Source organism: Carcharodon carcharias, chromosome 17 (genome assembly GCF_017639515.1).
Source record: "Carcharodon carcharias isolate sCarCar2 chromosome 17, sCarCar2.pri, whole genome shotgun sequence".
Classification (NCBI taxonomy): Eukaryota; Metazoa; Chordata; class Chondrichthyes; order Lamniformes; family Lamnidae; genus Carcharodon; species Carcharodon carcharias.
Window position 1 is genome coordinate 24188809 of NC_054483.1, and position 70593 is coordinate 24259401.

Below are 70593 nucleotides of genomic sequence, written 5' to 3' on the forward strand. Positions count from 1 at the left end.
CGACCCCTCCCCACAATGCCCCTGAAACTTGAAGTCCAACAGGCAATCCTGCCGAGTGCTGCACATTTACTATGTGCTCATCTTGAAGTGCAGGCTGCCCAGTGCACGTCACTTATGTGCTGTTGTGAAACACGTTGACATGCTTTCCTGCCAACGTGGACGGACGATCCAGCTGGTGGGGGGGGCGGTGACGATTCCAGCCTGATAATGATGTGCTGATGTATTACAATGAGGTTTCCTATGTCTGATGGCAGGAAATGCAGCCCGCTGTTGGCGAGTGGAGTGGACGATCGCGAACTGGCTTCCTGCAGTCATTAAACCGATCGTGCCATATTGTCTGCTCATGCCACCGATCACACCCACACCAGGGGCATGCAAAATTATGCCCTCTCTCTTCATCTCCACACTCTCTTTATCTCCGCTCCCACTTCATTTCCACTCACTCTTGATCTGCACTCTCTTCATTTCCACACTCTTTACATCTACCCTCTCTCTTCATCTCCACTCTTTCTTCATTTCCACTCTGCCTTCATCTACAATCTCTCTTCACCTCCACCCTCTCTTCATCTCCCCCTCTCTTGAACTCCATTCTCTCTTCAGGTACACTCTCTCTTTACCTACATGCTCCTGTCTGTTGGTGGAGACCTGTGCTGCAGTGGAACATCTCCACATCGGAATGTTCTCCCACTCCTCACTCTCCTTTCCCATCGGCCTCCGCACCCTGCCTCCATTTTATCGATGCCCATATCCCAAAGTTTGGTGCTGTGCACGGGGCTTGGGAGATACCTCAGGTGGTAACAAAACTGGAAAAGAGAAGGAGGAAGTCATGTGTTCTGTTCATTCCGCTGACCTGAAACCACCAATCCTGTGGTGCTTCCCAATTTGTAAACTACTCTTGAATTTGGTTTAATATCTCTTTAAGAGGTAGCAACATGACATCACTGGAAGGGAAGTGTGTCATGTGATTCAGTTTTAGTTTCACTTTTGCTTGTGATAAGAGCACAGCACAGCTCTGATATCTTCAAGTTTTATACCTTTGTATAAATGTACCCATGTGTCTAGCCTCACGAAATAAAGCCACAATATGGTTACCCAATCCGTTGGGAGTGATTGGCACCTTATATCGTTATAACAGGATGACAGAATTAACCTTCACATCTGGCTGTTCATCCCAAATTCACTTTGTGCTTCAATAAGAAAGATCAGTGCAGAATCACACATCAGAGCTACTCGAGCTGCAGTTGCAGAGAATCACTTACGTTGTACAGCAGCTCATCAATTTATCCGAGCACGAACATCTCAGGCAGTCAGAGTTAATCCAGCTTTCACCAGGTTCATGCCAGGTGCCATCAACATCATCCCTGCAGTTCGGTGAGCCTGAAATTCCAGATGAATCTGGAAAAGAGAGCAAGAGAGAGGGAAAGAGTGTGTAAGGCAATCCCTGAGGGAAGGCTTCATGTGGCCTGGAGCAGTTATGTGAGGCTGGGACTATCACTCTCACATGCTGGATTTGGGTTCCATATCCATTGACAACATTCATCAATTGGGTAGAGGTTACATTCAGCCTCAGTTCTTATGTTTAGCTCATTTTCACCCCAGATCTGAATGGAAAGTTGGCAAATGTTTGGTATTTACTTAGTTGCAATATGTTGTAGCAGGCAGATTCTCCATGTTCAACAGCCAGGAGCAGCAGAGTAAGGCACAAGATGAGTTTCTGTTGTGTTGGTGTGGGGTCCGGGTGGGGGAGGGAATAAAGAAGGAACATGTTGAGGAACTTAGTCATGTCACTTAGATTAGACTAATTCCCAATCAGATAGAAGTTTTCACTTGGAGTGATGCTCAATAAAGTACCGGGAGACATCCGAAGACAACCGGGATTGTTTTGTGGAATGGATTGAGGGATAAGCTGACAAACAGGTGGGTTCAGACAGTCTCTTAAAAAGGGAGTGGAACAGAAGGCTCCATTTCTTGATTCTGAAGCTACAAGCTCATATCTATCCTCGCAAGCCACTTGTACTGGGAGGGATTCCCAAACCTCCAGTGTTGGGATGGAGACTGCAGGAATTGATTTCTGGAACCCAGAAGATAATTAATATTCCAGCAATAGTACTGAAGAGTTGTGCTCCAGAACTTGCCGTGCCCCCTAGCCAAGCTATTCCAGTATAGCTACAACTGTACAAAAGAGGGTTTTAAACTAACTAGTGGGGACAAGGGATCAAATTTGGGAAGATGTGATAAATCAAAAAGTAGAGACAAGACAAGAGAGACAGGTATTAATGTGGGAAATGATTAAAAGACCATAACAGGAAGGGACAGAGTCAAATCTAACAGTAAATCAACAGATGAAACTAGAGGTTATAAAAAGAATAAAAGGATAAAACTCAAAGCTCTGTATCTGAGTAAATGTAGCATTCGAAATAAAACAGATGAACTGAGACTGCACAGAGGAACTTAATAGCCATTACGGAGACATGGCTGCAGGAGGACGTGGATTGGGACCTGAATATTGAAGGTTAACAGGATATTTTGGAAGGGCAAGAAATGAGGAAAAGGTGGAGGCGTGGCTTTGTTAGTTAACGATTAGCAGAATAGAGAGGGAAAGTTTAGGAAACCAGGATGTGGAAACGGTTTGGGTAGTGATGAGAAATGATAAAGCCAAGAAGTCACTTGTGGGATTTGTGCACAGGCCCCCTAACAATAACCACATGGTAGGGTGAAGCATAAAGGAAGAAATAATTGGAGTTTGTCAGAAAGGCATGGCGATAATCATGGAAGATTTCAATTTACATATAGACTAGAAAAGTCAGATGGGCAAAGATAGCCTAGATGAGGAGTATATTGAATGTTTTCGGGATAGTTTCTTAGAACAGCATGTTCTGGAGCCAACCTGAGAGCAGGCTATACTAGGCCTGGTATTGTGCAATGAGATGGACGTAATTAATGATCTCATAGTGAAGGCACCCTGAGATAGCAGCGTCCACAATGTGATTGAATTTTTCATTCTGCTTGAGGGAGACAGGAGTGTGTCCAAGACTCTGTTTTTAAACTTAAATAAGTGCATTATGAGGGCATGAAAGCAGAGCTGGCTAAAGTGAATTGGCAAATTTGGTTAAAGGATAGGTCAACAGAGATGCAGTGGCTAATATTTAAGGGGGTATTTCAGAATGCAAAGGATAGATACATTCCAACGAGTAAGAAAAAGTCCAAGGAACGGACACACCATCCCTGGTTAATTAGAAAGGTTAACGATCATGTCCAACTTAAAGAAAAAGCATATAATTGTGCAAAGACAGGTGACAAGTCAGAAGATTGGACAGAATATAAGGAACAAAAAATCATGACTAAAAGACTAATATGGAAGGAAAAATTAGAGTATGAGAGAAAGCTAGCCAGAATTATAAAAACAGATAGTGAGAATTTTTATAAATATTTAAAAAAAACGCGCTAACAAAGTGAGCGTTGGTCCCATCGAAAGTGAGTCTGGAGAATTGACAATGGAAAACAAGGAGATGGCAGATGAATTGAACAGTATATTGCATCAGTTTCCACTATAGCGGATACAAGTAACATCCCAGAAGCAGCTATAAACCAGGAAATGGAAGGGAGGGAGGAACTCAAGAAAATTACAGTCGCCAGAGAAGTGGTACTGAGTAAATTGTTGGAGCTGTGGGCTGACAAGAGCCTGGGTCCTGATGGACTTCATCCCATGATCTTAAAAGAAGTGTCGAGTGAGATAGTTGATGTATTGGTTTTAATTTTCCAAAACTCCCTAGATTCGGGTAAGGTCCCATTAGATTGGAAGATGGCAAATATAACTCCATTATTCAAAAAGGGAGGGAGACAGAAAGCAGGAAACTACAGGCCAGCTAGCTTAATATCTATCATAGGGAAAATGTTAGAAGTTATTATTAAGGAAGTTATAGCATGGCACTTGGATATGCTCAAGGTCATCGGGCAGAATCAACATGGTTTTGTAAAAGGGAAATCATGTTTAACCAACTTATTGGAGTTCTTTGAAGAAGTAACATGTGATGTGGATAAAGGGGAACTGGTGGATGTACTGTATTTAGATTTCCAGAAGGCATTTGATAAAGCGCCACATCAAAGGTTATCGCAGAAAATAAAAGGTCATGGTATAGGGGGTAACATATTGGCATGGATAGAAGATTGTCTGGTTAACAGGAAGCAGAGAGTAGGCATAAATGAGTCTTTTTCAGGTTGGCAAGATGTAACAAGTGGTGTGCCTCAGGGATCAGTGCTGGGACCTTCACTGTTTACAATTTATATAAATAACTTAGATGAAGGGATGGATGGGATGGTTGCCAAATTTGCTGATGACGCAAAGATAGGTAGGAAAGTAGGTTGTGAAGAGGACATTAGAAGGCTACAAACAGATATAAATAGGTTAAGTGAGTGGTTAAAGATCTGGCAAATGGAGTATAATGTGGGAAAATGTGAAATTAGTCATTTTGGCAGGAAGAATAAAAGAGAAACATATCTAAGTAGTAAGAGATTGCTGAGCTTTGAGGTGTAGAAGAATCTGGGTGTCCTTGTGCATGTATCACAAAAGGCTAGTATGCAGGTACAACAAGTAATTAGGAAAGTTAATAGAATGTTATCATTTATTGTGAAGGGAATTGAATACAAAAGTAGGAAGATTATGCTTCAGTTGTACAGGGCACTCGTGAGACCACATTTGGAATACTGTGTACAGTATTGGTCACCTTATTTAAGGAAGGATGTAAATACATTGGAAGCAGTTGAGAGAAGGCTTACCAGGCTAATACCTAGAATGGATGGGTTGTCTTATGAGGAAAAGTTAGACAGGCTAAGCTTGTATCCAATGGAGTTTAGAAGAGTAAGAGGCAACTTGATTGAAACATATAAGATCCTGAGAGGTCTTGACAGGGTGGATGTGGAGAGGATGTTTCCTCTTGTGGGAGGATCTAGAACTATTTAAAAATAAGGAGTTGCCCATTTAAAACAGAGATGAGATGAAATTTTTTCACTCAGAGGGTCATGAGTCCTTGGATCTCTCTTCCTGAAAAGGCTGTGGGAGCAGAGTCAAATATTTTTAAGGCAGAGGTGGATAGATTCTTGGTAAGCAAGGGCGCGATAAATTATCGGGGTAGGTGGGATGCAGATTTCAAGTTACTATCAGATCAGCCATGATCTTATCAAACGGCAAAGCAATCTTGAGGGGCTGAATGGCCTCCTCCTGCTCCTTGTTCGTAACCCATTAAATAATGGGTTTTCAATTCATTTTGTTGAACATTTAATGTGTTCGTTATGAAAATTGGATAACAAGGGCTTTCCGAAAATAAGGTAACTGATGTCTCTTGGCTTTTCAAGTGGGTCCGGGAGCTACTGTTGAATGTTGTAAGCAAGCTGGTTAATTGGTGCTCACTGTTGGAGCGTTCAATCGTGGGCCATTTCTGTATCCTGTTCTCCCATTTCTGCTGGGCAGTGGAATGTGCTTCCCACTCCAGACTGCTTCCTTTACAGATCCTTTACTCCAGAACAGGCCTGTGGGCACCTCGGAGACACAAATTCAAATATTGTGTCTTCCAGCGTTGCCTCACACCTCCCTGCTCTTGCTGCTGAAAGTGTCTAATCACCAACATCCAAAGTGACTGCTTTGCCCAAACAATACATTCTTATCAATGCAGGAGAACATCCTGGAACAAATACAAGTATTAATGCAGCTAAGTTTGCCAGCAACGTGTTCGCAGATGAAATAATCCCTCACAAGTACAAATACAATCTGAGTCACAGTCAAACATACCATACTCAGCTCAACGAGGCACCTTCACAGTCATCGAGAGAAGAATTTCTGTCCTGTTTGGCTGGTGTAGATTCTTATTCTTCAACTTCAAGATTACAAAGTTCAAGTTGTCATGGTGCCCAGCGATGGCCACATCAGCAGCAACCATTGGCTGGAACTCAAGTCCACTGAGCCGAGAGACTGTTCACCTGACACTGAGGCCAATAACTTTGGAAACATCAGCCAGTGAGTAAAGACCACAATACAAAGGATATCTCCTCTCCTCACCTTCAAAATAGTGCCTTGGGACCTTTTACATGAGCCAGTGAATGTAGACAGGATCTCAGTTCAACATCTCGTCTGACAGTGCAGCACTCCCTCAGCACTGGCTAACACACCCAGAAGATAACGCCCAATCTGGGTGCATGTGAGCCAGGGTGATGGTGGGTAGAAAGTCATTGACCTCAGCATCGCTGGTTTGATGGGGTGAGCACTCTGTCATATGAGAGCTGCAGGCACTCACTGCTGCTGATGTCTATGTCACTGGGCATTCAGCCTATCCACTTCCCAACATCCCAGTTGATGATGCAATTGCTGCCTCACATAGTGCTGTGTGTCAGTGCAAGTGGGCCCAAGCAAGGAAAGCTGAAGGGAGACCATGGTTCAAACACAAAGAGCTTTCTCCTGTGTTCCATGACTGGTTAAGGCTTGAGGACGGAGTGGTCATGTGTAACTGCACTGGGAACGATGGGCCCCCACTATGTACTCAAGTCTCTGAGTGGGAATTGAAGCCACCTCCTTCCCTCTGCTGTGAGAGTTGTCACCACTGAGTGAAGCCTGAAACTTTCACCTTTTATGCCTGTTGGTCCAGGAGCAGCACCAATTGCCAACTGAAGGCTATCGGGATTCCTCTGTGAAATTCAGTGCCCAACTACTCCGCAATATTCAAAATGTTTGGAACAAAGGCAGTTGCTGTAGAAGAGAGGGTTCCAGTGGGTTGTTTGTATTTACAGATAGACTCATATCCTTGTTCCTGACAATACATTCTACTGATTTGGAAATCTGACATGGCTTGTTCTGAAATCAGATAAGCTCTGCTCATATGGGACCTCTGTGTTCCTGTTTACTGTAGAACTTTATTATCGACTGAAATGGCTTGTGACCACTCTAAACTTAACTAGCAAGATGCCATTGAAATAATTGAAGGGTTTGAGTCTAGTAACAATTTCAGCTGTGTTGAAGCTCCCAATCAGAGTGAGGGGTTGGAGGGACTTGCTCTCCAGTTTTCTGAAATACAAACACAATGCAGCACTTAGGAAAATCGGAAATGAAGGCCAGAAAAGTGTTTACAATGGAGCGGTGAGAATGTAGAACTCATCCCCACTGGGAGTGGCTGAGCTGAGTAGGAGAGCAGAGGATGTGTGCTGCATAAACAGACCATTAGGTATAGTCTCGTTGTATTAAAGGGGAAACTGGGTGAACACATGAGGAGAAAGAAATAGAAGGATATGTTGATAGGGTGAGATGAAGAGGACATGGAAGGAGACTCGTTAACAGTATGAACACTGACATGGATTAGATAGGCCAAATGGCTTATTTCAGTGCTGTCTGATCTGTGTAAAATGTATTTTCCATAAGTTATCTCCTTTCATTTTATGCCAGTTTATTTTGAAGTGAAATGTATCATCTGTCTTTTCTCTTGGATGATGATTGATTTCACCTTAGATCTCCCAAGCATGCTCCAGTTCAGCAAGTTGCAGGAAAAGAGACCTTATTTATGGTTAGTTAATGGCCAACAGCAGGAGAGAATGGTCTGAGAACTCAATCTGAATGAAGAGCAAAGTTCTCAAATTGAAGTGGTTACAAAGTTTAATAGACTTTGGGATCTGATCATTGTGGAAGAGCTTTATTGTCTTTTCTCAATGTGTTTGACAAAGCAGCAAGCCTTTTTGCAATGGGATGGGGTTCCCTGTTTCATTCAAAGCTCATTTCCAAACAACTTCCCATGTTTACATTCAATAGAAGGCTTGTTCCTCTTGTGGACCCTGTACTGACAATTCTCATGCTCAAACACTGAGATACAATCATCAGGATAGCTTGTCAGAGTGGAGTAACTGGAATATAGATCAAAAAACCAAAGGTAAGCAACGCAAAGCTTGAATTCATTTGAAATCATTTAGGGTCAAGCGGGCACTGTCTAGGCTTCAAAGAATAAGTTCTCTGTCCCTCTAACAAACTGATGGAGAATCATCAGGCAAATTATCTTCTTCATTTCCCCATTCTCCCAACTGCCTGGCATCCTTCTTGAGTAACTGGTCCCAGAGTGGGGCAATTATTCAGGCCTGAGGAGGAGGACGTGAGAAGTAGGAGCAGGAGAAGACCATTCAGCCCTTCAAGTCTGCTCCTCCATTCACTATGATCATGGCTGATCTTCAGCTTTGACTCCACTTTTCCATTTGCCCCCCCAGATCCCCTTAACTCCCTGAGAGATCAAAAATCTGTCTGCCCCAGAGAATTCAAAAGATTCACAACCCTTTGAGTGAAGTAACTTCTCCTCGTCTCAGTCCTAAAGATGGACCCCTTGTGCTGAGACTGTGCCCCAGTGTTTTTGAGCCCTCAGTTAGGGGAAACAGCCTCTCAGTGTCTACCTTCTCAAGCCCCTTTCAGAATCCTTCGATAAAAGCAAAATACTGCAGATGCTGGAAACCTGAAACAAAAACAGAATATGCTGGGAAAAACGCAGCAGGTCTAACTGTGAAGAGAGAAGAACAAAGTTAACATTTCGAGTCTGTATGACCTCTGAAGAAAGGTCATACAGACTCAAAACATTAACTTTGTTTTTTTCTGTCCACAGATGCTGCCAGACCAGCTGAGTTTTTCCAGCTTTTTCTATTTTCCTTTCAGTATTTGCCTGTTTCAATGAGATTGCCTGTCACTCTCAGGAAATCTGCCATCCTTAACCAGCCTGGCCACCTAGAGTGATGTGCTTATCAACCCACAGCCAGAGATTTCTCATCTGGGTAGAATTTGTCTGCACTTGGACATGGAACACAGGACGAGAAAGATTGGTCCAACCCTATTAACATCCACGCACTCTTAACTGCCCCCGTTTGGCCTCACAAGGCACTCTGTTGCATTTAAGAAGGCCGACTCCTCAAGGGTAATTAAGCTTGGGCAATAATTGCCGGCCTAGCCAGAGGTGCCCACATCCCATGAATGAATTTAAAAAGAATCTGCCAAGCACTGCCAAGGTTGGTTCCGTCAATCTCCTTCCTGCAGCTCCTCACACATTGTCTTGTTCTTCATGTTGGCTGTCCCCGTTGACACTGTTAGGAATGCAGGTCCCTTTCAGAGGAAACTGGGACAAGCTTCAGAGCGGATTGAGAGCAGGTGATGTGCACTGAAGCCTGTATTTAAGAGCTGGGTTTTTCCTGTCGTTGGGTTTGCTTCTGAACAGGGAGGGAAGAGTGGAAACTGGTGTTTGTCCTGAACCACAGTGAAACAATAAAACAGTTATGATTCACACAATGTCTTCTGCTGCCTGATTCGGTCAATGGATATCTACCCGGTAGTCACCTGTTGCTGCTGACTATTGCCAGTTCATGGCTCAGGCCCACTGAAACCCTGCATATGAGAAGCTGTTGGAAGGTTGAAAGCAGATTTTCCTGAGAGCTCGTTGTGAAAGGCTGCATGGTGAGATATTGAACTATACAGCTGAGGAAAATCCCACACTGTGCTGCATTCGTTTCTTCTGACCAAGGCACCATATTCGGATTGGTCTCAGCAGGACTTCAGATTGGACTAGAGCAAATCGTGTGTAGCTGGGTGTGGAATGAGAACAGGATTGGGTGCTGTTGGGATGGCACCTGCAGTTTGAGTTCCCACATGAATAATTGATGGGAGGTGTTCACAGTTTATCGAGCTCCACTCTTCCGCCAGTCACACCACTCATTTAAAAGTTTAATTCACTCACCAAAATGGCCAATGATTTACCTTCATTTCTATTGCCCAGAATAATGAAGACTTTAACCAGGCTTCTTTCAATAAACTCAGAATGATTGTTTTATTAGAAAACAAAACTTTTTATTACAAGTTGCAAGAACGGGTTTACACACAATTGTAATCTGGCAATATAACAATTTATCCCCTTAAGAAATTCCCCAACCACGTGTACACACACACACACACACACAAACACGCACACGCACACACACACAAAAACACACGCGCGCACACACACACACACACACAATCACAAAAACACACGCGTACACACACACGCACACAAAAACATGCATACACACACACAAACACCCACAAAAACACACACAAACACAAAAATACACGCATACACACACACACGCACACAAAAACACGCATACACACACAAAAACACACAAACACACACAAAAACACACACAAACACAAAAATACACACACAAAAACACACACAAAAACACACACACAAACACACACACAAACACACACACAAACACACACGCATAAAAACACACACAAACACAAAAACACACACAAACACAAAAACACACACACACAAAAACACACACAAACACACGCATAAAAACACACACGCAAAGACACACAAAAAAACACACACAAAAATACACACACAAACACAAAAAAACACACACACACAAACACAAAAACGCACACAAGTCTCTGCAGGGGTCGGCAGTTGGGAATACTTTATAAGAAAAGGTAGAGTTCAGAGGGTTTTGATGTTGTCGATGTGGTGCCCCCTCATGTGAAGACTGTTTGCTGATCACTGTAGTTGTCATTTCAAAGGGGACACAGTGTGGATGTAAAGAGGTCCACACCAATCTTTCTTCTCCTAGCCTTTCAGGTCCAATTGAAGACAAGTTATAAGTAGGTGAGAAATCTCTGGTTGATAACCACAAACAGAATTTAAGACAAGGCAGGGAGAGAGCCAGTTAGGGTCCCTTCCTTCTCAGCTTAATCCCCAAAAGACTGAGTTCACACACATCAGGCTCAAAACATAAAGCTTGTCTCTGCATTGTGATTTCCAGTAAATCACTAACTCGCCTTTGCCTTTACCAGTTTATCCCCCACCAGTTAAAGTGATTGCAGTTCAAAACAAACAAACAGCTCTTTCCCTTCAAGTACCATGCTGCTCAGGTGATTTCTTGGAGAAGACATGCTTATTGACAGTCCCAAGGTGAACTTATAACCTTGTTTGAAAGAAAAGCTCCAGGGGTCAGAATCCAAATGTCCAGATAATGCAATTTCCTTCCATATTTTGGAAGAAAAATATAGTTTTAAAAGATGTGATTCTGACATTGTACTAGATGTTCACCAGCAGCTATGGAGTGGAACCAATATGAAGGTGGTGGCAGTGAGGGGACTGAAAGGAATGCTGTTACTTACCTATTGCGACATGCAACAACAGGACCAAGACATTTACGTACCTAACAGTCAGAATTCCTACACTTTGACCCAAACTTGTGCATCGTCCAATCAGCATAATCCACACATCTACCTAAAACCAAGAGAAAATTTGGCCTGAGGTGTTTTGGAAGCTGGGAGACTTATCTGTGTGGGTTCAATATAATCTGTTTATAACGCACATTGCAACCTATATATATTATTATTCTGATAAATGCAGCCCCTCTCAGCTTTGAGAAGGTATAGTATACAGTCTCAGCTGTGATGAATGTGGATCTAAACAAATTCCTCAATCTAGTCTTCAATGAGAGACTTTGTCATTTTTGATTACAGCCCACAAGCAAGTCATTGGGCTCAAGTGCTAGTCCATACCCCTTTTCATTCTCCACGTGATCCTCCTTCCACCTTGCCTCAGCTCATTCTATCAATGTGTCCTTCTAGTCCTTTTACCCTCATGGATTTGGCTAGGTTCCTGAAAATACATCTCTACTATTTGCCTCAACTTCTTCCTGTGGTAGCATGTTCTACATTCTCTGGATAAAGAAGTTTCTGCTGAGTTCCTGATTGACTTTCTTACATTTATGGCCTCCTCATTCCGATAACTCCTCCTCCCCACCACCCCCCCCACCACCCCAACCCAAACTTCTCTATGTCTGCTCTCACAAGCCCCTTCATAATTGTAAAAGCCTCTATCGCTTCTATCCTTAAGTCTTTTCTTAAGGATTCCAGGTGGTTGAGCTTTGCCTGATAAATTCTAACCTCTAAGTTTTGCAATCATCTTTGTAAACCTTTGTCTTTTCATCTTCTCCAGTATAGTATGTCCATGTTCATTTTACAATCTGGAGAGTGGACTGTGCACACTACACCACGTGTGGTGGAACCAAGTTAATTATAAGCAGTGACATCCTGTGGCACATTAAATGATGGTATAGCCCAGATGCCTTAATTTATTAATCTGTCATGAAACCTGAGTGACTGCACTCAGTGGTCCAACAGTGGTGGGAACTTTGCTCACAGCTCCCAGCAACCACAGAGCCTCAGGTCTTAATCTCTATTTGTACAAGATAAATGAATTAATGGCACAAATAGAGGGTAATGGGCATGATCTTATAACCATTACAGAGATATGGTTACAAAGAGATCAAAGCTGGGAACTAAATATTCAGGGGTATATGACTTTTCGAAAGGACAGGCAGGAAGGAATTGACGGTGGAGTGGCTTTGTTAGTATGGGTTGGAATAAGTGCGGTAGTTAGAAATGATCTTGGATTGGAAGATGTAGAATCCGTTTGAGTGGAAGTAAGAAATAACAAGGGGCAGAAGATACTGGTGGGAGTAGACTATAGCCCCCCCAACAGTAGCTATACTGTAGGACAGAGAATAAATCAGGAGATAATGAGGGCTTGTAAAAAAGGTAGTACATTAATCACAAATGACTTTAATCTTCATGTAGATTGGGAAACTCTAATTGGCAAAGGTAGCCACGAGGAAGAGTTTGCAGAGTTCATGTGGGACAGTTTCCTAGAACAAAAAGTTGTGGATCCAACCAGGAATCAGGCTATTTTGGATCTGCTCATGTGTAATGAGGCAGGTTTAATAAATCATCTCAGAGTAAAAGATCCCTTCAGAAACAGTGACCATAGCATTATAGAATTTAGCATTCAGTTTGAGAGTGAGAAACTTGGGTGGGAAACAAGTGTGCTAAACATAACTAAGGGTAATTACAAAGGAATGAGGACAGAGTTGACTGGAGTGGATTGGAAAAGGAGTTTAGCAAAAAAGGCGGTTGGTGAACAATGGCAGACATTTAAGAAAATAGTTCATGACTCACAACAAAGATATATCCCAGTGAGGAAGAAGGATTCTAGGAAGGGGATAAGCCAACCATGGTTAACCAAGGAAGTTAAGGATAGTATTAAATGAAAGAAAAAACATACAATGTGACAAAGATTAGTGGGAAGCCAGAGGATTGGGAAAGTTTTAAAAACCAACAGAAGATGACCAAAAAAAAATGAGGGAGAAAATAAACTTTGAGGGTAAACTACCATGTAATATGAAAACGGGCAATAAGAGCTTCTTAAAGTATATACAAAAATGAAGAGAGGCCAAAGTGAACATAGGCCCCTTAGAGCATGAGACTGGGGAAATAGTAATGGGGAACCAGGAAATGGCAGAGGAGCTGAATAAATTGCATCAGTCTTCACGGTAGAAGACACTAATAGCATTCCAATAATCAAGTGGCAAAAGATGGGGAAGAAATAAAAATAATAACTATCACTAGAGAAAAAGTAATAGGGAAACTAATGGGGCTCAAGGCCAATAAGTCACCTGAACCTAGGGTTGCATCCTAGGATATTAAACGAAATAGCAACAGAGAAAACGGATCTACTGGCAATAGTCTTCCAAGAATCCTTAGATTCTGGAAAAGTCCCAGATGATTGGAAAACTGCCAAGGTTTATTCAAAAAGGGAGGGAGACAAAAAAAACAGATAACTGTAGGCCAGTTGGCTTAATATCCGTCATTGGGAAAATGCTACTGTATATTATAAAGGATGTAATAGCAGAGCATTTAGAAATACTAATATAATCAAGCATGGCTTTCATGAAGGGGAAATCATGCCTGACAAAGTTATTAGAGTTCTTTGAGGAGGTAACAAACAAGATAGATAAAGGGGAACCAGTAGGTGTAATATATTTGGATTCCCAAAAGGTGTTTGACAAGGTTCCGCACATAAGACTACTTAATAAGATAAAAACCCATGATGTTGGGGGTAATATATTAGAATGGATAGAAGATTGGCTCACTAATAGAAGACAGAAAATTGGAATAAGGGGGCATTTTCAGGATGGCAACCTGTAACTAGTGGAGTGCCACAGGGATCAGTGCTGGGCCCACAATTATTTACAATATATATTAATGACTTAGATGAGGGAAGTGAATGTACTATCGCCAAATTTGCAAATGACACAAAAATAGGTGGGAAGGCAAGTGGTGAGGATGGCAAAAAGAGAACAAAGGGATAGAGACAGGTTAAGTGAGTGGGCAATGCAGATGGAATATAATGTGGGGAAAATGTGAGGTTATGCACTTTGGCAGGAAGAATAGAGGAGCTGGATATTATTTAAATGGAGAAAGACTACAGAAAGCTGCAGCACGGAGGGATTTGGGGGTGCATGAATCACAAAAAGCTAACATACAATTTCAGCAGGTAATAGGGAAGGTAAATGGAATGCTGGCCTTTATTTCAAATGGAATGGAGTATAAAAATAGGGAAGTCTTGCTAAAACTATACAAGGCACTAGTTAGACCACACCTAGAATACTGTGAACACTTTTGGTCCCCTTATCTAAGGAAAGATATACAGACATTGGAGGCAGTCCAGAGAAGGTTCTCTAGGTTAATCCTGGGTATGGGAGAGATTTTCTTATGAGGAGAGGTTGAATTGGTTGGGCCTGTATTCATTGGGCTTTAGGAGAATGAGAGGCAACCTTATTGAAACATCTAATATTCTTAGGGGGCTTCACAGGTTAGATGCTGAGAGGTTGTCTCCTCTTGTGGGAGAGACTAGGACCAAAGGGCATAACCTTAGAATATGGGGGTACTCATTTAAGACATAGATGAGGAGGAATTTCTTCTCTGTGAAATTCTTTACAGCAGAAGGCTGTAGAGGCTGGGTCATTAAGCATATTCAAGGCTGAGAAAGACAGATTTTTAATCAGTAAGAGAATCAAGGGTTATGGGGAAAAGGCAGGAAAGTGGAGTTGAAGATTATCAGATCAGCCATGATCTCATTGAATGGCGGAGCAGACTTGATGGGCCAAATGGCCTACTTCTGCTCCTATGTCTTAAGGTCTTATGATCCCAACATTCCTGATCTCAATGCAAGTGATACAAAACCTGTTGGTTACCTACCAGTCCATTTGGAGTAGTTGATGAGAGCAAATTCGAGGGGGCTGAAGACTATGAGCAGCAAGTCAGGACTCAAGAGGAGCTTCTGAAAAAGAAAGAGGTCATATATGAATGTAATTTAGTCAGCTCACAGGTGAGAGCCATATCTCTGACTGCTGAGCCAGAGAAATAAATTTTCACTTCATTGGGGAAACAGCAAACTCACTCACTCCTACTCCCCCTCAGTAGAGAGATGTAAAGATGTTTAATTTCCTCCAGATGTGCGTTCCAATTACCCTATGTATTGACAGCATCTAAACCCTTAATCACTCTCATATCTCTGAAAAGAGAGACACGTTGTTGAAGCTTTTCATCTTTTACTCCAGGACAAACACAAGAATTCCAAATTCAAACAATCACTATAATTTAGGTGACAGGAGAAAAGAGTGCTGATTGGTTGGCAAATTGACTCTGATTGGTGGAGGCATTGCCATGGGGAAAGCAATGGGAAACTGTAGATTGCCCAAGCTCCAAAGAAGGTGCCAGGCTTGAACATATTCCTTTTGTTTTCAAAGAATGGGTCCCCGTGTATTAAAGTAGGTGTCTTCTCACAAAGTGAATGAGCCACCTTATGTGCTCGACTGATTATCTTACATTGGTTGTTGGTATAGCTATTAGTGTACTCAGGATTGTTCAGTTTGTACTATCCAATTGCGGAATCACATCTAACAGGAGAGGTTTCGTTTTGTGTTTTGCAAGCGTGGACTGGTTGAGGATGGCCTCTACCCTGCCTGTTACGAACAGCCTAAGGAACATGCTGTTTGATTTGATCAATCATTGCGAGATATGGCCTATATACCTGGCTTCGCACTGTCACTTTCATCTGGAATTTCTTGGTCCAGGTTTTAGTCAGAGGATTCTTCCATCGTCAGTGATCCAGCAGGGTTTCAGCAGAAGTGTTGCCCCTTATAAATCAGAGCTGTAACCACTCAAGGTTTAAATTCCAATCCTCCTCTTCACTAGATGTGTGCCAAACTAACAGATCCTCTCTTGGAAGCGTCGTACGTACCAAAGGATTGCAGGCTTAAGCAACCTTTGTTGTGAGCTGTCGAGCAATTTGAGGCAGCATATAAAATGGTGAATACTTAAGAAACATCTGAAATGAGAAGTTCCAGAATGAGTCAACAACTTTTTGGAAGACTTTCTTTCAGATTGAATATGAAGCCAGCCTGTAAACTCAGTGAATGATTTTGTTGCGGGTCCAGCTTACACCTCAGCCCTTATGCAGCATATGAGTTGTACAGCTTAAGAAGAGAGTATGAAGGAAGGTTTTTTTTTGGCTTTCCCCAGGAATTGATGTGCTCAAAAGTTTTTAACCTTCAGTATCAACATAACAATTGTTATCCCTTATTCAGAAAAAATTCTGGGGCCATGTTAATTGTCATGTTGTTTGAAGAACGAACAATGGCACAAATACAATGTTGAATACCCTACAATGTGGTTGTGTGTCAGTTGTGGCTCAGTGGGTTGTATTCTTCAATCAGAAGGTTGTTGGTTCAAATTTCACTGCAAAGACTTGTTGAAACTGTGTTGGTAGTCCCAGTGCCTGGACTGAGGTAGTATAGCACAGTTGGAGCTGCTGTCTTTTGGATCAGGTGTTAACCTGAAGCCCGATATGCCTTTGGGTGGATGTGAGAGATCTCATGACCCTTTCGGGAAGAAGAGGAACTTCTCCCTGTTTGCCTTGGTGTTCTGTCCAGTGTTTATGCCTCAATCAACATTGCTGAGACAGATTATCTGGTCATTACCACATTGCTGTTTGTGGGAACTTGCTGTGTCTCAAATGGCTGTTGTGTTTCATGCATTTTTACTGTGATGACACTTCAAAAAGTAATCATCTGCTGTAAAATGCTTTCGAGTGTCATGAAAGGTGCCATATAAAGATAAGTTTTTCGTTAGAAAAACACAAGTCTTTATATACAGTCAATACAAGTCTTGATACACAGTCAGTACAAATCATTATATACGGTCAATACAAGTCTTATATATGATCAATACAAGTCTTTGTACATGGTCAATACAAGTCTTTATATACGGTCAATATAAGTCTTTATATACGGTCAATACAAGTCTTTATACACAGTCAATACAAGTCTTTATACCGGTCAATACAAGTCTTATATATGGTCAAGGCTTTATTTTCAGTCAGTACAACTCTTCACATATAGCCAACATAAGTTTTGTGTGGATCATGAAAAGGTAATCAAACACAATGCAGAAGAATCAACTTTTCCACTGAGCGTCTCATTCCATTCAAGAGCTGATTTTCATTGTGACTTGAAATTGATGACCAATTCTGCATCCATACCATTGGTGCAGCTGTCCACCCAGATAGTGTTCACTCATTCAGGAGAAGAGCTATTGGCTTGCTTACTGCATTTTCATCTTCACTCCTCAGTTTGCAGCTCTGAGTAGTTGTTGCTTAGGTAGAAGCAACAGCTGCTACAGTTTGTCACGAATGCTTGATTTGTTAAGTATTCTGATTGTAAATATTAAAAGTGGAATGTGGATGTCGAAAGGCTGAGTTTTGAACAGTTTCCTGCTGCAGCTTTGATGTGGGAAGTTGAAGTGTTTCCATTTCCAAAAGCAGAGTCCAGAGATAAAGCCACAATCGCACCCTTTTCCCCCCGCCCTTATCCTGCTCCAGATCCTGTTAGGAACCTGGCAGAAGGTGCAAACTGTACACTGGCGCCAGTCAATCAGAACTACTTCTGAGTGTATTGTTTCTCTCCGGGCTATCCCTCACTGGAGTCTGAAAGGAGAACCGAAGCAGAAGCTAATGGTGAAATGAGGAACCTGGAATGCTGGTCACCTGTGAAGAAACATGGTAAGGGAGGGAGCTGGCCTTGGTGAATCGGTTACTATGTTCGGATGAAGATCCTGCCTTTGTTATTTGACCAAAATCAGGAACCTGTTTCATTGTGAGTCAAGTTGGCACTTTATTAAATTTGTGAGGTTCAACAACTCAGGATGTTTTTTGAATTCCTGGCACTGTACAGAAGGTGATCATTTGGTCATCGCATCCATGGCAGCGGCATGAGAATCATCTGGAAACAAACCAAGAGGATGACAGCGAGAGATTTGATTTCAATCGTGCTTTACCCACAACAACCATTGGAATTTATATAGCACCTTTTCTGTGGTAAAATATCCCAAGGTACTTAACAGGAATATTATAAAGCAAAATTTGACCTTGAGTCACAGAAGGTGATATTAGCGCAGATGACTAAAAGCTTGGTCAAAGCATTAGATTTAAAGGGGCTCCTTAAAGAGAGGGAAAGAGTTGGAAAGCTTCAGAGAGGGAATTTGAGAGCCTGGAGACTAAGCAGCTGAAGGCTACCAATGACAGAGTGATACATTTGGGAATGCTCAAGAAACCAGGTATCTCAGAGGGTTGTGAGGCTGGAAGAGGTGAAAGAGATTGTGTCAGGGTGGGCTTGCAGGACCAAGGAGGGATTTGAAAACAAGATGAACATTGTAAAATCCAGTCAGAGAGTGCAGGGCTGACAGGAGAATGGGATTTGGTACACATTGGGACACAGGCAGCAGGATTTTGGATGACCTGAAGTTTACTGAGTGTAAAATGTAGAGAGTAGGCAGGAGTGTGTGGCAATAGTCAAGTGTAGAGATAACAAAGGTATGGATGAGGGTTTCAGCAGCAGATGAGCTAAGGCAGGGTGGAGGCAGAGAATGTTACAAAGGTCAAATTAGACAGTCTTTGTGATGGCTCAGATCTATGTCTCGTCGCCTCAAAACATCTTCTTAGAATACATTTGCTTTGATATCATAAATCATACAATATTACAGCACAGAAGGAGGCCATTTGGCCCATCAAACCTTTACCAGCTCTTTAAACGAGCTGTCCAATTTAATCTCTGCCCCAACTTTATCCCCTGAACCATGCAAGTTGGTCCTCTCCAAGCACATATCTATTTGCCTTTTATATGTCCCTATGGAATCTGATTCTATCTTACTTTCCACTTCTCAACGCCTCTCTGTGTGAACGGAGGTGCAGCAGTAAATGGTGCTCAGGAAAGGAACAGAACAGCCACTTTGTGAGGCCTCCAGGAAGAATGTGTTAAATAGCCCCTCTATCTGACTGTGTCACTATGAAATCCTCCAGCACAAAAACCGTTTCGTGAGTCCACAGGCACTTTTCTTGCCGCTTGTCTCCAGAGCCAATTCTTAAACTGACCACAAGATGGCCTGACCTTAGGGTTGGGTTGCCAACTCTAATTTGATACATTCCTGGAGGTATTGTCACGTGATCTCCTGCCATCAAGAGCCCCCCACCCCACCACATACCCTCCATTGGTCACCTAGCATGTCTGTGCTTCCGGTGCCCTGCCTTTCCACACCAAAGCATTCACTGATTGACTGACAGTCAAGGATCATTCAAATAGCCTTGTCTTGCTTTTCCAACCGTTCTTTTTGTGACCAATGGAAAAAGTTGATGAAAAGGAACACAGCATTTTTACCCAGGTTGCTTGTGGATGTGTCCTGAAGATTCATCTTCAAGTCTGGTGACTCGAGTTGAGTTCATCTATTCCCACTGAGCAGGAATGAAACGTGATAACATTCAAATCCCAGTGGTTCAGATCCACTGTGGGAGTGTGGTTTTAGTCAGCCTTAAGGGGAGTTAATATCTTGGCCCTTATCAGTGGGAGTCCAGCATGAAGAGAAGGTGAGGGAAATAAACCCCTTCAAGAAAAGGAAGCTAATTTCCAGGATAATGCATGATGTCTGGAGAGCAAATTCACTGAGTTAAATTCTGCCTTTCACATGATAAGTGCTGTCTGAATTATAGTGTGCAAGAAGGTAGTTAGATGGCCTTGTTAATGAGTAGGCTGCAGTCAATGATTGTTACTTTCAGCAATGTGGTTGACGTGGTTTAGATATGTGTCTTCACTTAAGATAAGAGGATTTCTGTGGACTGGAGACCAGTCCGTCCCATATGGGGATGGCCAATGAATAGGCTGCAATGAAACTCTATGACACTCCTATTCCAAGCAATTAAACCACCATTCTACAGCGTTCCACACCAAGGATGGGCTGAAGGGAAAAGGGTCCACTATTGGTCTAACTGGTAAGCGTTGGCTGACCATCCATGGCTCAGTGGGTAATACTCTAACCTCTCAGTCAGAAGTTTAATTCCCACTTCAGGGATCTGAGCACAAAAATCTAGGCTGAGGGAATGCTGCCCTGTCAAAGGTGCTGCTCTGCAGATGAGAGGTTAAAATGAGGTTTTGTATGCCCTCTTAGGTGGACATGGAAAGATCCCAAGGCTGTATTTTGAAGATTAGGGGAGTTCTCCCTGATGTCCTGCACAATATTTATCCCGTGACCAACATGACTAAAAACAGATTATCTGGTCATTTAGCACATTGCTGTTTGTGGGAGTTGTCTGCACACAAATTGACTGCTGTGTTTCCGACATTACAACTGTGCTACACTCCAACAATGCATCATTGTTTGTGAAACACTTGGAGATATCCTGAAGCATAAAAGGCCTTGAAATCAAGAGCCATCAGAGAGCCTGAATGGGCTGCATGGCCTCCTAATCTGCCAGAGGCACCAATGGTTGTTCTGTGGAAATGAAACAGTGATTTTCTAGGCACATCTCTCTCACTACCTGGGCTGCATGCCCAGTTGGCTGAACTGGAAGACAAAACGAAGGAATTATAAATAAAAGTTCCTGCTAAATTTTCTATCACAGCCTGATTTGAAATAATAGTCAAAGTTATTGAAAGGGAAACCTTGACACAGAGGGACTCATAAAAAAGTTTTAATTTCACAAAGCACTTTCTGAGTGAATAGGACGCTGGTTGATGAAAATGTGACTTGATTTCATTGTGATTGGATGAATCTCCTCAGGGTATGTTGATAATTTTAGAAAGCCCTCTGTAACAGGCTGGTTTCTGTGACAGTTTTGATTTATATAAGATGTTGTTGATTTAATTTTAAAGGACGATGTTGTTTATTCCTCTGCTATACAGTTCTACTTGCTGTTCCGAGATACAAGCCTTCAATTGTTGTCTGTGTGCTTGAGTTGGAGTACATTTCAGTATCACATGTATTCGTCCCTGGAACTGCTAACGCAGAATCTCAAGTGCTTCTGGCCATGTCAAATTTGCTACTCTATAATGCATTGCAGGATACACCTGAACCTCTTAATAATGATGTGTTTGGGTACTGGCACAAAGCATTTGAGTCGAATGAAATGAAAGGGGTGTTGAAGGTAATATTTGTCCCTGTTTTGTATCTCGTCACATTTCCACAAATATGCAACAGAAGCAAAATACTGCAGATGCTGGTAATCTGAAATAAAAACAGAAAATTCTGGAAAAACTCAGCAGGTCACACAGCATCTGTGGCAAGAGAGATAAGAGTTAATGTTTCAAGCCAATGATCCTTCATCAGAACTGGGAGAAATTAGAGATTTAACAGTTCAACCCCCTGAAAGGTGAACAGTATTTCACTGTGTTGAGTATTTCCAGGATTCTCCTACCAAGTCATTCACTTTGAAGTGCAGTCATTGTTATGAAAGTAAATGCAGCACAAAGATCCCCCAGATGTTGGGTAAGGGAGGGTTGCCACTGGATAAACTGTCTCATTTCTACTCTCCTTTATATGATGCCATGGGATCTCTTAACTTACCATCTGAACTGGCTTTTCCAACCGTTCCAAGCCTTGTTTTCATAAGGAAAGCAACACTGACGATGTAGTCTTCCTTCAGTGTAACCCTCGATCACCAGCATTGTCTCCTGGTGTGTGTCTTATATCCACTAACTTCAAAGACAGATATCAGGCCAAATGGCACACCATCATCCCATTCACTTCTCCCCTCTGAGGCAATGTCTTTGAGTAGAATGGGGCTTCTAGACTCAAGTTGAGAAGAAGAAGAGGCGATCTCATTACAATGTATATCTCATTACAAAAAATCCTTCCAGGGCTTAAGAGGATGTGATGCTGAGAGGCTGTTTACCCCTGGAGGGAGAATCTAGGACTAGGGGGCACAGCCTCAAGATAAGGGGTTGATCATTTGGGACTGTTCACTCAGAGTGATGTGAATCTTCGGAATTCATTACCCCAGAGGGTGGTGGCTGCTCAGTTGATGACTGTTTTCAAGGCTGAGGTAAATAGATTGTTGGCCACAGTGAAAGTGAAGGAATATGGGAGCACCATGGAAAAGTGGAGTTATGATGGAAGATCAGCCATGATCTTCTTAAATGGCGGAGCAGGTTTGAGGAGCCATATGTTATTCAGTTTATTGGCTCCCTCTCCCTAATGTGCAGCTCACATACTTTATTCCAGTGTGCTCTGGTCACCATGTGTATGTTGGAGAGCATTTCAGGGTTTTGCTCCCTTCCAAGGAGATTGGTGGTCTCGTGGTACATGGGCAACATCCCAGCCTCTGAACCAGAAGCTTCAGGTTCAGTTCCCACTCCAGGAAAGTTTAGCAGTAACTTTTATTTATAATTCCTTCATTTTGACTTCCAGTTCAGTCAACCGGGCATGCATCGCAGGTAGTGAGAGAGATGTGCCCAGAGAATCACTGTTTCATTTCCACAGTACAACCATTGGTGTCTCTGGCAGATTAGGAAGCCATGCAGCCCATTCAGGCTCTCTGCTGCCTCTTGATTTCAAGGCCTTTTATGCTTCAGGCAGTCTCCAAGTGCTTCACAAACAATGGTGTATTGTTGGAGTGTAGCACAGTTGTAAGAGGGGAAAAGATTCTTGGTCAGTCATGTGATGGGATGAAAGTTGGAGCCTCTACCATCACTGTCCAGAACTTCAGATGACAACATGCATGTAAAAAGTGCATGTTGCCACAGCAACCCTGAATGAATTGTAACACACATACACACACACATACACACACACACACACACACACACACACACAGACACACATACACAGACATGCAACAGGGAGATGTCCATTATAAAAATAAGCATGGGAAATCCTGCATCTTTCTGCAATTTTCCATAGTGTTTCATAGTGCAAGTCCATTAAGCAGACATCAGTATGTAAATGGAAAGAGGTGTTACTGGGAATATGCTCTTGGACCTTGATACACAATATAAAGCACTGCATATTTGCTCTGATGGTGGGCAGAAGGTTTCCTCTGTGTACAGTAAGTAACAGGATCATGAATGCAGAGCATAGGAACAGGAACAGGCCATTCAGCCCCTTGAACAATCTCTACCATTCAGTGAGATCATGGCTGATCTGTACTTTAACTCCATTTCCTTGGGTTAGCTCCATATTCCTTGCTGCCATGACTCATCTGTCAATCTTGGTTATGAAAACTCCAATTGTCTCTCTCAGCACCAACAGAGGAGAGAATTCCAGAATTCCGCTTGCCCTTGTGAGGAAAAAGTGCTTCCGAATTTCTCTCCTAAATGTCCTAATTTGGATTTTTTGCAGGTCCCTTGTTCTCAATTCTGCCAGCCAGACTAACAGGTTTCTCTGTTGTCCTGTTGAAACCCTTTAACATTTCCTACACCTTGATCAGATCACTGCTCCATCTCCTGCACTCAAGGGGAATACAGGTTTCGAATCTCAATTCTATCCCAGCTGCAGTTAATCCCCCAATCTCAGTGTTGGAACACACAGAAAGCAATTTGTGTGTTGCTACACACTGAGCTTGTTGCAATGCACCACCTAAATACATTGTTTCGCTGAAGAAGGGGTGGGAGTGTTTGTGGGTTTTCACATTCAACTTCCCAAATCTTTATGAATCACTGTTTAGGCCACAGCATGTACCATGTCCAGTCTGGGCATCAAACTTTAGAAAGGAAACCTTGGAGAGAGTGCAGAAGAGAGTTACCAAGTTGGCACAGGGACGAGCAAGTTCAGGTACATCGAGAGACTCGAGAAGCTGGAGCTGTTTTTTCTCAGAGCAAGAAACATTAAGAGAAGAATTAATTGAGGTGTTCAAAAGCATGAAACATTTAGATAATTGTAGATAAGGAGGAACTGTTTTCAATGGCAGAAGTGTTAGTCACGAGAACGCAGATTTCAAGTGATTGGTGTGAGATGATCCATGTGTTGGGAAAAGCCCGAGTGGGCTAGGGAGTATTCTGAGGAGGGTTAATTGGTCTCCTGATTATAACAGAGAAATGCCAATGTGACTGGAGGTTTCCATGTGGATGAATGGCTAGGAAGTAAAAGGTAAATAAATAAAGCTGATTGCAATGGGATTGGTCAGCCTATGTTTAGAACACATTGAGAATTCCTATAAAGAGGAATCAAGCAAGATTCTATCCAAATGGAATGGCTTTCTGTTTGGCAGTTTTCTGACAGATCCTGGTGTTGAAGCAGGTCTCTGAGAATAGAACAGAGACTGTGTTACTGTGTGTTATACTGTTGGAAAGAGCAGAGAGCTGGAGCAAGGAAGGAATCCACTTAGATTGTGGATTTGGACAAGACTCATTGCTGTTGTTTCAGTGTTGCCAGAGCCCACCTGACAGTTTAAAAGGGTAAAGACAGGAGAGTCTCTGGGGATTCTGCGCCATCAGACTGTCACCACCGAAGTGACTGAGGGTTCATAGACATGTGCCTTGTTGCTAGTAATTATGTCCAAGGACTTTTGGATGGAATATGGTTGCTGATGAATGCAGCACAAAGGCTGAAATGGTTGAGTATCAAGTGAGTAATCCTACAAAACAGAGGCTGAGTTGGAAAGAAAATGAGATTGCATGTGGTCTCACATTAGTGTGGGAATTAATGAAAGTGCTTGGAATTATGTGAGGCATATCTTTGTAGAATCGGCTATTGAAAGTGAAATTTACCTCTTTGAAAAATCTTTTGTCTGTTAATTAATGTTTGAATTATGTCGATTTGAGTTGGTTTGTTACAGTAAAAGATTTTAAAAATGAAATCTTGTCCTGTGGTTTTCTTCCCAATGGCTTTGTGAGGCTTCCTTTCTTTTACAAGGATCCTAACAGGTAGAAGAACCAGAAGCAAGATAGGGAGAATTTTTTTTGTGGCTTCAAGCTGATGTGATCTGCAAGGTTCTGCCTGATAGGGTGGTGGAAGCAGTTTCAATAGTAACTGTCAAAAGGGAAAACAAAAACAGAATTACCTGGAAAAACTCAGCAGGTCTGGCAGCATCGGCGGAGAAGAAAAGAGTTGACGTTTCGAGTCCTCATGACCCTTCGACAGAACTTGAGCTTGAGTCCAGGAAAGAGCTGAAATATAAGCTGGTTTAAGGTGTGTGTGTGGGGGGTGGAGAGATAGAGAGACAGAGAGGTGGAGGGGGTTGGTGTGGTTGTAGGGACAAACAAGCAGTGATAGAAGCAGATCATCAAAAGATGTCAACGACAATAGTACAATAGAATACATAGGTGTTAAAGTTAAAGTTGGTGATATTATCTAAACGAATGTGCTAATTAAGAATGGATGGTAGGGCACTCAAGGTATAGCTCTAGTGGGTTTTTTTTTTAATAATGGAAATAGGTGGGAAAAGGAAAATCTTTATAATTTATTGGAAAAAAAAAGAGAGAAGGGGGAAACAGAAAGGGGGTGGGGATGGGGGAGGGAGCTCACGACCTAAAGTTGTTGAATTCAATATTCAGTCCGGAAGGCTGTAAAGTCCCTAGTCGGAAGATGAGGTGTTGTTCCTCCAGTTTGCGTTGGGCTTCACTGGAACAATGCAGCAAGCCAAGGACAGACATGTTGGCAAGAGAGCAGGGTGGAGTGTTAAAATGGCAAGCGACAGGGAGGTTTGGGTCATTCTTGCGGACAGACCGCAGGTGTTCTGCAAAGCGGTCGCCCAGCTTACGTTTGGTCTCTCCAATGTAGAGGAGACCACATTGGGAGCAACGAATGCAGTAGACTAAGTTGGGGGAAATGCAAGTGAAATGCTGCTTCACTTGAAAGGAGTGTTTGGGTCCTTGGACGGTGAGGAGAGAGGAAGTGAAGGGGCAGGTGTTGCATCTTTTGCGTGGGCATGGGGTTGTGCCATAGGAGGGGGTTGAGGAGTAGGGGGTGATGGAGGAGTGGACCAGGGTGTCCCGGAGGGAGCGATCCCTACGGAATGCCGATAAGGGGGGTGAAGGGAAGATGTGTTTGGTGGTGGCATCATGCTGGAGTTGGCGGAAATGGCGGAGGATGATCCTTTGAATGCGGAGGCTGGTGGGGTGATAAGTGAGGACAAGGGGGACCCTATCATGTTTCTGGGAGGGAGGAGAAGGAGTGAGGGCGGATGCGCGGGAGATGGGCCGGACACGGTTGAGGGCCCTGTCAACGACCGTGGGTGGAAAACCTCGGTTAAGGAAGAAGGAGGACTTGTCAGAGGAACTGTTTTTGAAGGTAGCATCGTCGGAACAGATGCGACGGAGGCGAAGGAACGGAGAGAAAGGGATGGAGTCCTTACAGGAAGCGGGGTGTGAGGAGCTGTAGTCGAGATAGCTGTGGGAGTCAGTAGGCTTGTAATGGATATTGGTGGACAGTCTATCACCAGAGATTGAGACAGAGAGGTCAAGGAAGGGAAGGGAAGTGTCAGAGATGGACCACGTGAAAATGATGGAGGGGTGGAGATTGGAAGCAAAATTAATAAATTTTTCCAAGTCCTGACGAGAGCATGAAGCGGCACCGAAATAATCATCGATGTACCGGAGAAAGAGTTGTGGAAGGGGGCCGGAGTAGGACTGCAACAAGGAATGTTCCACATACCCCATAAAGAGACAGGCATAGCTGGGGCCCATGCGGGTACCCATAGCCACACCTTTTATTTGGAGGAAGTGAGAGGAGTTGAAGGAGAAATTGTTCAGCGTGAGAACAAGTTCAGCCAGACGGAGGAGAGTAGTGGTGGATGGGGATTGTTCGGGCCTCTGTTCGAGGAAGAAGCTAAGGGCCCTCAGACCATCCTGGTGGGGGATGGAGGTGTAGAGGGATTGGACGTCCATGGTGAAGAGGAAGTGGTAGGGACCAGGGAACTGGAAATTGTTGATGTGACGTAAGGTGTCAGAGGAATCACGGATGTAGGTGGGAAGGGACTGGACAAGGGGAGAGAGAAGGGAGTCAAGATAACGAGAAATGAGTTCTGTGGGGCAGGAGCAAGCTGAGACGATCGGTCTACCGGGAAATTGGGTAAAAGGAAATTGGGTAAATACTTGAAGAAGTATTTCAGAGAAGTGGGACAAAATTAAAGAGCTGGAATTGGCATGATGGGCCAAATGGACTCCGTTTGTGGTGTATTATTCCATGATCATCTGGAGTTCCTGGTCAAAAATAAGGACACTGTGGAGACATTGGGATGGGGCAAGGGTAGAGGATGTAATCAGGCAGAATATCACCTTTTGGCCTTCCTCTCTGATGCACCAACTCACAGGCAGGCTCAAAGTGGCTTTGTTGAGAGTCCAAGTGGAGGGCATTGTTTCTCTGTAAGCTTTGGTACAGAAAGGAGAGGAGATCAGGAAAGGGGACAATGTTAAAAAACCAAATTCCTTCTTTGATTCCTCACCCGATACCCTTCCAGCTCACAACCTTTTTGTCCCACTGATCTTGCTGTTGCCTCCTTTCCGCCAGTTGATTGAGAGTGGAAAGTACCAGTCTGTTCCCAGTGAGTCTCTCTCTTCAGGGACCGCTTCAGAGTCGGGTAAGTCAGGGCAGGAATTGAGGAGGGCAGTCATTCTGGTACTTTTTGGCAGCATCTACAAGTTCTGAAGGAAACACCACAGAGCTTTGCCTATTCAACACTGGAGTCTCCACTACACTAATCTAGAATGTGTTTAACTTTTCTACCAGTCTGAGACTGGTACAGATGGTTTGACAGATGGGCAAGAGCCCCTATATAATCCCAGGCCTCCCTTGAGGGAGGAGGATAAATATGTTTTGAGCATTGAACTCTTTCATGTTTGGGTTTGAAGGGCATTTTGAGCAGGGCCTTTCCAGGGCTGTCTCTTTCCCCTGTTACATCCTCTCTGACATGACAGGAATAAGATGAAAGGGCACTTCTGCAATTTCCGATCATGTCAGGCACGTGACAGGCTTTCTTTGCAGCTGCTAGAAGCAGTTTGCAAGACAACATCCTGAGATCTGGCACCCTACACGCTCTGAAATGTTGATCTTGTTGCAAAGGTTTGCAGTTTTCTTCACCTCTCTCTTGAGTAGAAATATTTTGTTAACACAAGGGGAGGCGTTTGTGCATGTGTCTTTTGGTTCCTCTGTGCAGATGGCTAACTATCTCTATGTAAGACGTTCTTGGTGGGGGGGGTGGGGGGGGCGGTGCTGTGAGACCTGTGTGTGTGTGTGTGTGTGTGTGCGCGCGCGCGTGTGTGTGTGTCTTTAAATCTGACCAGACGCAGTCTGTCATTGTCTGCCTTGAGATCCCGCCCTCCTTGCCGCTGATTGGTTAATTCTCCTCTTTGTGACATCGCGAAGCAATGTTGCCAACGTTCCTTGGCTGCCGCCGATTGGCCGCCCTCCATGTCAATCATTTGAAATCGCCCCAGTTCCGCAGCTTCTTTCAAAAGGACCGGGACCCCCATGGCCAAAGCTTTTGTGAAGAGCGATCCAGACAGCGGCTTGGAGCACAGCCTCGCTGAATTGATGGAAGAAAGAAGCTATTAATGAGGTAAAAAGGAACAGAAAAATCTCCTCTTTTCTGCTACCAGGCGAGTTCCTCTTCCACCCCTCACCCCCCCCCACCTCCCCTCACACCCAGCCTTGTTAAAGTTCCAGGACATTTCACTGATTTAAACAGACAAGACACCTGGTTCCGGGTGTCAGCTTTGCTTTTTGCTCAAGTAGTGGTCAGCCAGAAAGCTGCCTTCAAACGGGGAAGGACTGAACCTCGCCACCACGCACCACCCCCACCCCCCGTAATAAATTCAGGCTTTCCCCGATCCAAAGCAAAGGGAGAATAAGTTTAGCTCACAGTGAAAACGGGGCGCTTGTCGCTTGTTGTAAATAGTGTGGGCTGCTCCCTGTGCCAGCAAAGCCAAGAGTTAGCATTGGCCATCACTGGCATAAGCTTGTGTGAGGAGAGCATTGGGCTAGGAGTCACGTCCCAAAGTATTGGCATGAGGATGGCATCGCTCACTGTCTCACTTCACCCCTGTGGAATGAGCAAAGGGGTGTGGTTAATACAGAGAGAGAGAGGTTAGCTGGTGCCCTATAACCCCAGTTTGAAGGACTGGAGTGGGTGTGAGAGAGAGACACTGTGCAATGATAATCTCAAAGTGAGGAAAACTCTCTCTTCTGTTCACCAACAGTGCTGTCATTCCATGGCACTGGTCCTGCTCTGTGTCTTTGTAAACAGATTCTGCAAGTTGTGGTTTCACAGTGCTCTGAAACGAAATCTTTTGTTTCCCTTTTATTCTCCCTCCCAAAGGCAGCAGCTGCTTTCTGCATCTTGTCCATGAATTGCCTGGCAGATAAGGTGGTCAATGTTTGAATGAGGTTGGGAGCTATGATTTCAGGTCATTCTGATGTTGCAGTGAGGGCTTGGTGAGATATTGTTACTGTCAGGGGAGAATTGTTACACTCAGCAGCTGTTTGATCGAACCCAGATGTGGCCTGCAATGATTGCGCTGCACGTCTGACTGCTAATGATTCTGGTGGGGGAATGGTGTTCAGAAAAGCTGCACCTTTCACCTCTGAAGGACACACATGTTTGGCATGTTCGAAGACTGTTTGTCTTGTGTCCCACATTGTTTGGTTCTTTCTCAAAGCCAGTTCAGCTCTGTTTTTTTTTTCACAACCTCTTAATTGCTGCCCTTCCTGCACCTTTCTGGGATCCTATTTGCAGTTTGTCACCCACACACTTCCTGACTTGGCCTCTGTGCAGTGTGTTTGCACCAGCTTCGTTCTCACAGCTGCACACTGGCAGCCTCGGTCTGTGAATAACCCACCCAGAGGTAGCTGCAGGGAGGCGGTTCACTTCTCCTGGCTACTGGACCCAGCTGGTTTGTGCATGAACAGAGAGAGAGTGACTTTTTCAGTGACCCACTGAAATGTGTTTAGTCAGTCGTGCACAAAGCAGACTTACAAATGAGAATGATGGGACTAAATGTAGCGATGAAGAAAGACAGAAACAGCAGGCTGCTTTCGTTCAAGAAGATGGGATTGTGGAGTGTTGAAAGTGATGGAGGGGTGTTACACACAGAAACAGACGGATCCCAATGAGTCATCCGTCACGGACTTAGGTCCAGGGTGAAATATCATTCGATGAGCAGTGATCATGACAGTGACTGGGGGGAACATTGTGAAGCTGTCGACTGCACTATCAGAGTCAGTGATTGAAGCTGACGCTATTAACCTTTTCAGCATTTATTAGAGAGGATGAATGAATGTGAGGAAGATGGGCATAGGGTTACTGCTGGTCTGGAGGAGGATAAACCCCAATCAAACAGACCTTTTCCATTGTTGCCTTTTCTTTTATTCTTTATTGGGATGTGGGCTTCGCTGACTGGGCCAGCATTTATTGCCCATCCCTAGTTGTCCTTGAGAAGGTGGTGGTGAGCTGCCTTCTTGAACCACTGCAGTCCATGTGGTGTAGGTGCACCCACAGCGCTGTTAGCGAGGGACTTCCAGGATTTTGACCCAGTGACAGTGAAGGAACGGCGATATATTTCCAAGTCAGGATGGTGAATTACTTGGAGGGGAACTTCCAGGTGGTGGTGTTCCCATCTATCTGCTAACTTGTCCTTCTAGATGGTAGCATTCGTGGGTTTGGAAGGTGCTGTCTAAGGAGCCTTGGTGAATTCCTGCACTGCATCTTGTAGATGGTACACACTGCTGCTACTGTGCGTTGGTGGTGGAGGGAATGAATGTTTGTGGATGTGGTGCCAATCAAGTGGGCTGTTTTGTCCTGGATGGTGTCAAGCTTGTTGAGTGTTGTGGGATCTGCACTCATCCAGGCAAGTAAAGAATATTCCATCACACTCCTGGCTTGTGCCTTGTAGATGGTGGACAGGCTTTGTGGAGTTAGGAGGTGAGTTACTTACCACAGAATTCTCAGCCTCTGACTTGCTCTTTTAGCCATAGTGTTTATAAGGCTTGTCCAGTTCAGTTTCTGGTAAATGGTAACCCCCAAGATGATGACAGTGGGTGTTTCAGCAATGGTAATGCCATTGAACATCAAGAGGTGATGGTTAGATTCTCTTGTGTTGGTGATGGTCATTTGAGTAACATTCGACAAGACAGAAATGTTGAGTGCAAATTTCAAGCAGTGTATAATCAACACCTGGAACCCAGGGTCAGTTCACAGCCTTGAAATCACTCTTCCAGGGAATGGATTCAATCTTGGCAATCCAGCTTTCTAACTAGGCTGGTCCAAGCATGATGGGCCAAATGGCCTTCTTCAGTGCTGTATGACTTTGATACCAAGTGATGTATTGGCTTTTTGGCACACTGGCATCAAGCACTTGTCCAGCATGCTGTCTGGGTCATCTTGTGCCCTGAATGTGATTAGGTGTCAGAGCACCACTGGCTTTCTGTTAGATCATAGAGCCCTTTCTGATGGGACGGAAGCAAAGCAAATTCCTCTCTCTCTTTCTCTGTCTCTCTGTCTGTGTATGTCTCTCTCTCTGTCTCTGTCTCTGTCTCTGTCTCTCTCTTTCTCTCCCCCTCTCCCTCTGTGGGTGTGTGTGTGTGTCTCTCTCTCTCTCTCTCTCTCTCTCTCTGTCTCTCTCCCTCTCTTCCCCTTCCCCTGTCCTCTCTCTCTCTCACTCTCTCTCTTTGGCTCTCTTGCACTCTCTCTCTGCCTGTCACCTTTAAGAGGCCACAGTCTACAACACAAAACGTAACTCACCTCTCTGAAACCGGTTCTGTTTGCCAATGATGTACACACACAATGAGAGAATAATGATATTATTACTGCAAACTCCTTAAACAGCAATTCACAGCCAATCCATGGGAAGAAACAGTGAACAGCGTGTACTCTAGAATGGTGCTGTACCTTCGAGGCAGAATTTCAATGTGGCTTTCAATGTCAGCCAAGGGGTGATAAATGACTGTCAGGATTCCAACTGTCAGTCTGCCTCCCCTGAGACCCCTCACTACTCCATTTAAACATCAGTGGGTGTGCAATGTGCAATTTACTCTTTGGCTGTGCTGAACTGTGTTGAGCAAGAGGATTTTTTTTTTTGTTGCCGCTTGGTTTTCTGGGTGCCTGAATCAGCATTGGTAAAATAAAATGGGCATTTTCTACTGGCCTGGGAGGAAGTTCTGTGGGGGGTGGGGTTTGAGTGCCAGATGCAGCTGCAATGATCCATTGCGACAGAGGTAGATGAGAGCAGTAATGTCATGGTAACGGCGACTCTAGCAATGAAATGAGGATCTGAAAGTCTGTTGTGTTCGTCCGGCTAGAACCAACTATCTGTCAGCCATGATGGTCCCAGATTGCTGCTCTCCTGCCTTGTCCTAGAGTATACGGGCCGTGTAGCTCACCCTCTGAACCTAGCTGATCACCAGTTCCCTTACTGGGGCTGATTGTTTTCTTGCCTGACTGCACAAGGAATCTTCTAGCAATGTGGCTGCAGATCTGTCATCTACTGAGGTGGGTGGGTGATGGATTGCAATGCTTCTCCACCAGTTGCCACTCTGAAGTGACACACAGAGTTTAAACACGCCCTGATGCAGGTTCATGTCAAACCGTTGGTTCTTGTTACAGAAAGTTCCTGTCTTGAGGCTGTCCATTTGCATTGGGCTGTGCCACGATGTGTTTCAGTGTGGAGAGGGACCACTTCGATCATGCTTCCCCAGGAGCAGTAACTGCCTTCTTCTCTACCCAAGTAACTTCCACTCTTTTCTTTGTGAGATTTGCCATTTGGCAGCAGCTTAGGTGTCAGCTGTGGTCCAGTGGGTAACATTGGTTGTGTCACAGTCAGCAGGACAAGGGCTCAAACCCCACTCGAGAGAACTGAGCAGAACACCTAGACTTGATACTTCAGCTGCAGCAGTGCTGCACTGTCAGAGGTGCTGTCTTTTGGATGCGATGTTAAACACAGTCATGTCAAGGTGATTTATGATCATATTCTCTATTTTTACCATTGGGTGCACCATCTGCAGCTGCTGCTGAAGCCAAGGTGAATAGTGTACAGCTTGAACAAAGTTGAAGAGTTATGGTTGATGTGTTGGAGCAAGACTGCACACAGAGCCAGTAACTGTCCTGGGAGAAAGGGCTATCTTGTGAGCAAGCGCTCACCGGGTTTGGCACAGAGCAGTTGCTTATCTTCTCCACTCATTGCCATCTTGTCTCTCTTTTTCTCACCAGAGCCAGCCAACAATGACTGTCCCACCGATGATGGAAGATCCCGTTCGGATTGGGGAAGACAAGTACATTCCCAAGTGAGTGAGAGCCCCATGGACAGGGTCCGAGCTTGCAAAGCAGAATCGAGAGCAATGCTTCCTTCCTTTTCCCCTTTTCCTTCCTGTGACAGAGACTGAGAGGGGCACTCGTCTTGGAATCCCGGAATGTTGGCCAACATCCAATTGCTAGATGCTGTGAGGATGATTCCCCTGGCTAGGGAGCCCAGAACTCATGGTTAGAAACTCAGAATGTAGGACAGAAACGAAGAGGAATTTCTTCACTCGGAGGGTTGTGAATCTCTGTGGAGTTCTCTACCCCAGAGGGCTGTGGATGCACAGTCATGGAGCACGTTCAGAGCTGAGATTGAGAGATTTTTGGACTGAGGGAATCCAGGGATTTGGAGAGCAGCTGGGAAAGTGAACCCGAGGTAGGAGATCAGCCATGATCTCATTGAACAGCAGAGCAGGCTTGAGGGGCCGACTTTTAGATTCAAGAATTGGACAGCACAGAAGGAGGCCACTTGGTCCAATATGACTGCTGTTAGCAAATTAATCCCATTTCCTCTACTCTTTTTCCCCACAGTTCTGCCAATCTTCCCTCTTCAACCATTTTGGAGATTCCTTTCCTCCTGCACCTATTTGTCACGATCTTTTGGGTTTGGAGGATGTGATGGATATAGAGGGCTGATGAAGTATTGGACATGCAGCCTCCTTCCTGACTGAACAGTCGGGAACGGCACTGAGTTGCTGAGAGACACAAACACCACAGGATTCAGCTCCGTGACCTGATCTGCACCGAGATACCTAATCTCGGCCGAGGAGGCTGGAGAGACTCTGAAAACAGTATACACTCACTGTATACGCTCGGCCTAGGTCCACAGCCCTCCCTGGATGTAGGCACTGAAGAGCGAGAAGCTGGAAGCGAGACTTGAAAACTATGAAAGGGTTTGAGAGAGTGCGTAAGGGAAGGGAACAGTCTCCCCTGCCCAATCCCTCCTGTGGTTATTGAGGGGGGATGGAGCGGTGCGGAAGCCAGTGTCGATGGAGTCCTCAACTTTAAAGTAATCTTTCGGAGAGTGAGGAGTGGAAATGTAGGACAAGCGTCTTTAGACAGAGGGTTGTGGAGCATGGAATAATTTATCACAAGGAAGGGCATGGTTTAAAAGAGAATGGGAGGACTATGTGAAACAGGGAAGATATGGAGATATGAGGAGAGAGCAAGGTAGTAAGGATTACATATGGATCGCTCAGGAGTTGGCGTAAGCGTAGGGGTTATCAGTCCTCCATGACTGCCAGAGCACCTTCAGGAAGTGAAGATGGTATCTGCTGGATACCACTGCCAACTATCAAGGAGCTGAATCAGAGGGACATGGAACAATTGTGCCTCTTTCACTTCTATTTGTTAGAAAAATTGGATAAGGATTTTTTTATTTCTTTTAGAAAAGAAGGGCTATTTAACCAGCTGTAGTGGTTAGAGATGGATGGTGATAGGGTGAAAACTTCAGAAATATGTCTAACCAGAGGCGGTAGCCCTACAGGAAGGGTGGAATGGCTTCCTTTATGTGCCCTGAGTGTCTGCTATATGGATGTTGAGTAAGGACAGAGTTGGATTGGGACACAATGCCCCATGTAGTCGAATAGCCTGCTCTTGAGAGAGGTAACAGAGGATGCGTGGAAGAGGGACTTAGCAGGGAGGAAGAAACATTTGCCAGACAAAGAGTTGGGGGTTGGATGGGGAAAGAGGCCCAAGTATACAAAGAGGGCTTTTGTTTAGTTTACATGGGGTTAACATGAAAGATGAAGTCACTCCTTTTGAGGCCTGAAATCCTAAAATAAATCAAACTCCTTGTGTGCAACTCTCTGCATTTCCCTATATGAAAGGACTCAGTTCCCCTTTCTTTCCCATTCACCCAGCTGACGATTCATGACTGTGAAATCCTCAGCATTTCAACTGCTCACCTGATTTTTGACAAGTCCAAGCGAAGTGCAGACTGAAAATGATCCAAGCACTTCTCAGGTCCCCTTGTCTGCTCCCTGGCTCCATAACAACCACTTGTGTCAAAGATTGCCCATGTCTTTTGTAATGAAGTGTTTTGAAACCAAACAACCATTTAACATTCATGTGGATAAAAGCAAAATACTGCGGATGCTGGAAAATCAGAAACAAAAACAGAAAATGCTGGAAAGACTCAGCAGCTCTGACAGCATCTGTGGAGAGAAAGACAGACTTAACGTTTCGAGTCTGTATGACTCTTCAGAGCTCTGAGGAACGGTCATACGGACTTGAAACGTTGACTCTGATCCTCTCTCCACAGATGCTGTCAGACCTGCTGAGCTTTTCCAGCATTTTCTGTTTTTTTAATTCAATATTCATGCTCTGCTCTTCTGGGCTCTTGGACAGACATATCTCATTTCCATCGCTCCACTGTTGATATCTGTGCCTTCAGTGCCTGGACCCTAAGCCCTGGAATTCCCTCCCTGAACCTCCCCGCCTCTCTTTCCTGCTGTTAGATGCTCCTTAACCCTCCTTGTTTTTCCCCTGACACGGCCTGGTGTCAAATATTTGTTTGGTGATGCTCCTGTGTAGCAGCTTAGGATGTCTGACGATGGTAAAGGTGTCATGGAAATACACGTTGGTCTGTTGTTTGAGGCTGTGACCTTCTACGTGTTAATTCTAGGAGGGTTATACCTTGATTGCCTGGACTGACGAGCTGTCCCTGTTCACTGGCCTGAAGGGTCCAGAGTGGGGCCTGGAATTGGCTCATATGGGTCATGGCAAGTGCCATTGATACATTTGCTGAGGCCATTGATACATTTGCTGAGGCCATTGATACATTTGCTGAGGCCAAGAAGCTTTGCTGAGCTGATTCAAAGGAGTTTAATCCTGCGTGTACGTCCGATATTTGACTGGGATTGACGTGCTGAGAGAGGGAGGGGTGGGGGATGATCTCCAGTTTCACTCGTAATGTCACCCCTCAATTTCAGAACAAGAATGCTTTCCCTGGGAACGTTTGGAAGCCTAAGAGACCGAGGGGGTAAAACAATAAGTGATTGGATTCAGGTTATCAACTGCGGTTTTTAATCATCTTCTTCCTCTCGCCTGTTATATATTTTACACATCAGAGCTATGCAGAGATGACACTAGTTTATATGTGTGTAACAGGTTTTATTCACAATACTTTAGAATGTTTGCTCCATGCTTCAGCTCTGGCTTCTTGCTCTTTGTGCAGTTGTGTTTACTTTTCTGAGTCCATGCCTAACCAATCAAGCACAGTGAGCATCAATAGTAAACAGACTCTCAAAATCAAACACAGAACAATTGAACACGACAACAACTCACTAGACGTTCCCAGTCTCTGACAGGGATGGGTTCATTAGCTATCCTTTGTTTTCATGACAGTTGAATAGATTGCAAGGAGCTAGTTGTATGTTGAAGGTTGAAGATGCAGGCTCTTGTCCCTGATTGACTGAGCAGCTGGATTTGAAGTGAACCCAGAGTCTCTCTTTGTCAGCTCACAGACTTATTGGCTTCATGGTGGGTGGAAATTTTACAAGAACTGGTACACAATTGGACTCATTGCCACCCCTCTGTAGCCTTCCTGTTAACTGCTGACGACCTGCTGGTCCTCCTTCCCAACTCAGGGAGCTTCAGTACCGAGGGAGTGCTGCACTGTCAGCGGGTCAGTACCGAGGGAGTGCTGCACTGTCAGCGGGTCAGTACCGAGGGAGTGCTGCACTGTCAGCGGGTCAGTACCGAGGGAGTGCTGCACTGTCAGCGGGTCAGTACCGAGGGAGTGCTGCACTGTCAGCGGGTCAGTACCGAGGGAGTGCTGCACTGTCAGCGGGTCAGTACCGAGGGAGTGCTGCACTGTCAGCGGGTCAGTACCGAGGGAGTGCTGCACTGTCAGCGGGTCAGTACCGAGGGAGTGCTGCACTGTCAGCGGGTCAGTACCGAGGGAGTGCTGCACTGTCAGCGGGTCAGTACCGAGGGAGTGCTGCACTGTCAGCGGGTCAGTACCGAGGGAGTGCTGCACTGTCAGCGGGTCAGTACCGAGGGAGTGCTGCACTGTCAGAGGGCAGCACTCCCTCGGTACTGTTCTGAAGTGTCAGTCCAAGTGTGCCCAAGTCTCTTGAAATGGCAAGCTGCTGACTCGGGCAAGCACTCTAGCCATGAGACGCAGCTGACACGTGTGTGCGCGCGGGCATGTGTGTGGTAATGAGAGTGGGGCAAAGATAAGGAAAGCAATAAAAGAGTACTCTGTTTCCCCTCTTTACTGTAGGAAGGAGCTCCTGGGACACTTGAAGACGTACAACTATTATTATAAAGGACAGACTGCTCAGCTCCGACACAGAGAGGTAAGCTCTTTACTTGGACAGTATGTAGGTTACAATGAAAATCCACAGGATGTAGGACCAGGCTGGCAGCTGTACCTGGGGGCGTGAGATTGAGAAACGCAAGCTTTCGTTTTGCCGGCCCTAAGCTCTGGAATTCTTTCCCTCAGCCTCTTAGCCTTTACCGTGTCTTCCTTTCAGATGTTCCTGAAAACATACCTCTTTGACTGAAGTTGTCAGCAACTAATACCTCCTCATGTGACCAGGTGTCCCATGAAGCACCTTGGGATTATTTTTTTAAATCCTTTCAGGGGATGTGGGTGTCGCTGGCAAGGACAGCCTTTGTTGCCCATCCCTAATTGCCCTTGGAAGAACCTTGATCAGTCATTTCAGGAGATGGTTAGGAGTCAGCCACATTGCTGTGGATCTGGAGTCACATGTAGGCCAGACCGGGTAAGGATGGCAGATTTCCTTCCCTAAAGGATATTAGTGAACCAGACGGGTTCTTACGGCAATCGGCAATGGTTTCACGGTCATCATTACTGAGACTAGCTTTATGTTCCAGGTTTTATTATTGAATTTAAATTGCACCAGCTGCCGTAGGAGCAGGCTCCAGGGGCCGAGTGGCCTCCTCCTGCTCCTAATTCACATTCGAACCCATGCCCGCTGAGCATTAGCCTGGATACCCAGATTACTAGTCCAGTGACATTATCACTCCGCCACTCTCTCCCTCTTATACCATGTTAACATTACTCTGTGAAAGGCGCTATCTAAATGCACGTAGTGTTTGCACAGGATGGAGAAATCCTGGCAGCGTTCAACCTCTACTCACTGAATTCAGATTTTCCTGTTGTTTGATTGTGTGTTACCCAATTAACAAGAGAAGGGGAAGAGATAGACTGTGTGCTCTTCACATCCTCTGCACGAGCCCCTTGCAGTGCCTGCTGAGCCCACTGGAGGGCAGCAATCTCTAGGGCACATGTGGTTTTGTGTGTGAATTTTACAGTGCAGAACCAGGCCATTCAGCCCAACTGATGGGTGCTTATGCTACACCTGAACCACCTCCAACCCTCATCATTTCACCTATCAACGTATCCTTCCATTCCTTTCTTCCTCATGTGTTTATCCAGCTTCCCCTTAATGCATCTATCCTATTCACCTCAGCCACTCCCTGTGGTTGTGAGTTCCACATTTTCACCACTGTCTGGGTAAAGTAGTTTCTCCTGAATTCCCCCATTGAATTTATTAATGACTGTCTGTCTTATATCGATGGGCCCTAGTTGTGGTCCCTTGTACGAGTGTAAATATCTTCCATATGTCCAAACCTTTCATCGTTTTTAAGACCTCTCTACCAGGTCGCCCCTCAGCCTTCTCTTTTGTTCAGGAGTTATAGTCATTAATGGCACAGGAGGCCATTCAGTCCATCAAGTCTATACCAACTCTCTACAGAGCAATCCAGTCAGTCCCACTCCTCTGCTTGATCCCTGTAATCCTGTAAGTTGAAGTATGCAGCCAATTTTGAGTCCATTACTGCTTTCTGTGTTAAGAAAGGGTTCCTCCTCACATTCCCCCTGTACCTCTTGTCCAAAACCTTCAGCCTGTGTTTTGTGTTTTATGTGCCATCAGCTGATGGGGGGGCAGCTTTTCTTTGTCTAGTTTATCTAAACCTGTCAGAATCTTGTACACCTCTATCAGGTCTCCCCTCGATCTCCCTTACTCCAAGGAGAACAAGCCCAGTTTCTGCAATCTCACTTTGTATTAAATTCCCTCCCCGCTTGGGACCATTCTGGTAAATCTCCTCTGCACCCTCTTCAGGAAGAAGAAGAGCTGATCATCGAGGGGCTTCTCAACATTTCATGGGGACTGCGCCGGCCAATCCGATTGCAGATGCAGGATGACAACGAGCGGATCCGACCCCCGCCTTCATCGACCTCCTGGCACTCAGGATGCAGCATCGAAGCACAGAGGTGGGCAGCCACTGCACCGACCCTCACCCCCGACCCTCACCCCTGACCCCAACCCGACCCTCACTCTGACCCCGACCCAAACCGCCATGCTAACTCCAGTATCAACCCTCAGCCTGATACCATCTCGAACCCCGTCCCTCACCCCGATAACGAGATGTCATGGGGAGGGTAATGGAGGGGAGGGGGCTGAGTACGGGGAGGGGGTGAATACAGGGAGGGGGGTGAAGAAGGGGAGGGGTTACAGGGAGGAGAATGGCAATGAGAAGGGAACGGTGTGATTCTTTCTGCTTTCGAATGGTATTTTCTCATTGTGGAGTCAGCTCGGAGGTGTTTCTCAATCCTGATTAACTGTTTCATTCTTGTTGGAGTCCTGATAAAATGCTCTTCCTCACACAGACCCACCAAGACAACATTTGTTATACCAGACATCAAAGTGGAAGAGTCTGAGAGTGTGCCTGAGAAGAGGGAGACGGTGACGCAGAGTGACGACAGTAAGTCTATTCTCACTCTTGTCCTGCAATGTCCAGGTTTCAAACATGCAGTCACATTGCATCAGGAGAAGGCCATTCAGCCCCTTGAGCCTGTTCTGCCATTCAGTGAGATCATGCTTCCTCTGTATTTAAACTTCATCCACCTCCCTTTTCAAACAAAAAAAATCTATTGCCCCAGATGGAAAATGATGAATTGATATGTTTGCCAACCCTCCAGGATTAGCCTGGAGTCTCCAGGAATTGAAGATCCAGCTCCAGGACACTGCTGTGCGAAACCCTGGAGAAAAATCATCGGGATGGTCAAAAAAAATGGGACTTTTTGTCATTTTCTATGAACATTTCTCTTTACCAGATGTAAAAAATATTGAAAATTGGGAACAAAAAAGGCTATTGGGCTGACAGTCAAGCAACGTCCAATTGGGTAGTGAGTCTTTTTGCTTTCCAATTGGTGCAGGAAGGCCGCACGACACAAGGATGGTTGTGTTGGCCGACTAATTCCTGGAGTGTGAGGGCAAGACTGTGTGATGAAACCTCCAGGAATGCATTGAATCACAGTTGGCAACCGTATGAATTGAGCTGGCATTTGTGGGAGAGAGTTGCACACATGTCCCAGCCTTTGTGTGAACTAGCATTTTCCTGTCTTCTGTGCTGAGTGACCTGGCCAATGATCAAGTAAAGATCTAATTCAGTCCAAGATGTGTCACTGTGGAGCTGTTAGAAGTCTGCAGTTACCTCTTGGTCTGTGACCCATTCAGTCTCATTGCAGATGTACCCTTATTGTGAACCACTCCCAGCGACTCTTCCGGTGAGTGGACAGTTGGGTTTGGCCATTTTCCTTGTGTTTCCAACTACCCCACCCCCTCACCCTCTTCTCCTGCGGCCCCCCCCCCCTCCCCCAGTCTGGCTCTCTCATCAGTCAGAACCACCAAGAGGTGATCTCTTGACTTTGTCCTTGTTCCAGACTGGCTCCATTGGGAAGAAGAGCCAAGGCTGGGACATGAATGGTTCTCTTTCTGATCTCTTCATGCTGGGGCTGGAGGGGAAAGGTGGGGGAGTGGCATTTTCACTCATCCTCGGTGAGGATCGAGGCCTGACTGACTCCCTCCAGGGAGGAATAGCCCACTGACAACTGAATGGCCAGGCCTGGATATGTGGCCTCGGGCTGGAGGGTGGGTGACTGTGTTTAGCTGAGAGGAAGATACTGGTAACGGGGAATGAATACACTCTGTTCCCCTTTTGCTTCTCCAGATTCCCAAGAGTGCAGTTCGGGTGACGCAGGGAGTTCACAGTTAATGCGGACCAAGAGTGATGCCGGAGCCCTGATCTTCCGGAGGGCAAATCTGCGGTCACCAAGTGACAAGCGCAGAATTAGACGACATCGTTTCTCTATCAATGGTCACTTTTATAACCATAAGGTGGGTCAAGCACTTAGTGACTTAGTGGGATGCCAAGAGAGGGTGGTACATGGTGCCACAGTGTGGCAGAGCGTCACTCCACTGGCAGGCCTGGCTGAGTACAGTGTAAAAGTTCTGGAGCATTGCACTGCCTGTCAGCTTGCCAACTCTGCTTCAATATATTCTTGGAGGCTTTACCATGTTGCCTCTTGCCTGCTCACTCAAATTGTCTTTTTACCCGTTTCTTCAATCGTGACTGAACGCACGTGTTCACGGAATATGGAAAATATATTGGGGTGGAATTTTACAGGAGCGGGGTAAAATGTAAAATGTGGTGAGCCGTTCAAAAGCCCATTGACCTTGGCCAGACTGTAATATCCCATCGACGTACAATTCCACCCATTGTGTCTCTTCCCCTGATCAGGGAGACCCCTGTGCTGGGTAAGCAGGGTCAGTAGCGAGCTGTCAGGAATCGGTCAGATATGACGCTGTCTGACACACAAGGAAGAAAGAGAAACACACTGTGGATGTAGGATTCCTAAAGTCAGAACAGAAAATGCTGGAAATACTCAGCAGGTTTGGCAGTATCTGTGGAAAGAGAAACAGGGTTCATGATTCAAAACATCTAATTTCTCACAGATGCTGCCTGGTGTGCTGAGTGTCTTGTTTTTTCTTTGGTTTATTCTTTATTATTTATTATTATTTATCAATACATTAAAAGCTTTCACTGGATAAAAGCCCTGAATACCCCTTTGAGATTTTCTCATTCTCATTATACCGATTAGATGCTGTGCTCCCATGAAAGGAATGGTTTCATACTAAGTTCCTTCACTGTCACTGGGTCAAACTGGAACTCCCTCCCTAACAGCACTGTGGGTGTGCGTACACCGCATGGACTGCAGCGGTTCAAGAAGGCAGCTCACCACCACCTTCACTTGGGGATGGGCAACAAGTGCTGGCCCAGCCAGTGAAGCCCACATCTCAGGAACTGATTTTAAAAAAATCAGTGGCAAATTTCTGCTCTACCTCTGTTTGGATTGTCTCTTTGACATAGTCCCTTGTGGAACACGCTCTCTCGCCAGTGCAGACATGATGGGCTGAATGGCCTCCTTCTGCACCTGTAATCATTCTGTGATTTTCTTCCTCTCTCTTTCTGCAGACATCTGTCTTCACTCCTGCATTTGGTTCTGTTACTAATGTCCGTGTGAACAGCACCATGAGCACTCGTCAGGTCTTAAACCTACTCCTCAACAAGTTTAAGGTAAGCAGTTGGTGGGCACAAACCAGCTTCTCCGACGTAGTGCAGAGGAAAGAGGTGTTGGTGAGAAATAGTTCCTGATTTGCATGCTGTGGAATGAATGTGAGGTGATTACAACACCTAGTTAATGCCTTCACTCAACCAGAAAGTATTTCACAAGAGCTGTGAGACCAACTCTATGAGTTGTGTTGTATGACCTGGGACTTTTTGTCTATTTGGGAATGCTAACAATTCCATTGCCCCTGTACTGTCAGACTTTTGTTCGATATTCACTCCAGCATACACTGGAATTTTCTTCTGTCTCAACTCTTGTAATGCTCTCCCATGCCCTCAGCCTCCAGGAACTTCAGCTGGTCGAACACTCTGCTCCCTGTGCACTGTCTCAGACCTTGCTCCATTCACCCATCACCAGTGTCCTCACTGGACTGCATTGACTCCAGCTCCTCTGATGCCTCTGAATTGAAACCCTCTTCCTGACATTTCAATCCCTTCTCCTTCTCAGTCACCCTCCTCCAGCCCTGCAAGCACTGTCTAACTACCTCAAACATATCTGTCCCTCTACCTCTGTTCTCTTGTACACATGTGCCCCACCCCTCACCACACCATTGTTAACCATGCTTTCAGTCAGACAAACCCCTGCATCGTCTGCAATTCCTTTCTGAAATCTCTACGTTCCTCACTGCTTTTCTTCAAATCTATCTCTGGCCACATTATTGGTCTCCCCTCCGAGTCCTTGGGCTCAATGTCTATTCTTTGTCTGGTTCCCCTGGGCAAGGCATTGAGCCTTTCTTTTGAACAGCAAAGGTACTATGTAAATGCAGGTTGTTGTAGGTCAAGGCCTATGCTAACAGAGGAAAGGAGATTGGGAGAAAATGGTGGGGATCTATGGCAGGGTCAGAAAGGTCACAAAATTGAGAGATTTGCCTTGGACAAGGGACAAGATTTTGAAAGGTGTTATCATGTTTTTTTCCCCCTTTTCTTTCCAGATAGAAAACAGTTCTGATGAATTTGCACTTTATATTGTTCATACCAGTGGAGGTGAGTGGTTGATGGGTATGTCTTTCTTGAGATCTTGCACAGCAAGGTCATACACCAGGGAGAAATGAATCAATCTAATGTCAAAGTAATCTCACAGGTTGGCACTGAATCTAGTGAAAACACACAGCAGATTGGTCCAGATCTTCAGGCCAATTTGGAGATTTAGGGAGAAGCATTGGCATAGTGGTATTGGCACTGGGCTAGAGGCATTGTCACTGGATTCCAGGTTCAAATCCCACCTTGGCAGGTGGTGAAATTTGAATTCCACAAAAATCTGAAATTAAAAGTCTAATGATAAATCACAGCCGATTGTCGTAAAAACCCATCCAGTTCACGAGAGTCCGTCTGGAAGGAAATTTGTCATCCTTTCCCGGTCTGGCCTACAGCAATGTGGCTGAATCTTAACTACCTTCTGAACAAGGGCAATTAGGGATGGACAATAAATGCTGGCTTAGCCATGGATGAAAATAAAATGTACCACTCTGGTTGATACCTGAGTGGATGATGTTCCCCCCCCACCACCCTTGACAGAAGATCAGCAGACGTTCACCTGTCTATCTGGGAAGCGTGCTGACTTAGGCTGGCTGCTCACGGACAGCCAGAAGCAGATTTCCAGCACTCAACCCTGCACCTTGTCAAGTTTGTCCTTTCCCCTTCAGCCCCTTAGCATTTTGTACCTTTTTTCAAAAATTCTTTTCCATTCAGTTCCAAAGTTATGCAAACAATGATATCAAAATTGACGGTTTCGTGTTCTCTGAGTTGACCAGTGTCTTCTCTCTGTGTATAAGGATGTAGCTACCACATGAGGTAGTGTAACTTCACAGGGTCAGAGACAGGCCACAAACACAGTGACCTTGTGATATGATGTGTGGGTATATGCTCCGCATCTTACTCATGTATTCAGTATAGAGGAAGACACAGAAGAGTACACACAGACACTGTATGATGTTACCATGCAGGTTAGCACATATAGAAAATCAGAATTTTATTTAAGTGGTGAGAAACTTGTAAATATTCAGGTTCAGAGATTGTCGGGTAGACTTGCACAAGAAACACCAAGTTAGCATGTGCCTAACTGGCAAGCGTTTAGGAAGGCAAATGGAATGTTGGTCTTTATTGCAAGCGGATTGGAGTACAGGAATAAGGAAGTCTTGCTGCAGTTGTACAGAGCTTTGATGAGACCACACCTGGAACACTGTGTACAGTTTTGCTCTCAGTATTTAAGGAAGGCTATACTTGCATTGGAGGTAGTTACAGCGAAGGCTCACTAGGTTGGTCACTGAGATGAGGGGGTGTCCATTGATGCGAGGCTGAGTACATTTTATTCTCTGGAGCTTAGAAGAATGAGGAGCGATCTGACTGAAACATACTAGATTCAGAAGGGGTTTGACATGGGAGATACTGAGTGGTTGCTTCTCCTGGCAGGGGTATCTAGAACAGGGGCGGGGGGGGCGGGGCACAGTCTCAGGATAAGGGTCCATTAATTAGGATTGAGAGGAGGAGAAATATCTTCATTCAAAGGGTTGTGGATACTCAATTATTGAATATATTCAAGACTGAGACCAACAGATTTTGGGTGCCTCAGGCATATGGGGATTGGATGGGAAAATGGAGTTGAGGGCAAAGGTGAGCCATGATCTTATTGAATGGTGGGGCTACTCCTCTACTCCTACTCAACTCCGAGAGTTTAATGTGCAGTGGTCCACTCCTGTTCCTATTACTTAGGTTCTTATGTAACACAGGACCGTACACACTGACTCTCTCACATGTTGCAGTGGGGACACAGAACAATTTAAGTGAAGACTGGAACAGGTTTCTTTCTAATCTTTTTGATGGTGTAACTCTCTCCAGAAAGAACAAAATTGAAGGATTCAGACTATCCTCTGATCTCCCGTATTCTTCAGGGACCATGCGAGGCCATAGCTAAAATCTTTCTGATGGAGAAGGACTTGGGTGAAGAGGTCACCTATGATGTGAGTCCCTTTTTCATGTTTACTGATCAATTGAATTGCCTGTGGGGCTACGGATGAGGGAAGTTGCAGTCGAGAAACTGTTCTTTTTGAGTGGTACAGACCGAGAACGAGATGGGCTGCCGGTGGTGTGAGAGCATGTGTGAGATTCACAATGGGCTGAAACACATGAATGGATGTGCGTTTTCTCCTGGCACCCCTTGAGGTACAGGATAGCAGTCACCATGACCGTTCCCCCATCGAGCCTTGCAGTGGCTTTGGCAAAGAGCTCCGAGCAAAGATTGGGTACGATTTGTAGGGAGTCAGAAAGCCAAAAGAGAGTAAGGCAAATGGAATGCTGGCCTTTATTTCAAAGGGAATGGAGTATAAAACTAGGGAAATCTTGCTAAAACTATAGAAGGCGCTAGTTGGACCATACCTAGAATACTGTGAACAGTTTTGGTTCCCCTAATCTATGGAAAGATATACTGGCATTGGAGGCAGTCCAGAGAATGTTCACTAGGTTGATTCTGGGGATGGAGGGAGGTTGGGTCTGTACTCGTTGGAGCTTAGAAGAATGAGAAGCGACCTTATTGAAACAGGGGGCTTGACAGGGTAGATGCTGAGAGGCTGTTTCCCCTTGTGAGAAAATCTCGGACCAGAGGGCATAATCTCAGAGTAAGGGGGCACCCATTTAAAACAGAGATGAGGAGGAATTTCTTCTCTCAGAGGGTAGTGACTCTGTGGAATTCTTTACTGCAGAGGGCAGTAGAAGCTGGGTCATTAAGTATATTCAAGGCTGAGATGGACAGATTTTTAATCAGTAAAGGAATCAAGGGTTATGGAGGAAAAGGCAGGAAAGTGGAGTTGAGGATTGATTATCAGATCAGCCATGATCTCATTGAATGGCCTACTTCTGCTCCAATGTTTTATCGTCTTATGTGCGCAGGAAAGAGCTGTGCTGCTGGGGTTCATTGCTGCTGCACACTCGACAATGCAGGGACCTTTGCAAGCATGTCCACCCAGGACAAATGAGAAGGTTCTCTACCCCATCACCAGGGATGACCTGAGTTTCCCTGACCAGGCTCTGTGTGAGGCAAACTGGCTGGATGAGATCACACTCATCTTCTGGGTCTGATTTTTACACAGTCCTAATGGAAAGTAGAGGATTAGAATTTATTGGAGTGCAGGAGAACAAGCTCAGAGATGAACAAGTGAGGTGCTGCACTGCCACTGCAGGCACAAAGATGTCATTACAGCATGACTCGTTTACATAGGAATTTTCCATTTATGATGAATAAAGGATCAAAGGAGGCTCAAACATGTATGTGAAATTCTTATTTGCCTCTCTAACCGATTACAATCAATCTAAGCTGTAATGCCAGGAAGTAGGAAGGGGAAATGTTAATGTTTGGTTCATGGTGGAATAGTTCCAAATATTTCTCTCAATTTGTATATACTTGTCTTTTTACTCTCCCTTACCCGAATACAGGTTGCTCAGTACATCAAATTTGAAATGCCAGTGCTGCAGAGTTTTATTGTAAAACTGAAGGAAGAGGAAGATCGAGAAGTCAAAAAGTTAACACGCAAGTGAGTTCCTGTCCAAATCTCAGCACTCTGGGCCAGCTTGATGTTTTCCTGGTTTTTCGGGAGGTGGGGTGGTGGAGCCCATTTTGGAAAAGAAAAAGGTGAATCGTTGCTCACAGTTATAATTTTGGTAGGACCACTGAACACCTCTGGGTTAATTTAGAGTATATCTTCGCACTTTTAAATATTTCAAACGTTACTTCTTGGAAGAATTTTGGAGCGCCGCCACTGGTGGGAGGGTGTAACAACATGTTTACACAGGAAATTCCAATGATAACTAAAAACACGGGAACATGTGAGTGAAAAAGCTGGCAGGATGTACAGGCTAAAGTCAGATTTCTTGAATAAAATTACGGATATAGATATTGATTATGGATGAGAGACAAACCTCTGTTTTATTGGGCCAGTGCAAGATCTCCACTTAACAGTGGGAAGGCTTTGGCCATAAGAAATTAGAGTTGGAGTAGACCATTAGGCACTTCAAGCCTGCTCTGCCATTCAATCCGAACATGGCTGATCTTTTACCTCAACTCTACTTTCCTGCCTAATACTTTACACAATAAAAGTTGACAAAAGCTCTCTTACTTTTGCACCCTTAAGTCTCTCTTTATAAAGCCAAAGATCACATATGGTGTTTACAAAGACTTATCAACCTGTCCTTTCACCTTCAAAGATTTGTCTTCGCCAAGGTCTCTCTCAACCTGTTCCCCTTAAATTCTATTCAGTTTGCATTCGCTTTGGAAATGAAAGGTTAAGAGCATTCAAGAATAAAGTATGAGGCGAAATTAAGGATTAAGTGAAATACTTAAAGTTTGCACTGTCAGCTGTAACTGAGGGGGTAGCACTATTGCCCGAGACTGATAGTTGTGTGTTGAAGTTCCGTTCCTGACCACCTCATCCAAGTTGGCACTCCCGGTGCAGTATGGAGGGAGTGCTGCACTGTCATTCAAAACGTAGCCTGAGATGACGATGTTTCTTTTTCCAGGTATTCAGTGATGCGTGCCATCATTGAGACACGCGTGCAAGAACTGACAGAGTCCTGGGCACATATCTGAGACTCAGCACAGCGGTTGGATCGACTGGTACAGGATGGTTTTGAGCAGGCGCTCTTGGTTGTTAGCGTCTGGGCCATGACGCATAGACTATGCACTTCACTACCTACCGACGAGTGGGACATTCATGCACCTTCCAGACTGGCACCTGTGGAGAAATGTTAGCTGGGAAGGGTTCCTGAACAGGGTTGCCAACTCTCTTGAATTTCCCTAAGGTCTTCAGCAACTGAAGATGAATCTTCCGCTCAGCATTCTGAACAAAATCTAGGTGAGAAAATGTCGGAGGAGCATTCAAAAACATCACCTTTGCCACCATTCGCACCCACCACCCCCACCCCCCCCCTAAAAATTTTATTTGAATACTTGCAATTCTTTCAGGAATATAAGAGTTTGGGGAGAAAAGGCTGAGTCGAGAATCAACAAAGTGAGTGATAAAGACTGCTCGTTTCTAACTGCTGTGAAAAGTTGGGAAAACCATAAGGATAGGCAAGTTGGATGAGCAGTGACAGGAGCGTGGCAGGTGGTGTAGGTGGGGAGAGGTCAGGACATCCTGATGAGACCTTTGGGAATACATCCAATCAGAACTGGCAACCCGATTCCTGAACCATCCCAGCATAGACATAATGGGCCGAATGGCCGCCTTCTATGCTGTAACAATACTATAATTCGCCTCGAACCACTCCATTTTGCTATTAAACAACTTTTTGATCACTGTTCTAGAACAGACTCGAATGTTAAGGGTGGATTAGATCTCTGGGGTCCTCTGCAACCTGAGCAGCGTCATGGTACTCAACTTAGGTGAACCACGTATTGGCAAATGAATGTGAAATGTTTTATTGAAACCCGAAGCACAAGAAATGAAAATATTGGTGAACAATCCTATTGGGTTGCAGCACAAAAGCTACTTTGAAATGTTGCTCTCTAAAACTTCAGTGTTCTGCGGAGGCTTGTAAGACTAACCTCACTGGAAAGAGGGAAAACCAGACCGGCACCTGCCTTTTCCAGCTGTCTTTATTTCTGTGGCTTTTCCCTTGTCCTGTTGATCTTCTCACACGGCTGCTCTCCTGCCTCTCAGTCAGAAAGTTGTGGCGTCAAGTGCTGCTCCAGACAGTGGGATACAGAATTCTTTCATGGCATGCTGCGCTGGTAGAGCTGCTGTCCTCTCACATGAGGCATTCGACTGAGGCCCTGTCTGCCCCCTCACGCGATCAGTAAAGATTTCATGGCACTACTTTAAAGAAGATCGTGAGAGTTCTCCCCAGCATTCTGGCCAATATTTCACTCCATGTAACAACACTAAAACGGATGGTCTGGTCATTATCACGTTTCTGCCTGTGGGGACTGACAGTGTGCAAGTTGCCTGCCATGTTTCAGACATGACAACGGCGAGTTACAATTTACAGAAGTAAAGTTTGGTGTCTGAAGCGCTTTGGGAAAACATCCTGACATTCTGAAAGGCGCTGTATCAATGCAAGTCTTGTTTTTTCCCTCAGTAATGTGACTTCTCCAGTTAGGAGGTGGATGAAGTACAATATTGTACCACTGTGGGCAGTGGGGCCTCAGAAAGCCTCAAGCAGATGGACGAATCCAGTCTTGCTTCAAGTACACAGCAATTGCCAATAAGCTATGTCAGGTAGGTGAAAGGATAGGGGACCTGAAACCTTCCTGGGTAGCTGCTACTGCTCATTGAGGTCAATGTTGGTTGCACAATACCTGTTAAATTATGGAGTTGAATAGGGGGTCCAGGCCACTGGACCTTTCACGTTTCTGTTAGTCTCCTGTGCCATCTTGTGGACTTAAAACCTGCTGCCTTGTGGGAGAGACGGTGTCACATTATCTACTCAGTCCACAAGCCGAGCTGAACGAAAAGTTGCAATCATTTGGCACTTTTCATGATCACCAAATGTCAATCATCTATTAAGTACTTTTTGAAGTATGGTCACTGTTGTAAGGTAGGAAACACAGCAGCCAATTTTGCACATAGCAAGATCCCACAAACAGCAACAGGCAAATAGCCAGATAATCTGTTTATTTTTGTGTTATGTTAGTTGAGGGAAAAATATTGATCAGGATATTGCCATGAGATCTTTTACGTCCACCCGAACAGGCAGACGGGAGTCAATTTAAGATCTCACCTGAAAGACGGGACCTCTGACAGTGCAGCATTGCAAGGCAATACCCTCAGTACTGCACTGGGGTATTTACTTGATCCTTGAGCTCAACCCTAGGAGTGGCATTTGAACCCAGAACCTCGTGACTTGAAAGTTGCTTTTCTTGGGACATGAGAGAGATCCTGGGGGGACTAGAGATGTGACCTATTCAACAGTTAATGAAGGATATGTTAATGTAATGAAATGAAATGAAGAAAATGATTGGGAAAAATATCCCATTTGCCTGAATGAGTGCAGTCAGCTCTACCCAACATCTGATTTGAGCTGTTGCTGATTTTTGTTTGTACAACGCAGCCAAAAGCCATTATCGCTGGAATTGTGCACAGGGAGGTCACCCAGCACCTGGGCTGGTTTTCTGACCAGGGTGTTCCATTCTAATCAAAAAGCCAAGACCTGAACCATTTCCAATTCCTCGCCACCAAGTCTACACCCTCTCCTTTTCTTGTGAATATGTCATTTTCCACTTGCTGCAAGTCTACACCATGGAGTCCAAGCCTGTGAAATAGTCACCAGTAAAAAGAATGAACTTTTTTGTCTGACCAGGAAGGTACAAATCTCCACACATTAGCACATGGTCAGATTATAACAGGGGTAGGGATGGACTGTGTAGGTAGTCCAGTTTTCTGAATTTTCATTAACACGATGATCATGTGCCATATGGTCAAGTATGTAATGGACAGCCAACAGTCAATGATTTGAACATGAAGATTTATGTAATATTGTAATCAGGTATCCTATTTGTGGAAAGCGCACTTAAAATGTCTGGTACAGAATCTAATTGCACTTTGACGTATGAAATCTGGCATTGGACTTTTGGGAAGGCGCTGAGGGAGTCTGAATGGAATCCTGGTCTGAGTTCAGTTTCTGATCACCAGGGCCTCAGCAGGAAGAAGATGGGTTGCAACAAAATTGGCTTTGGCTTAGCACAAATGCTTACAAAAAGAAATGTTTTGTTTCTCGTTCTTTTCAAATTTGCGTTGTGTTTGGCCAGTTCTAATTTGGCTCATTGTGTTTATTTCTCTTTAGTTTGACTCATGTGGATGAAGTAGGGTAGCAGCATCATGTTAATTTGGATGAAGTAGGGCAGCAGCATCTTGTTAATTTATGACAGGAGGTGATTGTATTTGGGGCTGTAAATGTGACGAGATGTGTCACAACGTAAACATGGGTATGAAAGCGAGTGTGATCACAGAAATGAAACAAGCGCACCGACAAACAGCCACATGGTTTCCCAACAAGAGGAGGCTTATCTAGATGGAAGGACTGAATGAATCAAACCGAGGACACGATTGGCTGTATAAAGCATGCAAACTGCCCACTTTCTCATTATCCTCCCTTTTAGAACATTTCTGCATCTGTTCTTATGCCCAGGTTGTTACTCTCTTGCAGAAAAGTTCCCATTCTCCCTTTTCAAAGTGGTATCATTTTGAATCCCAGATGAACTAAAAATCTTGTTTTGAGTGCTGAGCTGTTCCCAGAGCATCAAAAGCCCATCAGTGTTTGACCTAACTTGGAAGAAATTGTAAGCAATATATATATATATTTTTCTGTCGCACTATTTCATGACATACATACATTTGGCTAGTTAAAACGTGAGCTATTTTTAAAAAGAAAGATGGAGTTGAATAAAGTCTAACGAATTTACTTGCTTGTGATTTTCATTTACTCTGTGTGAAGGAGTGATGTTTGTACATGAAAACCGCCCAATGGTTTGACACTATTTTATGATCCTGAACATCCTTACCATGACTTCTCTATCCTCCTTCCACCCCATCCTCCAAACAAAGTTGTGTGAGTCACTGCAGCCATACATTGTTCACTCCCAGGATTCAGGTGTCAAGGGACAAAGCCAGTGTTTGTATGACCCTTGCCAAGGTGCTGCTGCCAGGGGCTGGACCTTCTCTGTAAACCGCTCCCGTCGAGCTGCTGACAGTATATTCCTGCAGTGCTGGTGTGTAGCCAGCTGTGGGATTTTGACTCAACACTGCTGAAGGAACAGGGATATTTGCCCAAATCCAGCTGGTTTGTGCCTCTCAAGTGGCAAGTGACGCTGTTTCCAGGCTCATTACTCCAGGTAGTGGATGTAGTAGGTTTCAAAAGAACGAGATATGTTTCTTCTAATTCCTGGCCCTTTGGCAATTAAAATTGTTCTTTTTTTTCTTTGAAAAGAAAGCTTTAAGCTCAGTTGGGGAGGTGATAGTTTTTTTTTCTGGTGACCTGTCCAATTTAGCACTGGGGAGACTTGAAAAAAAGCTGAACAATATTGATGTGCTGGTGATAGCTGGATAGCTATCATTGATCCCAATTTGGACCTCAGAGCCTTGGTCTAACGGTAAGGGAGATCAACTTAGTCTTTGAGATTTGCTTAAGAAAGAGCTGGAGTGTTAAACTGGTAGATCTGCCCTAAAGAGAACAGAATGATGAAGATGTCAGAGAGCTGGCATCTTTTACTCAGTGCTGTAGGTTCAAACCCAGCAGAGACTCTTGTACATGGTTCAACAAACTGAAGAATTGGGTGAAAGGAACTGAGAGCTTAATTCTCAACTCTGAGTGATAAGACTGACCATCTGCCGTGGTCCTCTCAGACAATTGACTGGAGTCGTCCTTCTCGGGCAGGTAGCTTTTGCAAGGCTCTAACTCTATCCAGAGAGAAATTGGAGCTTTTTAATTCAAACATCAAATGGTTAAGAGGCAGTTGACGTTATGGTCAATTTTGTGAAATGGAATCAGGTAAAGACATGGATTGATAGAAATTGCTAGGTCCAATATCTTTCCCTCCAACCGACATATTGGAATGATGGTCTTGCCACTCCTTAGCTCGCAGCCTTGACTCTGAGACAGAAGCTCTGGGTTCAAGCCTACTCCCGGACTTATTGGCCACGGCAGGAGTGTTCACAAGGCAGTTCAATCGGTTGCTAATCTTCCCAACTATTCCCCAAAGGGAAATAAGTGCGTGTCAAGGTATCAAACAAATGTATTGGAATGAAAGGAAAAAAAATGCTGGAAACACTCAGCAGGTCGGGCAGCAGCTGGGGGAGAGAGAAACGGAGTTAACGTTTCAGGCCAAGGAGCTTTTTCAGAAGCCGACTGGAACATATATACAAAAATACCCGGAAAAACTCAGCAGGTCTGGTAGCATCTGCGGAAAGGAACATAGTTAACGTTTTGAGTCCATCGAATGGACTCGAAACGTTATCTGTGTTCCTTTCCGCAGATGCTACCAGACCTGCTGAGTTTTTCCAGGTGTTTTTGTTTTGGATTTCCAGCATCCGGAGTTTTTTGCTTTTATCTTATGGAACATATATACCTTGTGTATACATACTAGCTTCCACACATGCTGACTGAGCTTCAACCATCTCCATGATTTCACTTTTTAATACCATGAAGACTCACTTTCTTAACAGAAATGAACACTAACATAGAATCGTAGAATGGTTACAGCACTGAAGGAGGCCATTCAGCCCACCATGTCTGTGCTGGCTCTCTGCAAGAGCAATTTGCCCAGTCCCATAACTCAGCCTTTTCCCCTTGGCCCTGCAAATTCTTCCTCTGAAGACAATGGTCCAATTCTGTTTTGAAAGCAATGATTGATGCGGTCTCTGCCACACTCTCAGGCTGTGCATTCCAGATCCTAACCACTCACTGTGTGAACAACCTTTCCCCATGTCACTGTTCTTCTTTAGCCAGTCACCTTTAGCCAATGTTCTCTGGTTATTGACCCTGCTGCCAATGAGAACAGTTTCTCCCTATCCATCCTGAATGATTTCAAATACCTCTGTCCATTTCCTTTTAACCTCCAAGGAAAACAGCCCACATTTCTCCAGTCTATCCACATAGCTGAAGTTCCTCATCCCTGGAAGCATTCTCATGAATCTTCTCAAATGTGTTCACATACACCACCCAACTTAAAAACCCTGGTACAAAACCAAAATACTGCAGATGTTGGAAATCTAAGATCAAAGCAGAAAATGCTGAAAATACTCAGCAGACCAGACAGCATCTTTGGAGTGAGAAAGAGAGTTATTGTTTCAGGTCATGAAGATCTGTAATCAGAACAGGTTAGAGATCTGAAGAATGTTGGAGGTGGTTACCGAGATATATGGTTGTAGGGGCTGGATGAGGTTGCAGAGATAGGGAGGTTGTTGGGGCTGCAGGTTATGGAGATAGGAAGGTTGTTGGGACTGGATGAGGTTACAGACATTGGGGGGGGGGGTTGCAGAGATAGGGAGGGTTGTAGGGGTTGGAGGAGGTAGCAGAGTTGGGGGTGTTGCAGGGGCTGGAGGAGAATACAGAGATAGTGAGGGTTGCCAGGGCTGGAGGAGGTTATAGAGATAGGGAGGGTTGGAGGGGCTGGAGGAGGTTATAGATATAGGGAGGAGTTGTGGGGCTGGAGGAGGTTACAGAGATAGGAAGGGTTGCAGGGGCTGGAGGAGGTTACAGAGATAGGGAAGACGTTACAGAGATTGGGAGGGTTGTAGGGGCTGGAGGAGATTACAGAGATAGGGAGGGTTGTAGGGGCTGGAGGAGGTTATAGATATAGGGAAGTTGTAGGGGCTGGAGAAGGTTACAGAGATAGGGAGGGTTGTAGGGGCTGGAGGAGGTTACAGAGATAGGGAAGTTGTAGGGGCTGGAGAAGGTTACAGAGATAGGGAGGGTTTTAGGGGCTGGAGGAGGTTACAGAGATATGGAGGGTTGTAGGGCTGGAGGAGGTTACAGCGATATGGAGGGTTGAAGGGGCTGGAGGAGGTTACAGATATATGGAGGGTTGAAGGGGCTGGAGGAGGTTACAGGGATAGGGAGGGTTGTTGGGGCTGGAGGAGGTTATAGATAAAGGGAGGGTTGTAGGGGCTGCAGGAGGTTACAGGGATAGGGAGGGTTGTAGGGGCTGGAGGAGGTTACAGGGATAGGGAGGGTTGTTGGGGCTGGAGGAGGTTATAGAGATAGGGAGGGTTGTAGGGGCCGGAGGAGGTTACAGAGATAGGGAGGGTTGTAGGGGCTGGAGGAGGTTACAGAGATAGCGAGGTTGTTGGGGCTGGAGGAGGTTATAGAGATAGGGAGGGGCCATAGACATGGTGATAATGGTGTTAGTTTCGGAACTGAATGAGTGATGGGATCCTGAGCGTTTCTCTGTGCTGCTAGACTGGCAGACTGTGTCTCTGAGCCCTCCAGATGGCAGTGTCCAGGGTGTCAATCCCAACCAGGGAGTTCCACTGCACCGGGGCCCTCAGTACGCATGCGTCCCAGCTGAATGTAACCGTTCGGTAGGGTGTATCAAAGCTGCAGAGTGGAAGCATTTTAACTCATCTTTACTTTTAGCAAAGCGAAGATTTGTTCCAGGGCTCAGCGGCTGGAGAATTTCATCTGTAAGTAATCAAGTGTAAAATAAGAGGATCGTTCTTTTTTTCCGCAGGCAAAACCGAAAGTCTGAAGGAGATTGGTCAGCTTGACTGCTGCAGGATCAGGGCCGTTTGCTGGTATCTCTCTGCTCCTGAGAGTTGGCTTCTTTCTGTTCATGGAGAAAGCACCCAGCAGAATCCACGCACCATCGTGCCCCTGACTCCCCTCCCAGCTTGCGGGTACTGTGCCTTGGTTTCTGTGTGATTCTGGCGTGCTGTGAATAGGGAATAGATGGTCCCTGGAGCATCACCACCTATTGTTATTCCCGCTGTGTCAGGTTTTTACTCTGTGCCCGGGGATGGATGCTCAGTCTAATTATTATTTAGTAGACTCGGAGCTCTCAACTGCTAAAGCAGCCCAGGCAAAGGTTCACCCACCGAAAGAAGTGCTGCACCTTCAGAAGGCCATTTTAAAAAAAAAGACACACACAAAGCATTGGCAGTTCATCTCAGCTGGAATGTCATTGAAAAGCAGAGGACTGATGCTAAACCTGTATCGAGCCTTGGTTAGACCTTACCTGGAGAACTGCACACTTTTCTGGCCTCCATATTATTTGAACAAAAAGATATTGAGGCACTGGTGAAGGTGTAAATAAATCATCCTGGAATTGAGAATTCCATCCATTAGGAAAAGTGGAATGGGCTGGGACACTTGGGGAACAACTAGTTTAAATTCTCTGCTTGCTTGTCCCTACAACCACACCACCCCCCCCCCCAACTTCTCTCTCTCTTCTCCCCCCCCCCTTAAACCAGCTTATATTTCACACCTTATATTCGCTCAGTTCTGTGGAAGGGTCATGAGGACTCGAAAAGTCAACTCTTTTCTTCTCCACCGATGCTGCCAGACCTGCTGAGTTTTTCCAGGTAATTCTGTTTTTGTTTTAGTTTAAATTAAGAACGTGAAAGGTTTGATTGGCTAGATGTGACAGAAATGTTTCCTCTGGTGGGGCATTCCTACACTAGAATGTAACTTGGTCACTATTAAATCCAAAAGGGATTTCAGGATGTGAAAAATGTGTATTTACATAGCACCTTTCATTATCTTGGGATGTTCTGAAACAGTTGACAGCCATCAAAGTAATTTTGAAATGTAGCGGCTGCTGTAACAGCCAATTTACATACTGCAAGCTCCCACAAACAGCAATCTGATAACGACCAGATAATCTGTTTCAGTGGTGTTGTTTGAGGGCTAAACATTGACCAGAACAGTGAGGAGAACTCCCATGTTCTTTGAAGTAGAACCGAGGAATCATTGACATTGACTGAAGAGATCAGACAGGGCCTCAACTTAATGCCTTATCTGAAAGACCGCACCTCTGACAGTGTGGCACCCCCTCAGCACTGCACTGGAGTGCCAAGCCTTGATTTTGTTCTCATTGGGAACCCATCACCTTCTGACTGCGTGATTGTCCAGAGCTGAGGCAAGAGTAAACCAAGGATCTAATGTGGATTCTGGGGGGGTGCTGGGGTGGGGGGATATTAGCAGTTGATGCACCTGTGATAGAGTTCAGCACGTGGAGTTAGATTTAGAGAGTTGTACTCAGATAAGAAATTCTGGTGAAGAGGCAGGGAAGCTGAACCGAGTGAAGTTATATCTGAGCTGCAGTTTTAGTTTATTCCTGTTGCAGTTTTCATTGGATTCTGGTGTTGCTTGAAGCCTTTCTGTTTTTTCTTTGCAGATTGTTGTGTTTGACTCTGCCTCATCCTGGCTCTTTTCCGTCTGGATGGTGTTTATCTGTCCAAAGAGGAAGATGAATTTGTGGATAAAATTACCCAAGAGCTGGAATGTTTTCTTTCAAAAACTGTTGACAATCCAAACAAGTAAGTAAAATGAGTGTGAACATGAATGCCTGCCTGTTGTTTAACTGTCGTGTCAGCCGTGGCTAAGTTGGTCGGACTCTCTCCTCTGAATCACAAGGTCTTGGGTTCAAGTCCCACCCCACAGCTTAAGTACAAAAAAAAATCAAGGCTCATGTTCCTGTGCACAGGAGAGTCATGTGTCTTTGCAATGAAACATTAAACTGAGGTCCCATCTGATGGAAAAGATCCACCTGTGCTATTTGATGAAGAACAGGGGAGTTCTTCCCTTTATTTCCCCACCAACATCAGTAACACAAATTATCCGGTCATTATGACGTTGCTGTTTGAGGGAGTTTGCTGTGTGCCATGAGCTGCTGCGTTTCCAAATTTCAACAATTATTACACTTCCAGAAGTATTAGTAGTCTAAATGCAAATCTTCGATGAAAGAAATGACAATATTGATCCGAGCGAGAGCGCAAAACGGGTGTTAATGAATTGGCAGCTTGGTAAATATGCTGTCTGTAACTTCACTGGATAAGGAAGTCAATGTGTAAGGGAGCTGCCCTTTCATTCCCACTCGATATGGGTTACTCCCTCAATTCTGTCCAACTGATTACACATCTCTCCCCCAGCACTCCAACTCACCTAGGCTGCGTGTCAATCTCCTACATTACACACATCTCCCCCAGCACTTCAACTCACCTAGGCTGCGTGTCAAAATCTCCTACATTACACACATCTCCCCCAGCACTCCAACTCACCTAGGCTGCGAGTCGAAATCTCCCACATTACACACATCTCCCCCAGCACTCCAACTCACCTAGGCTGCGAGTCGAAATCTCCCACATTACACACATCTGCCCCAGCACTCCAACTCACCTAGGCTGCGTGTCAAAATCTCCTACATTACACACATCTCCCCCAGCACTCCAACTCACCTAGGCTGCGTGTCGAAATCTCCCACATTACACACATCTCTCCCAGCACTCCAACTCACCTAGGCTGCGTGTCGAAATCTCCAACATTACAATGGTCACTAGGGTTTGTTTTATTGAAGGAAGATTTAATCAATTGTGTGAGCAGTGCTGAGGGATGATTTAAGGCACAGAAGGGGGGGTCATTTACATTCTATGCCTCAGCTAACAGAGGAGAGTGTCCTGTGACCACCGTATCTACCTGTGCTGTCAATCTGTTGACATTCACTCCAAGGTCACTGTGTTCCACCACATATCTCAGAATCCTACCATATGATGTGTCTTCCGTTGTCTTGTTTGTCCTCTCCAACTGCATCACCTCATACTTCTCTGGATGGAACTCCATCTGCCACTATCTGTTCACCTGACCAGTCCATTGATTCCTTCCTGCAGTCTACCCTCCTCACTATCAAGTGTGGGGCCAATTTTGTACTGTGCTCCCTCCTCCTCCACATCAGTCTAAGTCTTTGATTTGGATCACAAACACCAAGGGGTCCAGTACAGAGCTCTCTGGATCCCCACTGCAGACAGCTTTCCAGTCACAAGAACACATGTTGACTAGAAGCCTTTGCTTTCTGTGACTGAGCCAATTTTAGATTCAATTTGCCACTTCCCCTTGGGCCCAATGAGCTTTTCATTGACCAGTCTGCTATGTGGGGGGACTGATTGGTAAATCTGTTGGGGGGATGTCGTTTAGCAGGAACCTGAGAGGTGTGGTGGGAGTGCACTGCCAAATGGACTGCATGAGGCAAATGGTGTCCATGTATTGTGGTGAAATTGGAGAGGTGGGGGCGTGAGGAGGCAGATAGCTGCATGTGGTGAAAAGGGTAGAGGCATGTGTTGGCATTCAAGGTGTTAACAGGGGTTCAGTCGACAGCACTCTTTGTATTGTGTCAGAAGGCTGTGGGTCCAAGCCCCAGAGACCTGAGCTCAGAAAGCTGGACTCTCACAGTGCTGAGGGAGTGCTGCACTGTCAGATGTGCCATCTTTTGCATGTGGTGTGACACTGAGTTGCTGTGCTTGCTACTGAAATGAAAATCTTTCTTTTTTTTTAATTCATTCACGGGATGTGGGCATCATTGGCTGGCCCAGCATTTACTGCCCATCCCTAGTTGCCCTTGAGAAGGTGGTGGTGAGCTGCCTTCTTGAACCGCTGCAGTCCATATGGTGTAGGTACACCCATAGTGCTGTTAGGGAGGGAGTTCCAGGATTTTGACCCAGTGACAGTGAAGGAGCAGTGATATATTTCCAAGTCAGGTTGGTGGGTGACTTGGAGGGAAACTTCCAGGTGATGATGTTCCCATCTATCTGCTGCCCTTGTTCTTCTAGATGGTAGAGGTTGTGGGTTTGGAAGATGCTGTCAAAGGAGTCTTGGTGAGTTCCTACAGTGCATCTTGTAGATGGTACACACTGCTGCTACTGTGCATCGGTGGTGGAGGGAGTGAATGTTTGTGGATGGGGTGCCTATCAAGTGGGCTGCTTTGTCCTGGATGGTGTCAAGCTTCTTGAGTGTTGTGGGAGCTGCACTCACCCAGGAAATTGGGGAGTATTCCATCACACTCCATCTTCAATTATTTTTTGATACCTAGTTGATATTAATAACCACTTGATAGATATTCTGTCATGATGGGAAGGATATGAAGACATTGGAGAGAGTACAGAGGAGATTTACACGAATGATTCCTGGGATGAAAAGGTGTAGCTATGAGGATTGATTGGAGAGATTGGGACTGTTTTACTTGGAGAAAAGAAGGCTGAGAGGAGATTTGATAGAGGTATTCATGAGGGGTGTGGGACAGGATAAATAGTGAGAAACTGCTCCCACTCAAGAGAACATCAATAACTAGAGGGCACAGATTCAACATAATTGTAAAAGGAGTAAAACTGATGTGAGGAAAATTTTTTTCACCCAGAGGATGGCTGGAGTCTGGAATGAGCTTCCTGAGAGGGTGGTGGAGGCAGGTTCGATCGAGGTATTCCGAAGGGAATTGGATTGCTGCCTGATAAGAAAGAATGTGCAAGGTTACAGGGATATGGCAGGGGGTGGGACTGGGTGGAATGCTCTTTCAGAGAACGAGTGCAAACTCGATGGGCTGAATGGCCACTGTTTGCACTGTAAAGATACTGTGATGATGATTGATGGGTTCTGCTTTGGTCAACTTTCAGGTGTCTAGACCCTGGGCTCTGGCATTCCCTTCCTAAACCCCTCTGGGTCACTCTGCTGCTTGAAGCTGCTCGTTCAAACTTCCCTCTTTGACCAAGCTTATGGTCATCTGTCCAAATATCTCCCTTTTTTGGCTCAGTGTGAAGTTTTGTTCAATTTTCCTGTCAAGTGCCTACATTGAAGGGACTATATGAATAAAAGTGGTTGTTTGTTGGTCACTAAGCTCTTTCTCATTCTGTCCACAGAGTCCTGCTGTTCCCACCACTGCCCAGTCGTTTGCGTTATCTGATCCATCGGATTGTGGAGAACTTTGACCCTCTGGACAGCTTCTCGGTGGGAGAGGGAGCTGGCCGGAGGACTGCTGTGTGCCTGACTGAAAAGAGGTGAGTCTGTTTGGCTGAAGGCGAAATGTTGGCCAGATCAGTTCACATGACTCTCCATGGTACAATGCAGATTCTGATTGGCAGAAATAGTTGTCAACCTCAACTCATGTTGCCATGACCAAATGTTGCCATTTGGAGTTAAGTGTGTCAAATGGAGACTAAATGCTCATAGGGTGAGAGAGAGGGGAAGAATTGGAGGAAAGATCCTTCTGAGCTGTTGTTCAGTGGTTTGAAACAGCCTTGGGACCAGGGCAGAACAAAAACAGAATTACTTGGAAAAACTCAGCAGGTCTGGCAGCATCGGCGGAGAAGAAGAGTTGACGTTTCGAGTCCTCATGACCCTTCGACAGAACTTGAGTTCGAGTCCAAGAAAGAGTTGAAATATAAGCTGGTTTAAGATGTGTGTGTGGGGGGCGGAGAGAGAGAGAGAAGTGGAGGGGGGGGTGTGGTTTTAGGGACAAACAAGCAGTGATAGAAGCAGATCATCAAAAGATGTCAAAAACAATAGAACAAAAGAACACATAGGTGTTAAAGTTGGTGATATTATCTAAACGAATGTGCTAATTAAGAATGGATGGTAGGGCACTCAAGGTATAGCTCTAGTAGGGGTGGGGAGAGCATAAAAGATTTTAAAATATTTAAAAATAATGGAAATAGGTGGGAAAAGAAAAATCTGTATAATTTATTGGAAAAAAAAAGGAAGGGGGAAACAGAAAGGGGGTGGGGATGGGGGAGGGAGCACACGACCTAAAGTTGTTGAATTCAATATTCAGTCCGAAAGGCTGTAAAGTGCCTAGTCGGAAGATGAGGTGTTGTTCCTCCAGTTTGCGTTGGGCTTCACTGGAACAATGCAGCAAGCCAAGGACAGACATGTGGGCAAGAGAGCAAGGTGGAGTGTTAAAATGGCAAGCGACAGGGAGCTTTGGGTCATTCTTGCGGACAGACCGCAGGTGTTCGGCAAAGCGGTCGCCCAGTTTACGTTTGGTCTCTCCACTGTAGAGGAGACCACATTGGGAGCAATGAATGCAGTAGACTAAGTTGGGGGAAATGCAAGTGAAATGTTGCTTCACTTGAAAGGAGTGTTTGGGCCCTTGGACGGTGAGGAGAGAGGAAGTGAAGGGGCAGGTGTTGCATCTTCTGCGTGGGCATGGGGTGGTGCCATAGGAGGGGGTTGAGGAGTAGGGGGTGATGGAGGAGTGGACCAGGGTGTCCCGGAGGGAGCGATCCCTACAGAATGCCGATAGGGGGGGTGAAGGGAAGATGTGTTTGGTGGTGGCATCGTGCTGGAGTTGGCAGAAATGGCGGAGGATGATCCTTTGAATGCGGAGGCTGGTGGGGAGATAAGTGAGGACAAGGGTGGACCCTATCATGTTTCTGGGAGGGAGGAGAAGGTGTGAGGGCGGATGCGCGGGAGATGGGCCAGACACAGTTGAGGGCCCTGTCAACGACCGTGGGTGGAAAACCTCGGTTAAGGAAGAAGGAGGACATGTCAGAGGAACTGTTTTTGAAGGTAGCATCGTCGGAACAGATGCGACGGAGGCGAAGGAACGGAGAGAAAGGGATGGAGTCCTTACAGGAAGCGGGGTGTGAGGAGCTGTAGTCGAGATAGCTGTGGGAGTCAGTAGGCTTGTAATGGATATTGGTGGACGGTCTATCACCAGAGATTGAGACAGAGAGGTCAAGGAAGGGAAGGGAAGTGTCAGCGATGGACCATGTGAAAATGATGGAGGGGTGGAGATTGGAAGCAAAATTAATAAATTTTTCCAAGTCCCGACGAGAGCATGAAGCGGCACCGAAGTAATCATCGATGTACCGGAGAAAGAGTTGTGGAAGGGGGCCAGAGTAGGACTGGAACAAGGAATGTTCCACATACCCCATAAAGAGACAGGCATAGCTGGGGCCCATGCGGGTACCCATAGCCACACCTTTTATTTGGAGGAAGTGAGACGAGTTGAAGGAGAAATTGTTCAGCATGAGAACAAGTTCAGCCAGACGGAGGAGAATAGTGGTGGATGGGGATTGTTTGGGCCTCTGTTCGAGGAAGAAGCTAAGTGCCCTCAGACCATCCTGGTGGGGGATGGAGGTGCAGAGGGATTGGACGTCCATGGTGAAGAGGAAGCGGTTGGGGCCAGGGTATTGGAAATTGTTGATGTGACGTAAGGTGTCAGAGGAATCACGGATATAGGTGGAAAGGGACTGGACAGGGGGAGAGAGAAGGGAGTCAAGATAACGAGAAATGAGTTCTGTGGGGCAGGCAAGCTGAGACGATCGGTCTACCGGGGCAGTTCTGTTTGTGGATTTTGGGTAGGAGATAGAAGCGGGCTGTCCGAGGTTGGGCGACTATCAGGTTGGAAGCTGTGGGAGGGAGATCTTGGACTCGAACTCAAGTTCTGTCGAAGCGTCATGAGGACTCGAAACGTCAACTCTTTTCTTCTCTGCCGATGCTGCCAGACTGGCTGAGTTTTTCCAGGTAATTCTGTTTTTGTTCTGGATTTCCAGCATCTGTAGTTTTTTTGTTTTTATCTCTGTGTTTAATTGACTGCCACTGCTCTTCAAGAAATGCCTACCTCCTTGAAGAAGTTCTGTTCTTTTCTGCGACAAGATTTCCGTTCCTCTCTTTTGCCTTGATCACCTTCATTGCTTTCCATTTCCCTCCTGGTGTTTGACAAGGTGTTTACTAAAACCCGGTTTCACAGCCATATCTCTTTTCTCAGTGACTGTCTCCGTCTCCGACAAATCCACGTGGATTTCAACTGAAATTCCACCCCTCATGTTTCGAAACCACCCAGGATTACAGGTATCTCCGGGACATAAAACGTTTCTTGGAATGCTGTTCCCGTCACATTCTGAAATCCACATTCAGTGCCATGCGCCGCCATATGAACACACTTGACCTCTCCCTCCAGCAGCACCGCCGTACCCTTTTTCAAAGCTGCGCGTGCCCCCAGTTTCATTTTATTCTTCGGCTCATCCGACGCCTCAACAAGAAACTTTTTCTCTTTCTCTCAAGTGCTAAGGAACGCAAGCTCCAACAACTCATCGACACCAACACCCATCTAGGACCCTCCACCCCTGCCTGTCCCTCCGTCCCCACCCCATCTTCCAATCCCAACCCCAGCCGTGAATTCACTATACCCCCTGACCTTCCCCTCTCCGACGCTGAACGTTCAGTGCTCAGCAAAGGACTTATTTTCATACCCTTACGCCCTCACCTCAATGAATTTCGGGCTCGGCATGATGCTGAACTCTTCTTCCGCCGTCTTTGTCTCCGGGCTCACTTCTTTGGGCAGGAGTCCTCTCCCAGTTCAACGGATCCTTTTACCCATCTCCAATATTCTCCCTCCACCTGGACCCCTCCCTCTGGATTCTTACCTTCTCTTGATCTTTTCATTGAGAACTGTCGGCGCGACATTAGTCGTCTCAATTTCTCTGCTCCTCTCACCCATTCTAAACTCTCTCTCTCTGAACTTACTGCACTCCATTCTCTCAGGTCCAACCCTGACATTGTCATCAAACCCGCTGACAAGGGTGGTGCTGTTGTTGTCTGGCTCACTGACCTCTACCTCGCGGAGGCTGAGCGTCAACTCGCAGACACTTCCTCCTACCTCTCCCTGGACCATGACCCCACCACTGAACATCAAGCCATTGTTTCCAGGACTGTCACTGACCTCATCTCCTCTGGGGGTCTCCCTCCCACAGCTTCCAACCTGATAGTCGCCCAACCTCGGATGGCCCGCTTCTACCCAAAATCCACAAACAGAACTGCCCCGGTAGACCGATCGTCTCAGCTTGCTCCTGCCCCACAGAACTCATTTCTCGTTATCTTGACTCCCTTCTCTCTCCCCTTGTCCAGTCCCTTCCCACCTATATCCGTGATTCCTCTGACACCTTACGTCACATCAACAATTTCCAATTCCCTGGCCCCAACCACTTCCTCTTCACCATGGACGTCCAATCCCTCTACACCTCCATCCCCCACCAGGATGGTCTGAGGGCCCTTAGCTTCTTCCTCGAACAGAGGCCCGAACAATCCCCATCCACCACTACTCTCCTCCGTCTGGCTGAACTTGTTCTCACACTGAACAATTTCTCCTTCAACTCGTCTCACTTCCTCCAAATAAAAGGTGTGGCTATGGGTACCCGCATGGGCCCCAGCTATGCCTGTCTCTTTATGGGGTATGTGGAACATTCCTTGTTCCAGTCCTACTCCGGCCCCCTTCCACAACTCTTTCTCCGGTACATCGATGATTACTTAGGTGCCGCTTCATGCTCTCGTCGGGACTTGGAAAAATTTATTAATTTTGCTTCCAATCTCCACCCCTCCATCATTTTCACGTGGTCCATCTCTGACACTTCCCTTCCTTGACCTCTCTGTCTCAATCTCTGGTGATAGACTGTCCACCAATATCCATTACAAGCCTACTGACTCCCACAGCTACCTCGACTACAGCTCCTCACACCCCGCTTCCTGTAAGGACTCCATCCCATTGTCTCAGTTCCTGCGCCTCCGTCATATCTGTTCCGATGATGCTACCTTCAAAAACAGTTCCTCTGACATGTCCTCCTTCTTCCTTAACCGAGGTTTTCCACCCACGGTCGTTGACAGGGCCCTCAACCGTGTCCGGCCTATCTCCCGCGCATCCGCCCTCACACCTTCTCCTCCCTCCCAGAAACATGATAGGGTCCCCCTTGTCCTCACTTATCACCCCACCAGCCTCCGCATTCAAAGGATCATCCTCCGCCATTTCTGCCAACTCCAGCATGATGCCACCACCAAACACATCTTCCCTTCACCCCCCCATCGGCATTCCGTAAGGATCGCTCCCTCCGGGACACCCTGGTCCACTCCTCCATCACCCCCTACTCCTCAACCCCCTCCTATGGCACCACCCCATGCCCACGCAAAAGATGCAACACCTGCCCCTTCACTTCCTCTCTCCTCACCGTCCAAGGGCCCAAACACTCCTTTCAAGTGAAGCAGCATTTCACTTGCATTTCCCCCAACTTAGTCTACTGCATTTGTTGCTCCCAATGTGGTCTCCTCTACATTGGAGAGACCAAACGTAAACTGGGCGACCGCTTTGCCGAACACCTGCGGTCTGTCCGCAAGAATGACCCAAACCTCCCTGTCGCTTGCCATTTTAACACTCCACCCTGCTGTCTTGCCCACATGTCTGTCCTTGGCTTGCTGCACTGTTCCAGTGAAGCCCAACGCAAACTGGAGGAACAACACCTCATCTTCCGACTAGGCACTTTACAGCCTTCCGGACTGAATATTGAATTCAACAACTTTAGGTCATGAGCTCCCTCCCCCATCCCCACCCCCTTTCTGTTTCCCCCTTCCTTTTTTTTTCCAATAAATTATACAGATTTTTCTTTTCCCACCTATTTCCATTATTTTTAAATATTTTAAAATCTTTTATGCTCTCCCCACCCCTACTAGAGCTATACCTTGAGTGCCCTACCATCCATTCTTAATTAGCACATTCGTTTAGATAATATCACCAACTTTAACACCTATGTGTTCTTTTGTTCTATTGTTTTTGACATCTTTTGATGATCTGCTTCTATCACTGCTTGTTTGTCCCTACAACCACACCCCCCCTCCACTTCTCTCTCTCTCTCTTTCTCTCTCTCTCTCTCCGCCCCCCACACACACACCTTAAACCAGCTTATATTTCAACTCTTTCTTGGACTCGAACTCAAGTTCTGTCGAAGGGTCATGAGGACTCGAAACATCAACTCTTTTCTTCTCCACCGATGCTGCCAGACCTGCTGAGTTTTTCCAGGTAATTCTGTTTTAGTTCTGGATTTCCAGCATCCGCAGTTTTTTTGTTTTTATTTGGGACCAGGGCTGATGTTCAATCTTTTACTTAGGGCCTCCTGCACAATCTGATGATTTGGTGGCCGGAGGTTAAAATTTTTTTTTAAACAAGTTACCTGGAATGGTCAGTCTTGGTGTTTAAGTTTACAGACTGATAATTACCAATAGAATAATGAGGAGCAGAAGGAGGCCATTGTGCCTGTTCCAGTTCTTTGTTCGAGCTATCCAATTCATCTCACCATCCAGCTCTTTTCCATAACTCTCTACTGATTTTCCTTTTCAAGTTTTTAAGCCAGTTCCCGTTCAACTACCCTTCCAGGCGTTGGCTTGCTGAACAGAGAACTGACACAGACTGGATGGGACAAGGGGCTTCTTTCTGTGTCATTGTCACTCTGTCTCCTCTGGTTATCGACCCTTCAGCCTCTGATCTTACCCCAGCTTCTTCTAATCCCTCAACCCTGGAACCATTCTCCACCCTCTCTCTCATGCCTTGTTGCCTCTGTGGGTGGGGATTTTCAAGCACCACTCCAGAGGCAGCCATGTGTGGACTATCCAACTTATGCAGGGGAGAAATACGTAGTGAACTGAGTCCTTCTCAGTGAATCACTGGTTTCAGGAGCCATACTTCTACTCTCCCCCCTCCCCCCACTGTGTGACCATATTATTCAGGCTAACCCAAATAACGACTGCAAAATTAAATTAATTACAATTTGCCCATTAATTGTAAGATCAACAAGCAGTTTATCGACCCATAGTTGCTCCGCACCAGCACCAACGCTTTAGGAAAGATGACCAGTTTTGGACACCATACTCAAGCGAAGGCCTAATCAGTAGTTGTGAAAGGTTCAGTAGAACTTCCTCACGTACTGAATGACTGAGGTTGGATATCGGGGTGCAGTAAAACCCCTGGTCCATTTGCACCAAGGATTGGTTGAAGGCAGTTGGTTTGTTTTCATGAATCCGCTGCTGGTGTCCGTGGTGGGAATGGATCCTGTTCATGTTGCTGCAGTAGAATCCATGCTTTAAGTTGGGAATTCGGCACAGCTGCCCCCAGTTGGGGCAGGATTAGGGAATCACTGCAAGAGCATTTAAACCAGTTCCCACTGAGAGGAACTGGTGAGTCTGTGACTTTCCTTTGCTGTCTTGGAAAGACACCTGTTTTCAGGTACAGGCTCGCTTCAGACCCGGTCGTCCTCAACAGACAATTTTTGGAGTTCACAGACTCTGATCTGAAGTTCATTTGGATCAGTCGGGTTGGGTGATTGTGTCACGTAGGGGTTTGGGAAGAGTGTGATGTGCTGGTAATGATGAAAACATGCCTATGTACATTGTGCTGCAGTCAAACCTTACACATCCATCGACTGTCTTGGAGAACTGAGTGAGTTATGTGTGCTCAGAAGGATGACTGATCTTTGCCCAGTTCTTCCCCAGCTCGATCCTCAGATGACTGGCGTCTCGGACAGAAAGATTCGATATGATTGAAGTGACAGGAGCTCCAGCCTTCTATTTGGATATTCGAGTCATCAAGGAATAGGCAGCACCTTGTTTGCTGAAACCCGATCTCATCCAAATCTCTGCTGCCCGTGTCTTAACTCGCAGCAAGTCCCATTCCTTTATCAGCCCTGTGCTCTCTGGCTACATTGGCTTTCGTCAAACAACGACCTAGTTTTAAAATTCTCATCCTTTTTTCCCCATCTCTCCCTATCTCTGTCATCTCCAGCCCCACAACCCTCGGAGATATCTGCGCTTTTCTAATACTGACAATTTGCGTATTCCCAGTTCTAATTACTCCGCCTGTGGCTGTGCCTTCATATGTCAAGGCCCCAAGCTCTGAAATTCCTTCCTATGCCTCTCTGCCTCTCTACCTTGCTTTCTTCCTTTCAGACGCTCCTTAAAACCTACCTCTTGGATCAAGCATTTGGTCATCTGCCCTAATATCACATTATGTGGCTCAGTGTCATACTTGGTTGATTAATGCTCCTGTGAAACACCTTGGGACATTTGAAGGTGCTATATAAATAGAAGTTGTTGTTGTTGAGGTGCTGGATCTTCCATTTGTTTGCCCTTTGACAGATTCAGCTCCAGCATCCTTTGAGAGCACCACGGAGGCAGACAAATCATTCCAGGAAGGACAGGTAGAATTGGAGCCTTTGGCTCACCAAAGGCCTTGATAGATTGTAACTGGCTGCTTTTAATCCCTCTTCCTCCCAGATTGCACCTACCCCTGGAAGAGAATTTCAGCCGTAGTCATGCTCAAAGTCACCGGACTGAATGGACCAGCAATAGTAAGCAGAGGGAGGCATTTAGACCATTTCGTGATGGGACTTCAAGACACCAAAAGCTGCCTCCTGGCAACAGCAAGTCTAGGAACAAGCCTGAAAAAGCCTTTTATAGTGCCAGGGCTCATTGCCAATGCAGTGATGAGAAAAGGAGAGACATCAAGTTTCATTCCAGAAGGGAAGCCAAGAACAGCAGCAGGAACAAGGAGGGAAGGAGAGATCCAGGAAAAGACAGGACTGATTGCAGCTACGTGCCCACCAAGGAGGGGGAGGATGGACCGAGTGGCCAGACTTGTCAAGAGACCACGCCACTGTGCGCACTTGCTAGTGGAAAAGTGGCTAGGACTGAGGAAGGCGAGAAATGCAGTGCTTCAGACCTCCAGGTAACAGAGCATGAAGGTGATTTTCAAAAGGATAGACCTTGTGAAGACTCAGCAGCTGAACATATTTTGGATGGAAGTCTTGAGGAGCGAAAAGCGAAGCTAGGTCCAAGATCAAATGAGGAGACAAACTTCTCGTCCGCTGAGAAGGAAGCAGCAAAGGATGCGTCCAGATTGAATAATTTGGGAAGTCTGTTGGAAAATGTTACACCGTTGGTGGAGCTTGCTGAGGATGTGATTGGAGACCACGTTGTGCAGCATGAGCTTCAGTCATCAACACACACCTTGAAGACAGCAGAAACCACAGACACTGGCCCAAGAGCAGACTGTCATCTTCAGGGTGAAGACAGTGCTGTCTTGAATGACCAGCAGTCTCCAACGAGCAGCACTGAAAACTTGGCCAGTCTTGAGGAGAGCCAGCACACCCAGAGGGCAGAGAACACACCGAGAGACCAGCAGGACAGAAGCAGCAGCTCTGATAATGTGAGAAAGACTGGAGCTGACACAGCAACAGCAGAACAAGATGCAGCCAAAGTGAAGACTGAAGGCAGTGAAACAACAAGTCCAGACCCTCAGAATCCTGATGCTGACTCGACATATTTACTCAAAGAGGTAAGAGGGAAACCATTCTGGGCTTAATACAAGCCCAGAATGCATGGGTTTGTATGAAAATATACCTGATGTACATGCACAGTGCACAGTACATGGCACAAACCTGCCAAGGACAGAAAGGGCACAATCATTGACTTTTTG

General features: G+C 45.5%; 1 protein-coding gene across 2 annotated transcripts; it reads left to right on the forward strand.

The window, feature by feature from the left end:
* The first annotated feature begins 28140 nt into the window (after positions 1-28140).
* On the forward strand, positions 28141-52283 carry LOC121289989 (ras association domain-containing protein 2-like). Of its 2 annotated transcripts, none has more exons than XM_041210084.1 (11): positions 28141-28225; positions 33366-33439; positions 37681-37756; positions 39548-39699; positions 40096-40190; positions 41439-41605; positions 42744-42845; positions 43829-43880; positions 45732-45853; positions 47322-47419; positions 48402-52283. In XM_041210084.1, exons 2-11 carry the CDS (start codon positions 33378-33380, stop codon positions 48469-48471), a joined length of 996 nt encoding a protein of 331 aa, XP_041066018.1. In that variant the 5' UTR covers positions 28141-28225; positions 33366-33377; the 3' UTR covers positions 48472-52283. The 2 variants fall into 2 exon arrangements, with proteins under 2 accessions (XP_041066018.1, XP_041066017.1); XM_041210083.1 differs by lacking the exon at positions 28141-28225 and adding an exon at positions 28602-28721.
* Positions 52284-70593: the final 18310 nt, after the last annotated feature.

What these genes read in the sequence shown, in the direction of transcription:
- LOC121289989 (XM_041210084.1), top strand. Translation starts at nt 33,378, where the DNA reads ATGACTGTCCCACCGATGATGGAAGATCCCGTTCGGATTGGGGAAGAC. An exon ending in GTCACTTTTATAACCATAAG is followed by an intron (nt 41,606 to 42,743) that starts GTGGGTCAAGCA and finishes CTCTTTCTGCAG; the next exon opens with ACATCTGTCTTCACTCCTGC. An exon ending in TACTCCTCAACAAGTTTAAG is followed by an intron (nt 42,846 to 43,828) that starts GTAAGCAGTTGG and finishes TTTTCTTTCCAG; the next exon opens with ATAGAAAACAGTTCTGATGA.